At 31.9% G+C, this 72,089-nt stretch overlaps 4 protein-coding genes and 2 pseudogenes across 9 annotated transcripts; 3 read left to right on the forward strand and 3 right to left on the reverse strand.

Annotated features, from left to right (window-relative positions):
- The first annotated feature begins 14,991 nt into the window (after positions 1 to 14,991).
- LOC129289881 (nudix hydrolase 3-like) lies at positions 14,992 to 25,678 on the forward strand (annotated as a pseudogene).
- LOC129291899 (U6 spliceosomal RNA) lies at positions 22,881 to 23,026 on the reverse strand (annotated as a pseudogene).
- Positions 25,679 to 26,803: 1,125 nt separating the features above from the next.
- Positions 26,804 to 31,547, forward strand: LOC129290549 (uncharacterized). Of its 2 annotated transcripts, none has more exons than XR_008588444.1 (6): positions 26,804 to 26,987; positions 27,112 to 27,358; positions 29,118 to 29,253; positions 29,359 to 29,450; positions 31,110 to 31,217; positions 31,349 to 31,547. XR_008588444.1 is itself a non-coding variant. In XM_054927342.1 (6 exons), the coding sequence occupies exons 1-6, from the start codon at positions 26,945 to 26,947 to the stop codon at positions 31,409 to 31,411; spliced, it is 705 nt and encodes a 234-aa protein (XP_054783317.1). In that variant the 5' UTR covers positions 26,814 to 26,944; the 3' UTR covers positions 31,412 to 31,547. The 2 variants fall into 2 exon arrangements, 1 of the variants encoding a protein (XP_054783317.1); XM_054927342.1 differs by having other exon boundaries at positions 26,814 to 26,987; positions 31,094 to 31,217.
- Positions 31,548 to 38,667: 7,120 nt separating this feature from the next.
- Positions 38,668 to 51,747, forward strand: LOC129290752 (nudix hydrolase 3-like). Of its 3 annotated transcripts, XM_054927698.1 has the most exons (21): positions 38,677 to 39,004; positions 39,351 to 39,530; positions 39,994 to 40,071; positions 40,990 to 41,086; positions 42,190 to 42,323; positions 42,591 to 42,672; positions 43,438 to 43,524; positions 43,839 to 43,945; positions 45,128 to 45,299; positions 45,375 to 45,607; positions 45,706 to 45,787; positions 46,865 to 46,930; positions 47,978 to 48,055; positions 48,147 to 48,242; positions 48,632 to 48,738; positions 48,841 to 49,009; positions 49,153 to 49,236; positions 50,222 to 50,316; positions 50,400 to 50,490; positions 50,578 to 50,724; positions 51,465 to 51,747. In XM_054927698.1, exons 1-21 carry the CDS (start codon positions 38,910 to 38,912, stop codon positions 51,519 to 51,521), a joined length of 2,337 nt encoding a protein of 778 aa, XP_054783673.1. In that variant the 5' UTR covers positions 38,677 to 38,909; the 3' UTR covers positions 51,522 to 51,747. The 3 variants fall into 3 exon arrangements, with proteins under 3 accessions (XP_054783675.1, XP_054783674.1, XP_054783673.1); XM_054927699.1 differs by lacking the exons at positions 48,632 to 48,738; positions 48,841 to 49,009 and having other exon boundaries at positions 38,673 to 39,004; XM_054927700.1 differs by lacking the exons at positions 50,400 to 50,490; positions 50,578 to 50,724; positions 51,465 to 51,747 and having other exon boundaries at positions 38,668 to 39,004; positions 48,841 to 48,986; positions 50,222 to 50,317.
- A 3,259-nt stretch (positions 51,748 to 55,006) lies between these two features.
- Positions 55,007 to 58,744, reverse strand: LOC129291831 (uncharacterized). 3 transcript variants are annotated; one of them, XM_054929375.1, is made up of 6 exons: positions 58,338 to 58,744; positions 57,689 to 57,909; positions 57,361 to 57,489; positions 55,938 to 56,069; positions 55,732 to 55,860; positions 55,007 to 55,566 (listed from the first exon to the last, which is right to left on the reverse strand). In XM_054929375.1, exons 1-5 carry the CDS (start codon positions 58,630 to 58,632, stop codon positions 55,747 to 55,749), a joined length of 891 nt encoding a protein of 296 aa, XP_054785350.1. In that variant the 5' UTR covers positions 58,633 to 58,744; the 3' UTR covers positions 55,007 to 55,566; positions 55,732 to 55,746. The 3 variants fall into 3 exon arrangements, with proteins under 3 accessions (XP_054785350.1, XP_054785348.1, XP_054785351.1); XM_054929373.1 differs by lacking the exon at positions 55,007 to 55,566 and having other exon boundaries at positions 55,586 to 55,860; XM_054929376.1 differs by lacking the exon at positions 55,007 to 55,566 and having other exon boundaries at positions 55,586 to 55,860; positions 57,689 to 57,906; positions 58,338 to 58,743.
- Positions 58,745 to 66,857: 8,113 nt separating this feature from the next.
- Positions 66,858 to 70,371, reverse strand: LOC129291201 (AP2-like ethylene-responsive transcription factor At1g16060). The gene is made up of 8 exons (XM_054928444.1): positions 70,075 to 70,371; positions 69,849 to 69,931; positions 69,636 to 69,644; positions 69,408 to 69,496; positions 69,219 to 69,292; positions 69,084 to 69,134; positions 68,755 to 68,831; positions 66,858 to 67,638 (listed from the first exon to the last, which is right to left on the reverse strand). The coding sequence occupies exons 1-8, from the start codon at positions 70,212 to 70,214 to the stop codon at positions 67,115 to 67,117; spliced, it is 1,047 nt and encodes a 348-aa protein (XP_054784419.1). The 5' UTR covers positions 70,215 to 70,371; the 3' UTR covers positions 66,858 to 67,114.
- Between the last annotated feature and the right edge of the window lie 1,718 nt (positions 70,372 to 72,089).

Consider the following 72,089-nt stretch of genomic DNA (forward strand, 5'->3'; position numbering starts at 1 on the left):
CCAAAGGGTGTCCAAAACCACATACAAATGCCAAGCTATATTTATCACCTAGACTGTACGCAATAGACTTAGTATTACCTGTGCAACATATCATATACACAAAATAACTACAAGAATTCATTATCCAAGCCTCAATCCCTTAATAACAAAAACAATTGAAAGTCAACCATTTTCATTTAATAAATATTCATGCATGGGGAACAATAAGAATCCTCCCTAAACTTGTACTAACATTTTGGCTATATTAACAATAATCAAATTTAATTACAACATTTCAAGGTCTAAAATACATCTACTAATCATAATCATCTCTATAGTACAAGTATAATAACAAAATGCATTTGTTTATTAGCAATATCCTATCAACTACACAAAATAAATAAGTTTGGGAGGTTTTATAGTAGGAATAGTAAATTCCTAAGCCTTCAGAGCTTATCTTTTTCCACACCCAAGCTAAAGTTCTTGGGGTTTAATTACTTAGAAACACTTCCAAGTTTTTTAAAATTGATGCTCTAGCAGAGAAAAGTCATGCTCCTTCATTTTCTCACACTTTATCTTTTAATTTTTTTAATTGAAGTTGCCTTAATATTTGCAAAACTTTGACTATGTGTCATGGTGCATGATGCTTGCATTGCGGTTGACACTTCTTGTACTATGGTGGATGGTATGGAGAGGCTCCCCCTCTCTATTTTAGCCCCTTACATTGTGCGGATAGTGAACACATCGTGATGCATGGCACAGACACACACCTCATGATTTTTCTCCCTCTTTTGCACTTATATGGCCTAAACTTAGTCTCAGACCTATTCCTAGGGCTAACCCCAACTCAGATGGTCCTTTAATCCTCTTTAACTGTCCTCTAAATCAATTCTACTTAATTAAACTTGATTACCTCCTTAATTAATTAAAGGATTGAAATTTTGGATGTTACATTATATACAACGCAATTATTATTTTAGAGCATTCACATGTGACGTGCAAAAAGAGAAGGGTTTAAGTAGTAGCAATAATTAACTAGAGAATGAAATAATATTTCTTACTTGGGACATAACTTCGCGAGATCACTTTGTGATTGATTATTGCACAACAAATCCATCTTGAATAAAATTGCCAAATAGACCAATAGTGTGTGACTACTTGTATACATAAACACGTTTAGGTATGTGAGTAATTAAGCCCGTGACTCGTCTATATATTGGCTTTGGTCCTTAATTTGTTATATAGTTTTATCGCTCTCTGCATGGCTTCTTCATCACTATACATGTAGATAAGTTGTATGTAAAGTACAGAATTTTACACATTCATATAATATAAGGAAACCCAAATAAAGAAGAGATGGAAGATCACTGAGTATATGATGAATAAATATAAGGCAAAATCATTATATAAGACAACCTCGTTAAGTCACACCTAGTGGCTAACCTAGTATTAGCAGTGACGTTGGATTTTCTTATATGCTTCATACGCTTTGTCTTGTACAAAAGGAAACAGAAAATGGGGTTGGATTCTTCTGGCCCTGGCTCCTTTATATGATCTGGACCCTTCAACTACTTCCATTATTTGCTTGGCTTTATATATAAGATCCTTATGCATTATATTAATCGAATCGATTAGCTTGTTAGCACAAGAAGATGATCCATGAAGCTCCTCCATTTTGTCCTTGTTGCTGTCTTGGCTTTCCAAGCAATGTTGTTTGGTTCGACTTTGATAGAAGCCAGACCTTTTCTGCCACCAGGTGATGCATAATTATAACTGTTTCTGTGTCACACACACACACACACACACACGCACACGCACACGCACACGCACACGTCTTTTGTTACGTACTCATGCAGATAATGATGCTTGTTATGCGAACTCGATGTATATATACATAATGTATGGTGCAGTTTTAAGAGGGAATATTTAAAAGAAAATAATAAGTATAAAGATGAAATATGTACTTTACATTGTCCGATATCTGTGAATATATGAAAGTTTGGCTGGTGCAAAAAAAAAAAAAAAACAGAGAGAGAGAGAGAGAGATATATATATATATATATATATGAAATCTCAGGGGCATTTATATATATATATTGGTTCGAGGCGTAAAAAGGTCCTCTGCTTGGGAACAGATAAGAGATACTGTAGCAGTTGCTGGTGGATGGGAGGACACGGAGGTTCACGGCGGCCGGCACCACCTCCACCTAGTTATTCAGGTGGTCCGACTCCGAAGCTGCAAGGTGGTCTGACGGTGACGAAACTTCATCCTCGACCACTTCCATTTTCTACAAATTCACATGGTCCAAATCCTTTATCTTCATATCATATCAGAGGCAAAACAACGGCCCAATATTATCCTGAAGCAGCTCCAGCCTGATATATCCCTCTATGTATGTATGTATGTATGTATGTATGTAATTGCTGTTGCTTATGTTATGATCCTATATATCTTTGTGAATGTTTTGCTACGAACATGCATGTGCATATGTGTGTGTTTTGGTGTCTTGAGTCTTGACTTTGGTCAGGATATCAAGTCGTTGAAGATATGAGATGTGCATGCAGAGTTTGGCTCTGACTGCACCGGATAAGACTACAAGTGTCTGTATTTGGGGAGAGAGGGAAGACCAATAGGAGACACGGCTCTCCCAATTTTTATAAATTTCTTTATATTATATAGGTATTATATACTTCTAACTCCGTTAAAATTTATGAAAACATCAAAGTATATATGTTTTTTAAATTTGGCCCTCTTATTTTTAAATCTTGGCTCTGCGCCTCAGTGTCTGACTTTTCTTCAATATTGTGTTTTAGTGTGTTTGTTTATGCTTCACTTCAATAATATAATATTGATTCAAATAAGTGCATGGCTGTAAGGACGTGTGTGCATCTATCTATATATATTGTCGGAGAAAATGTATCTATCTTTTTAGATATATATATATATATATATATTTTTAGTTTGTGTATTTTAATCGGTAAATTTGTTTTTTGTTTGTTTGTAGATACAGTTGTTATCCGATACTAATAAATCAAATTTAAATATTATCGGATCTAATTAAAAGTAATTTTTTCTCAAAAAAGTTTTTGGTTTGTAGTTAAGATGCAGCGGGCCTGAAAGAAGCTTTTGGGTTTGTAGATTTTCACAACAACGTTTATAACTATAATAAGATGAAATACCGGATCAAGCCTAAGCCACTCGAAATTTAAACAGGATCTTTCAAGTTTTTGAATTTGTAATGTTTAACAGTTTAAAATTTAGGTGCACAGATTAAAAAAAAGTACAATTAATACATCGAAATACTAAGTGTATTGCCAAATTAACTTGCCCCTAATACATCAAAAAAATTAAAGCTAAGGGAGTAAATAAAGGTATGTATAATAGGGAAAATATTAATAAACGCTGCTTGAACTGACGAAAAGAATTCTAAAAAACAACTTTAATCTGAACACTACACGTGCTTATCATGATTGAGGGTTGGGGGTGTTGAATTTAATTCAATCCTAGGGCCGAAAAGATAGGTTGAAGTCATTGGACATGCATTTAAAATCATTTCTTTCAAACTCAAATTTTAAAAATTGAAGTATTTTTATATAAAAAGCTAAGTAGCCCTACTTTTTTAAGCTCTAAAAAAAGGAATCGAGTTCAAGGTTATCTATTTAAGTCTATATTTATTTTAATTCTGAAAATTATAATACTTTATATCTTTAAATTAAATTTAAACTTTAAAATATGTGTTTATACTTTAAAATAAAATTTTTTATCACTTATTCTAAATTTTAGAGGATTTAAATTTGTACTTTGAAATGTAAATATGTAATATTATAATGACAGTCTTGATTTTAAAAAAAAAATAAAAACGAGATTCAAACATTAAGTAATCGATAACTCGAACTTAAAAAAATGACCCTTTTTTTTCCAGAGTAAAAAGGACTTCTTGCCCCGGGCTTATATCATCACAAATAGGAACGTAACATGTAATATAAAAAATACAAGTATTTTGTAGAGTAGTATTTATTTATGACAGATTTGAAGTAATTTTTTTTCTTTAGTAAGCATAAGAAATAAGCATTGTCAAGGTATTGAGAGTAAATAGTATAGATATTTTCTTAATAAAATTGTCATATCTATATATATAAGGATATATTGCGATTCAACTCAACCATGCAGGGCAGTGTCAAGGGATTTTGAGACCTAAGGCAAAATAAGTTAAACACTATAAGAAAATCAGTATTTAGTGAGGACCTTATTCCTCACTAAATCATATCTATTCCTTGCTAAAAGTAATTTAACGAGAAACTAATTTTTTCGCTAATGCGTAGCTAAATGACGAGTCACTAATATTTAGCAAGGAATAATATTTTCCTTACTAATTAGTGAGGACTTTTTATTTTCCTCTCTAATGTTAGCAAGGAATTAGCAAGGACTAATTATCCTTGCTAAAATTGGCTAGGCATCTAATTCTTTGCTAAGTTCATTTTTTAGCTAGGACTTTTTTTGTGAGGGATGTGTTCCTCGCTAAATTAGCGAGGAATATGTCGTCGCTATTTTCTCGCTAATAGATTATAATTAACAATAAAAAAATCAGGACAACAAACAATTAAAGATCAATTAATTCCTTGCAAATCAAATTAGTTAGAGAGGAATAATTTACTCGTAATTTCATCACTAAATTGCACAATGGTTTTGTAAGAATCAAAATTTTAATTATAAATAAATCCTGTTTAATCAAGCAATTAACTAGAAAATGAAATCTAAAGTGCACAATATAATATAAGTGGTTCAATCTATTTATAATCTATATATGGAAAAGTAATATCATAATCAAGTAGTTCAACATGTTAACCATATATCAAAAGTCATACAATATTATAAGATAGTAGAGTAATAAACTCAATAAGAGTTCTAAAGTATCTCATACATAAAAAATAAAGGAAAAACTTAGGAAATAACATGGTTATTTTGCACCACCATTTGGATCCGTTTGCTTGGAAGAATTTGCACTGCTAGCACGCTGCTCTAGAGTTAGGACTGTCTCACCTAAACTATGAATAGCCCTAAAAATATCCTGCTGTATGAAAAATCTTATCTCTGATATCTTTTAGATGAATATATGTTCTATCTTCTCTTCTATTACATGGTTAACAGCTTCTTTAAATATAGGTGTCTAAACAAAATATCCTACATTTGGCGTAGGATGTGAAGGTATAGGATGTGGAGGAGTAGGATGAACAATATTAATGTTACAAGTGGTCTTGCCATGATTTCCACATACCATAGCAACATGTGATCCAAGTCTATAAACTTTACCAGTCTTCTTCATCCTACCAACTGCCTTTAACCATGCTTGAGCCACTTAATCCTGTGAGAGAGAAGCTTGAGCTTCAATGAAGTCTCCATCATCAACATTTACATCTTGGCCTTCACCTTCATTTTCAAACACTGTAACATTCTCAAAATCTCTATGTTGCTCATCTTCTCCAATTGGCTGTCTAGATAGATGAATTTAAATGTTATGTTTGTACTTGACCTAATAAAATTCAAATTTCAATTAATTAGTAAGTAGATATAAATGAAGAAGTAAATTAATTATCATTTTTAACATTAAACTTACATATGCATTTTTGGATTTGTCATCAACCCATTGATCATCTTTTTTTTTTTCTTGTGTATTGCCTTGTACACTTCAGATAGCATAGGTTTCCTTTCTCTTTCTCCTACAAAAATAATAATCATTAATATAAATTTAAAATCAAAACATTAATGGTATAATATGAGAGTTTTACAACTTAATGACTCAAACCTTATCAATTTATAAGCATGTTCATGGGCAAGACGTGATCTTCTTGTATGCAAAGAAGGATTCACCAATCTATTCCTTGCATTAGTGGCTGCAATTTGCTTGAACTTTGTAGTATTCTAGTGTTATTTAAGTTCATTCTAATAGTCTGCACTAGTTCAATTAGGAATATAATCTTCTTTATCTTTTAGCTTTTCTTTCAATTTATAGAATGTGTCACAGAGTCTTTTAGAACCTATAACTTCAAAGGTGCCTCTAATTATATCTTTGTCATTTTCTTCCCAATAATATAATCTCTACAATAATAATCAAATTAACAAAACCAAAGCTTTCTAAAATTTTCTAATAATTGAATCTACAAATTTAAGAACAAAAAAAATAAAAAATCATAACATGCATTTAGTTGTTCAAACCATTTGTATCTAATGTGAGACGGGATTGAAGTCTAAGTAGGCTATGAGCCAGCAAATGACTTTTTGATTATTTTAGTGATATCACAAACTGTACAATATGGGGTGAACTTGCATGTAAAGACAAATGTGTTTAAATTAAAAGAAAAAAAATCTTAACAAAACTTTTAAATCAACATCAATTTAAAGGATCTTCACTTTATGATGTGGTGGAATTTGTTTCAACTCCATCACTAATACCACTCCCCTTACCCCCTTATATTCTTCTTCGGCCTCTCCCTTTTAGCATAGCTAGATAGTATATAGAAACCTAAACAATCAGTTAACATATCAAACCTAGACAATAAGATAGGATCAACCACATATCACAGAATAAGGGGGCAAAATTCAGATAGAAGCACCTAAAATAGTTAAAGTTAGCATACTTTAAAACAAGAGAGTGAGTCCAAGAACTTACCTAAATATAGTACTCACACAAGAACTCACGAGGTGGGTAATGGAGAAGTCACAGTAGACAGTGGCTGTAAAAAAGGAAACAAAATAGCAACGAGCATGAATGGAACTGTTCATAGTTGAACACATCTTTGTGTAATGTTAGTCTCAAAATTATTACCAAAATTATTGCCACTCATCTTAAAGGGGTTATGTACCATCTCATTGCTTCTAAGTAATGCAGTTTCATTATGGGCAGAGGAAGCTGTGATAATATTATCATAGCTCAGGAACTCATACATACTATTACATGAGTCTAATTGTCTATATTATGTCCAATGCATCTCAGAACTCTTTGACTCTAGTTCAACAAAGTATGGCCTTCTTCTAATTTCTTCTCTACATATTCCTTTCCTATGTAATTCCTTGTTAGGCCTAAACCTTTTAACTATTAGGAATACTATTAGATATGGAGATGTAAATTTATAGCACATTGTTCCAAACTAATCAATATAAATCATATCTGTTTCCTTATATCCATAATTTTCATTTAACAAAGTATACATATATGTCTATATATGCACATTGACATGGTATATGCATTATTTGACATTGTAAACAATTTTAGTATGAAAAAGTGTTTTGTAAATGATTATTGCTTTTAATTGAAATATATATAATATATATACACTATGTATATAAGTGAGAAATGGAAATGTGATGAAAAGTAATGAAAATTGTGAAAGCATAATTATAGGGGGTGGGAGTTCACCCGAGATATGTGAAAATATGTGTGTATGGAGATTGTGAGTGAAAAATTCATATAGTCAGGCTGACACCATGGGATATCCAGTGCAGCAATATATGGGACTGTTACTATGGGACATCCGAGTAGTCTGGTAACTCCCTAGTACCCGTTAGGGTGTGGTTAGGAGTCAACACTCCTCTATGACAATGTGTGAAGAGGGAAAAATCATAGTCCGTAGGCGAGTTAAATTACCTTTGGTCGGGTATTTCTACCATCGAAAGTATGCTTAGGTCAACAAGTGATTGAACCAGGAGAGCCTATGGTTTCATGTCGGGGAGCATTGGAGGTTTGGTGATTAGATGATCATGCTAGTGTAAAACCATGTGTTTTATTGAGAAAAGATACGCCTATCTCATAATTATAGTATGCTTGTTAATACTATAGTTTTGGTACTTTTGCATGGTTATTTGTGGTAATAAACATTTTATGAGCTATATTGGTTACTGAGATATTTATCTCATCTCATGGTTATATTTTACAGGTGAAGGTTACAATAGGGGCAAGGGGAAGGAAGGGGCATTTGAAGAGTGAAGAGCATCATAGTATAGCTCTTCCCAATTATCTTTTTGTGTGTCGTAACAAATATTGTCGATAATTATTGCCAACTTAAGAATATGACATTATTTGAATATCACTTGTATAAAATTGTAATAAGTATGTATACCTTGGCCTAAAAATGATGATACGGATTAATTGTGTGCTTGGCCAAGTTGCTTACAAGTGATATATATATATATTAAATGTTTTGAGCGTCAAAATGACCAATTGATTGATGTGTTAGATTTTGTCCACCCATTATGTTTTTGTCCAATAAGGATTGGGTGGTCATTTTGAGCGTGATTACTTAATTGTGTAATATGAATGGATTGTGATATGGTGTATGGTCCATTTAAAGTAGTCAAGTTGTCTCCGAGGCTAATGGTATTGTGTGTTGTGAATTGGACACTATAGTATGTGGTTGTTGTGAAAATGAATCATTTTAGATTCGGGTGTTCATCTTTTAAATGGATGATTGTATGAGTGTAAGATCGGTGCCATTAGCTAGAGGGCTTACAGAGTTTTATGTGGACACTTGAATCGCTCAAATCGGATGTCGAATGGTAAAATGACGCGCTCTAAAAATTTAGAGAAAAGTCATGACAACAGGTGTGAGTCACGATGCACGATTATTGCGCCATGGCGCACGAGAACCTTGAGAGATTCGTCTCTCTGTGCCATCCGCGGCGGCGAGCACAGCCTACGCCACGGTGGACGGAGCAGTAAATGTTGGAAAAATGGTGTTTAAATCAGATTTTGCTGTAGTTTATTTCCCATGCTTCTGTATTTGCTCTTAATCAATTTTTAATCATGGTTTGAGCTCAAACTATATATTAAAAAGGATTTTCTTGAGATCTCAATATTTTAACTAATTATCTTTCAACCCTTGAGTTGTGGTAACTTTTTTTGAGGATTTTATTTAATCCGAGTTATCACAATGATGTGTGAATGCTGTTCTGGTAATGTCAATGTGGACATTACATATACCACCTGCATACCCAATAGCTTCAACATGAATCTAATCAGAAAAACCTAATTTTCTAACAATATTTTCGACCCTGGAACCACTAGCTCTAGTGTCAAGTAAAATAAGAATTTGAGTATTATAAGAATTAGTGATTTCTTTGATATATCTAGTAAAATTTTAGCACAAGTACCTCTACTATTCTAATAAATTAAATTCATAAGGAAAAATAAAAAGGGGTAGATAAACCTGGAAAAATGTTAATCTTCTTGTATTTCTAGATGTTCTTCAATTTGATCGTCACTAAATTCATCATCCTCCAAATCACCATTCTAAATTGGTTGACTAAAATCTTCATCCAGGAGGTCATCATCAAGAATGTCATCTTCATCATTGAACTGAATGAGTTCATTTTGATTATCTTCCAGATTCATAGTTATTATGTATGTCTATAGCAGGGTCTATATCAAATTGAGTTTTAGAGACAATGCTATGGTTTATATCTGGATTAGGAGGCTTTCTAAGGTCAACTCGAGAATCAAAAGAAGATTAAGAATTCTACTGACCAAATACTGCCCCATCAAAATTAGAAGCTTGCCAAATTTAAGGATTAGGGGAGAATGATGTGATTTTACCAGTAATTTCTTCAGTGCTATTCAGGTTATTTTTCTCACATAAGGGCTTAAGGCAAGAGCCCATATCTCTTTGATTTCCTTTTATTACATTGTGGATTTGTTTATTAGGCCTTGCTTGTCGTTATTGGGCTAAGTCTCTTTTGTTGTCATTTTTTCCAGGTTAACCATTTTTGGGCCTTCCCATGTAAACTTTGGCCCTTTGTGCATATTATTATAGGAGTTCCCTTCCTCATTTCTGAACTTAAGCCTTACATTTTCATCAGCCTCTTTTTACTCCTTAGACCTAGCTCTCTTCACCCCCGACACTTCCTTCTTTCTCCAAATTTTTCTGACAGACTTCGAATTAGAGACCTTAGGTGGAATGTTGGTGGTGCTTTCTTTCTAATTTGTGCCATCTCAGTCATGATCAAGGTCAGCAAGAATATCAAATCTCGTCCTAGAAGTGAATCCCTGTTCACGATTGTGACATTGAGCCTAAAGATCCGGTGGGTATCTCAAAAATTAAGTACTTTTTAGGTATTTGTACTTCATGCATTTGCCGTATTCTTCCTTCGGCAAGTTGAAGTTTCAATGAGTCCCATGTTGGTTGATTCTGGTTATCTTTATTAGCTTTCTTTGATATTTGCTAGTTGCTATTGCTTTGATGTACCTTCTCTTCGTTTTTGTTTCTGTTCTTCAGATTGTGAGGGCAATTATTTTTGTTATGCCCATAACAACCGCATCCAAAACAAATTAGATTCAAGCTTTCATATTTCACATTATATAGTTTGTCTCTGATCAGAAGCCTTGGTACTATTTTTTTTAGATCAACTTCAACATTAATCCTCACAAATTTTCCCCTTTCAGTTTTTCCTTGTTCATCCTTTGAGTCAGATTCTAACAGAAAATTAGAGACAACTTAGTGTTTTTCCTATGCAATTTCCCAATCTTCAGAGTATCTCCTTGTCATAGCATTGTATTGGGATATTAGTGAGTCTAATTTATAAGGCGATCTTACCCAAGATGTTGGAATTTAGATTGAAATTAGGAGACCAACATTGCACAAGTATATAATGGTCAAAGATAGTCTAAAGGCCACCATTAAGGATTCTATCATAAGCAGATTGATCCTTGGTTCTGATAATGTAATAGCTATTGACTAGGTCGATTAATTCAAAATCTTTTAATAGCCACATCTTAGCTAACTTGGGCTTGAGAGATTTAGGATTGAGATGTAACCCCAGGGTATTAATGATTATGGCATCCATTCAAGGTAGGCAGATTTTTTTCCATTTTTCATTAGTAATCTGGAAGGTTAGGTATTAGTCTATAAGCTTTTTTCTTCTTTCAGATGGTGACCAATCCTGATATAATTCTTTAGCAAGAACTTCAAGTGTCTCTGTCTGTGTTGATCCCAAAACATCTATCGTAACCAATTAGTAAGTCTTTGTAAGAGATAGGAGCTTTTGTACCTTGAAAGGATGTTGTTTTTCTATCATCTATATCAGTTGCAGCCTCATCTCTATTTTGGATTCCTATTGGCATATTAAATCTCTCATGTTGTATCTAGGATTTTGACTGTTGTAGCATATCTGGACCTTTATCAATCATCTCTTCATCTGGTTTGGAATTGTTTCTGAGTAGTAAATTAGTTTCTTCCTTAGATGCAGGGGATTCATGGTCTCCTCATGGGAAGTGGAAGCTGAGAAAATGAAATTGGAATCAAGTAATGGCTTTGTGATCATGGGGAAGAGATTAGCAGTAAGGAGTCAAGGGAGAAGATGAACATTCTCTCTAGGAAACAAGAGAGAAGGTAAACCTTCTTGCTTTAAAAATGCAATCAACTCATTTTTTTTTCCTTTTCCATTGGTCAATGTCAATCAACAAATAAATTGGTGGATGAGTTTAAAGGTTCAGATTTATAACATGGAGAAATCAAAGTTGGGAATAATTACCCCACACAATTTTCGTAGGTCAATTTCAATCAACAAATAATCCTTTGTTTTTCTTACTTGTGGATATATTATATAATGTTCTCTCCTCTCTATTGGAGAACCTTTGAGATATATATATATATATATATATGTCTCAACTTCAGAGTGTTTCCAACCTCTTGAGTGTGAATCAAGCAAAACAATTCAAACATATTATCTTTGCAAAATCACGTATTTTAATAAAGTTCATTAAGTATACTTTGTAATTTTATTTTTAAAAAAATATAAACTTTTAAAAACACACATCTTATACTTCATTTTTGAAAGAATATTAAAAAGAGAAAATATAATGAGAAGGGTGTTATTGAAAAAATATTATTAATAAAAAATTATTTATCAAAGTGTTTTACCTTCTAAAATGCCCAATCTCCCCTAGAAGTATCTTTTAAATTAGAAAGAAGGTAGTAGTACATTATCAAGTATCAATTGTGTTAAAATGTTAAATGATTTTTTTTACTCTAGATTTTAATTGCGGCCTCCTTGACAAGTTTTAGGCTTCTTTCCCAAAGAACAAAGATAAATAGGGACACAATTGGAATTTTATGGGATGTTTTTAACAAATAAATTCATCTAACAACCATTCTTAATTTAGGTGAAAATATTTAAAATATTTTATTTTTCTATTCAGTATTAAAAAACATTTTTACTTGAATTATATATCTCAATGATGTAATCAATCATCCTTAAAATTATATTCTACAAAAAAATGAGTAAATGAGCAAATTATCATTATTTTAAAAATTGAACCGAATTGGACAATTGACCCGGTTGAACCATCAACCAGAATCATTAACAACTCAGTTTGGATCGAAAAATTATTTGCCTGATTGACCTAGATTGGACTGAAGTTGAATCGCTATTAAATTTGAAACTAGAGCAATTTTTAGAAAACTGAACATTTTTAAACATGATAATAAAAAAAAGCTTAAAAATTTTAAAAAATAAAAAAATTTAAAAATTAGATCCTTACTAAAGGCCAACTCTATTTTTGAATAATTTACATGTATAAAATATGATTTAAAACTATTTTTTTATAAAGATATTGAGAGTTATAAATGCAAATACTACTTTTGAGTTTGTTTATATCAAATTTAATTAAGATCTACTTATATTTGACAAGTTATAAAACTATATTCATATTTATAATGTTGTTAATTTACGATCATGTTATATCATTTCATTAACAATTAGGCATACCTTATATATGTTTCTTATATTTATCATATCTATATATATAAAATATTATTTTTATTTAATTATTATATCATTGGTGTAACTGCTAACTTTTTCAATTCAATGTTTGATTCAGCTTTTAAAACATTTTGAATTGACCCCTAAATTTTAAGTCCAATAGCACCATATACCTTAAACTATTTTATCATACAAATCAATCTCTCGAGTTTTAAAAATAATGCAATTTGGTCTTTATCATTAACAAAAATTAATTTTAACCGTTAGTTGATTAGAAAATGATAAAAAAATCTTTTTTTGTCTTTTTCTGTAATTTTTGGGTCCTTTATTATAATTTTTTTGGTTCTTTTATGTAATTTGAGGTACTTTTTTGTCATTTTATAATTATTTATCAGTCAAAGTTAACTTTTATTAATGACAGAAGATAAAAGGTATCATTTTTAAAAGTCAAGAGATAATTTTCACAATAAACAAGCTTATGATCTATGGTACTATTGGATCTAAAATTTAAAAAGTAATTTGCTCATTTATAAAAAAAATTATGTATAAAACATTTTTAATTAAATTACATATATCTTAACGAGTTAGTTGATTATCTTCAAAAGTACATGATTAATAGGATATTTTAATTAGAAAATATTATTAATTACACTCTTAATTAAAGGTGTTTTTGAAAAAAAAATTATTAATTACATTTCAAAAAACTCAAAATGTTTTATATTTTTTAACATAATACTTTAAAAAAATGTCTTATGATATTGAATTGTGAAGAAGTATATATAAGTGAAATATTATTTATTTTTCAAACACCAAGGAACCAATAAAGCTTTTAATTTTATTTTTAAAACCTTGAACGGTTAAAAGTTTGAACGCTCAATGTGAAATTATAGAAGGAAATACAAGATGTCAGCAAAGAAGGGAAGCAAAAAAAAATAATAAAAATAAAATACAAGAAGCTTAGTATGACTTATTTTAAGGTTATTAGATGACACCAACTATACTAACTAGCTATTACCTTTGGTTTAGAATAGAAGGCATTAATAATTAACCTTACACGTGGCGAAAAATATAACATTCACCTCACATGGACTAATAGTAATAACAAAGTGAACACACACCACAACTGTTAAAATAAGGCTTTAAATAAATTCCCCTCATTCAATCAGTATTTCATTTATAGTTATTAAAATATTTTATTAATATTTAAAAATTATCTATACATATTATTTTTAAAAAAATTCAAAACAATTATCATAGTCAAAGCACCCTTCACATGTACATATCTTGTTCCATATTTAATATTTAATACTTTTTGAGTTTTATATGACAATTTCTTGCAACCATTCAATTCAATTAAATCATTATTATTATACATATGAAATACTTATTGACTGAGTAGACTCGGGTTGCTTACCCCATCTAAATCTATAGAAACAATAAAACAGGTTCATAAAAAAGCAACATAATTAGAAAAACAATTTCTGAAATATTGCAATGCATGATGAGATCCTAGGAAAGGACTAAGCTACATTTGTTGAACCATGCTCCTCCTGCTTCATTAAAAAACACGAACTAACATAAAACCTCACATCAAACCAGCACCAAGAGCAACAAAATCAAACCAGAGAGCCATGAAAATGCAGAATGTGTCTTCATCAGATATATATATAGCTGCCGCCATGAAATTGCCTTGAGAATATCAGAACCGAAAAACGAAGAATCCTGTAAACAAGAACCGATCAACCACCATAAAACACTAGGAGCCAGAAAAACATGTAGTTGAGCTTGGTTAAAATTTAAAATGACAGACACCACCCTCACCTCCTCAGTACGTACGTGCTGATGATGTAAACACAAGTTTAAAAGAAGAGCTTATCTTAAAAGACAAGCTTATTAGGTAAAAGAGCTTTTTGAATTTATAAATCTCATTTCACTTATGATGTTACATCTACTTGACACGGTACTCGTAACACTTTCACATGAGGCCAAACAAAAAACAACAGTTTATATATATATATATATATATATCTTGTAACCTTTTTCTTGTTTTTCTTTTTATTAACTAATATTGCTCTAAAATCAGAATCTATATATTAACTCACCAGAGCCTCTGTGCTTCGTGGCTCTATAAATAATGCAAAGGACATCATTCATCACCAGTAACATGCACACAGCCACGTGTATTAGATGGTGATGAGTTATTGGTCTTATATATACACACACAGACACAAGGCATGCATTGTTGATTAGATCAATAAACCATGGCTGATTCTGAGGTTCAGACCAAGTCCTGCAGGTAAGTATATCCGTCTCTGAGAGAACTTGCACAATAGCTTATCCACTGCTGATTCTGACTCGATCTCTACACTTGTGTGTGTGTAGAGAGAGAGAGAGATCAGAATATTAATTAGGTTACTAATTGTGATGCATGTAGAGGGGTTCATGTGTGGGTTATTGCGGAGAGCACAAAACAAGTGCTTCTCCAACGACGTCGTTCGGGCTTGTGGGATGTCTCTGCTTCTGCAAACATGGCTGCTGCTTCTTCTTCCTCTTTCTTCACTGCTCGGTAATGTATTCTTCTGCATTTCTCTTTCTTCTTATTCTTACATTTAATTTTCCATATCAAGGATCACTTTGATAATATATTCTCCAATGCAACTAATGAGGAACTCTTTCTAAATCGGTTGAAGCTCAGTTCTTAAATTTTAACCTAATATAATTTTATTTTTATAATTTTAACTATTTAAAATGTTAGTGACTATATTTTAGAAAATAAAATTATATTAAGAACTACTGTGTTTAATTCAATTGGTCGAGAGATTGTTGAATCAACTTATTTTGATGTTTTAAGTTTGAATCTTGAAATATTTAGTTACATTAAATAAATATGTTAAAGGTATCACCAAGGTTCCTATGAGGTTACCATTGATAATAACAGTCCCACACAATAGGGGGTTGAATTAGTTTGGATGGAAGGTGGTACTAACTAACAATACCTCAAGTTTCCCAATATACTTTACGATGGAATTAAAAAAAAGTATATTAAGGACTAAAGTTATCTTTTGAATTTTAAGGATTAATGTTTTATATATACTCTATAATTATAAAGCTCAAGTTACACTGAATTAAAATCCAAGAAAAAAATTATAGGAATTGAATTGTATTGAGTTAAAGTTGAAAGATTAAATTATAATAAAGTCAAAATTCTAAAAACAAAATGGTTAAATTTTAAAAAAAAATCACAAAATTCAGATATTCTCACGAAGAGAGGGTAGCCATTTATCATTGATATAAGAAATTAATTAATATGTTGTTCACGATGGTAAACCACTAAGATGTAATGAAGTAATCCTCCGGTTTTAAATATAGGAAGAATGACATTAAAGTCTTAAAACTTATAATAGTTAAGTCCTTGACAAAATTTTTTAAAAAATTATTTGTAAATATTGATTCAAATTGTCATAAATTTAAAAGTTCTAGCTACATATAAGATAGTTAAATTAAATTTTAAATACAACTCTCTATTTACGGTTGAGATTCCTATATGCAATTGTTTGAATCAATATTTGCAACTTATTTTTTTAGCAAATTTTATCGAGCAGTTAATTGTCATAAATTCAAAGTTTTGGAATTTTATAGTCATTCTCTCTCACATATAAGCAATTAATATGCCTGAATGTTGATATCATACATATTGCTCAAATATAAAATTTTGTAATCCTTGCTAAATTTTGCTTACTAACGTGATTAATTTAATTATTTTCATCATTGATTTTAATTTTCAGGAGGGAGGTCAAGGAGAAGTTAGGCATAACCCTTCCAAATGATGCGTTTGAATTGTTATTTATTTTCCGTAAAGATGGGTCAGTAGTTTAAAACGCTTTCTTATATCTAGTTTGCCAAATAATATTTAATTTCCTTTAAACTAAACTTCAATATCAAATGATTTGGCCGTTTGGACTTATAATTGCTCTAGTTAATTATATTAATTTAATTTGAGTTTCAGTGTCATAAATGATGTATATCTGGTCACAACTGTTGATCCAATACCATTGGAAGCCTTTACTCATCAGGTAAAAATGGACATATTAAAATGCAATGGAATTAATACCGTGAATTTGTTTCTATGATATTGAGAATGATACAAAGAATAATTTTTATATTTGATTAAATACCAGTAAAATAAAAAAGGACAAAATATATTCCTCAAGAAAAAAAAAAAGACTCCACAATGTAGTAGTTCCTTAGAATAGGGGTATTTGTGAAAATGGGGTGATTCCAGCATGAAGGAATCAGAATTCATCACATTTTTGGAGAGAATTATCACTTCAACAAATCTGGTAAATAAGGCTTTCCATAGAACCAGGATTTATACAACAAAAAAAGCAAGCCAAACACAACAAATTAGGGAATGCAAGCAATCAAGATTATTAAATAAGTTAGCATGATCTGATGCAAGTGATTTTTTTTTTTAATTATTGAAATGACAGGAAACAGGAGTTTCAAATGTCAAATACATCTCTTATGAAGAATATAAAAGGCTGCTGGCTAAAGAAGATTCTGATTATGCCCCTTACGATGTTCACGGACAGTACGGTCAACTTTTTGATACTTTGAAATGAGGTATGTCACATTTCTTAAAATTTCTTATACATGAAGCAAATGTTCCTTCTGTTTTCTGATTATCCATGTTGGACAAATTAGATTATTTAACGGCCTGTTTGTTTTTAGTTTTTGAAAACTGTTTTTGTTTTTAAAAATATAAAAATTTCAAAATTTGTTTGGGTAAGTCTTTTTTATTTAGCCGTTTTCAAAACTATTTTCATTTTTTGTTTTCAGAAAAAAAAAATAAAAACAACTTTAAGTTGTTTTGTTTTATTTTTTATTTTTAAAATACATTACATTTGATCATTAAAAATTATAGTTATTTTGACCAATTTTTATTATTAATCACTACAATTAACTGCATATAACTATTCCATTTTTTTAATTCTACAACCGTTTTTTAATTAAATAATCAAACAGATTTTCATTTTATTTTATTTTTAAAACAATTTTGAAAACTATATTACAAAACAGTTTTTAAAAATAAAAAATGAGAACAAAAACCAAACAGGTTCTAAGTATTCTGTTTTCATTTCTTGTGTTGGCAGCATAACTTCAATCTTAGTTCATGTACATAGCTGTCTTAACACTAAATTATTAAAAATTGGACCAATCATTGAATTATTTAAGGCACTGCTTTAAGGGTTAATAATCAAAATCATAGTTAAACTGTGATTAAACTAGTAAAAAAACAAAGCATTTTATTAAATCAGTTAGTAAATTAATTTAATGGTTTACTTGTTCAACAAAGTAGTTGACTTGAAATTCCATATGATGGTCATTAACACAATAGCTTGCTAAAAAATACAAAATTATGAGCTGAAAAATTTATTACGCACTGATCATGTGCTTATTTTTGGTTTGTCAAGGTACAAGGAGGATACCGTAGCTCGCAGTTTGACTTTACAGAACCAACTAAAACGTTATGCTCCTATTTCTCTCAATGCAGAGGTTGTTGAATTTTTCATACATATGATACCATAACTTATTTTTCCAAAATTTAATGTAGCTCCTTAATTAACCATGAGAAATATATTTTATTTTTATGTCTTGCAGTTGACAGGGCTCACGGAATCAGACAAAAGTGCTCTTGTTTTTCTTGTCAAGGCTGCAGCTGTTATGAATGAAATTTTTTATCTTCAGGTCAAGTTTACATATTTTTAAAATGATAAAATTGTTCAAGTATTATTTTCTCTATAAGTTTATCTATAGATTTTACATTGCAAGTTACATTATGTGGGCATGTTCAGATCTAGTTTATAAAATTATTATTTTTTGAACAAATAGTTTATAAAATTATTGTAATATCATTTTTATGATGCTTAGTTTCTATGCCTACATATAAGTTTGGAAAAATAACAAATAAGAATCTCAAGATGTCGCAAATAAATTTTAGGATCATGAAATTATGAAATTAAATTTTAGGACCATGGTCCTTTTATATAGTTTTAAAAATAATACTTTGACTAAACAGCCTCTATTTGAAATGCCAACTTAAAATTCAATAGTGCTTAAATCACTTTAATTAAATTAGAAATTTAGTTAAAAGGGATTATGAGTCACTTTATTTGAATTGAAAAAAATTTTACTCCCAAACTTAAAAGCTATCTCCAAACAGGGGCATTTTAGTGAAATTACTATTTTTAAAACTATAAAAAAAAAAGACTATAGTCTTAAAATTCAATTCATAATTTCGTGGTCCTCACTGGTTATTTGCAATATTCTAAGGTCCTTATTTGTGATTATCTCTATGATTTTTAATGCATTATAGTGTTGGTCTGATTTCAACTTTTGCATTCAATGTTATTATGGGGGAATTTCGATGCTACTTTTGTGAGACACTACAAATGGGAGCTTTTGAAAAAAAGCACATTTGAAACGCAAACCAAACAGACCAATAATGATAGATTGTGAAAGAATTCAGGGAATATTGTGTTATTTTCAATAGAAGAATGTGTTTATATGCATAATAATTAAATCAATTGGCTCAACTGACGTAACAATCTAACTAACTTAATCTCAAACTCCCTTAACTACCTAACTACCCTTACAGATTGCTTTAAGCACATTACATAGTTTGATTGGAAAAAATTTATTTCTTTCTTCATATGGTTGTGTGGTAGTTCACATTAATTACTAAAGTTTGTCAATTTGTTAAATCAGGCTTGGCACAGTAATCCAATTCTAAAGGATTGGTTGAAGAAGCATGCTCGTGGATCAGAGTTACATAAGTTGAAATGGTCCTATTATCAAATTAACAAGACCCCATGGTAAGTCACAATAGATTACTCTATTATATTATTAGATGGTATACAATTTTACATCCAGAGATAGATAGGTGGATTAATTTAGGCCTAATTTGGTATAAGGGAAAATTATAGCACACCATGAGAAGTCGAGAATTCCATATAAATTGGGGCTGTCACAGTTTTCAACGCAATATTGGTTTTTATAGTTAGAGAAATGAAAAGTTACTTTAAATTATGGAATCCAAATGAAAAAGTCAAAAATATCTTTGTTGGATTACTTTTAAATTTAAAAATGAAGGATAATTTAGTCTTTTAACTTCAAATTATTTCCTTTTGTTAATAAAATGAAAAGGTGATTGGGGAAGAGATAATTTGAACTGAAATGAAATACGCATTTGAAGCTTCTTTTGACAAAATATGAACATCCTACTACCTTGACTTGAGTACAACAAATTTGTTTGTTTTGATTTCTTGGGCAGAGTTCTTTTTTCTTAAAAAAAAAAAAAATAAAACCAAGTTCTTTAAAGTATTTGAATAACTTTTTTTTATTTCTACTGTTGATAGGTCAAGCCTTGATGAAGACAAGGCATTTTTGACAACAGCAGATTCAGCAATAAAGTTGCTTCCAAAGGCAACAAGGCCAGTTAAAGGGTGGAAGGGTCTGGAATATAGAGCAGCATTTCCTGTTCTGAAACCACCTGGTGCAAACTTTTACCCTCCGGACATGGACAAAATGGTAAATTATCTAAAAATAATAATAATTATTATTTATTATTATAATATACTGCAGGAAAGAATTTGATTTTCAAGCACGGAAAACAATATAAGCAAATGTCTTGTAGGAATTTGAAGCATGGAAGGACAGTCTAGAAAAGGATCAACAGAAAGAGGCAACAGGATTTTTCAGCGTTATCAAAAGGCACAGTGAGTTTTATTTGGATTCTGATAAAGCAGATACCAAAGTGGGTGCTACACCTGATCTTTATATAGCTCCTTATTCACAAGAGTACAAGTCTCTTCTTGTTAAAGCTTCAGAGTTATTACATAAGGCTGGAGATCTTACCAGCTCACCAAGGTATGCTTCCTTCTGAGTCCCATTATTGATCTGTCATTAGGTCTCATGTAGAATATTGTTTTATGTACAGATATTGGTGACTAATTAACTCTTTCTTTACAAGTACAGTTTGAAGAGACTGCTACAAAGCAAGGCTGCTGCTTTCCTTTCACATGATTATTATGAGTCTGATATAGCCTGGATGGAGTTGGTTAGTCATTTTCTTTAATCAACTTTCGAACTATTATTTTGCTTTCCTTTTCATTTTTTTCTTCAATCTGTTTCCATATCTTCCCTATTTGTCATGATAGCCTGATAAGAGTACAACGTTTTTTTTTTTTTTTTGGGGGGGGGGGGGGGATAAAGCTTCTTGATATTGCTCCAACTGGCTTTTATATGACTACCTATAGGTTGTCAAAACAGGTCAAGCCCTTCAAACTACCTGTTCAGGCCATGTACTTGGAAAAAATGAGGGATTTTGCATGAAAAAAGTTAGGCTCAACTGTTGTAAGTTCTTTAAAAACAAGCTCAGGTTCAGGCTAATCCTTTTAGATCCTGTATTTTTCTCTTTTATTTTCTAGTTAACATGAGGTTGAAATTATTAATATTTGCAAAATAACATAGTTGAAATTGCTTGGTTTATTTTAATTTTTAAGTTAATATATAAAAATGACACAATTTGTTGAATTATATATTAACATAATTAGAAATTTAAATAAAAAATTAAAAAAATATGCAGACTTTTAAGCCTGATCCTAAGCCCCACCAATGAGGGCCAGGCTTAAGAAACATGTTTAATTTTAAACATGCGAGCCAACTCTTATTAACAGCTCTCGATACATCAATGACTTGTGTACCATTAAGTGCTTTATAATTTTTACCGCAGTGTGGTTTACTTCACTGAAACTTTGAAGATCATACAATTGTTGTTGATTTTTCCCTTTGCTGTCATAGGACTCAAAGTTGGATGTTACTATTGGGCCATACGAGACTTACACGGATAAACTTTTCGGATACAAGGTAAATTTTACAGTATGATAGAGGTTAGATAGACAGTGTAAGTTTCAAAGCTTGATCATATTAGTTATTTAGATCTTTTCAAGTGAAATGTGATCATGCTTCCCACGATTGTTTTATGGTACTATTGGTTGAAGTGATCGTTACCATCTAGCTAATTCACGAGAGTTCTGAATTTTTTGTCACCAAAATGCAAGGTTCATTCACGAAATGTCTATTGACATAGGATATCACATTCATGAAATGATTGTCACTTTAGAGTTTCTTACATAAATAAATAAATAAAAAAATTATCTAGGATTGAAAAGTTTATGTAAGTTGAATCTCAGGAGCTCACTAGGGTCAATGCATACCTCCAGATTTCAAGAGGGTTTATAAAAGTACTTTTAAATTGTCCACTAATAAAGTCCTTATATCAGCAATGAGATTTGATCCCACGACTTTGTGAATTATGAGTCAAATCTTTGTTAACTGATCAATCTTTGTTGGTTAAAAAAAAGTTACTAAATAGTCTAGATTGTACCAAAATCTAACAGTATTTGATTATTTTATATTAACGAACTGCCAGCAATCTCTAGTGTTTGTCATGCTGCAACGTCAAAGTCAAATCTAAGCGTAGTTCTAGCCAGTGAACTCAGTGTAAACAGTATCTCAATTTGAGATAAATTAGCATCTTCTAAATTAGGACTCAGTAATTTCATTGCAATTTTTCAAGGCTACTTTTGAAGCATTTATTGGAGTCCGGGACGATAAAGCTTCAGCTCAACTCAAACTCTTTGGTGACAATTTGCAAGTACGCATTTCTCATCAGATAAGACTTCAAATTTATTTTTCCCCCTAAATTTATGAGCTATCAAAATCTTACTAATTTCTTCTTCTGAAGGTTCTAGAACAAAATCTCCCAATGGACAGTGCATACAAATCAAAACATGTAAATGCTGCACCTATCCGCATTATCCAGCTTATATATAATGCCGGGGTGAGTATCAATAATGTAATATATTCATCATTTTCTTATGATGTTTATTGATTAACATAGATTTCTGGGTTATTAAATTTTTAAGTTGGCGAATTCTTTGTCAGGATGTGAAGGGACCACAGATTGTTGCTTACAATCTACCCAATGATGAGCGTATAGTAAAAGATCGAGGAACATCAATGGTCATGCTTAAGAATATTCAAGAGGCTAAGTAAACATTACATTTTTATTCTGATAAAGTAGCAAATATGAATGGATCTCTTCTCGGTTTGTGCATGTCATCCTTGCACAGGGACTATGTGTTGATTCCCATATTAGGAGCCTTACAAGTGAAGTGAGGTTTATAAGCTTCTTTGTGCAGTTCCACCCTTATTGGATGTCCCCAAGGGGACTGAATGTATCTCTTCTGTTGCATTTCTTCTCTTTTCGTTTTTTTTTTTTAAGGGTAAAACTTGCAGCCTATTATAATCAGGTTTAAGCATATTCTTCTGCCCATTGCTGAAGTCTGTGTTGCAAAGGAACAACAAGAGCTTGTGGATTTTGAGTCATTCTTCACCCATACAATTTGCCATGAATGCTGCCATGGGATTGGACCTCATTCCATAACACTCCCAAATGGCAAGAAGTCTACAGTGATATTGGTCAGTTGCATGATGCGTGTTTTATTTGAGAAAATTCTGTAAATTTTGAGTACTTTCACAGAATAATCAGTCACTTCAGGTTTAACGATTATGTCAATAGCGCAGCTAACAAATCATTATATTTCATAAAAAAGGATTTTAATTCTCTATTGCAATAGTACGATGTTATGAGGAGAGAGATAGACACATAGGATGGATAAGTCTCACCTAACTTGTAGGACCTGCCACCCTTGTCAATTTTGTTTTTGTTCAACAGTCAAATTAAATGTGGCTTTTATTAGGAAGAAGATATTGATGTTGTAAGGAAAGAGATAGACACGTGTGGCTTAATGATTGGGTTTTCACATTCTAGCAAGATTATTGAGGAGACAGAGAGAGGAAATACAAGTCCCTAAACACCATTAATTAGATGTTCAAATATTGAGAATTGAAGAATTAATAATTCAGCAAGTTACAATTCTGAGAATCATTTAATTCTGTTTTGATTTTAATTTTTATAATCTCTTCTTCCTTCTGATGCAGGAATTGCAAGAATTCCACTCAGCTATGGAAGAAGCAAAAGCTGATATAGTTGGTCTCTGGGCATTGAGGTTTCTAATCCACAAAGTCAGTTTCTAATAATAACATTTATCACTCAATACATGGGTCAATGTCTCATTTTCAATGGCTAATCATGCATGTGACATGTTCTGACCTGTGCTTCTGAGGTTGTCTTCATCAGTAAAAAATTTCTGTTCTAATAGTCACTTAATTTAATGGATTAGCTGAATACTTTAGTCCTATAATTTACTTCAATTAGAATTACAATTCATGTTTGATCACTCCTAAATTTTTCCTCATAGAAACTTTTACTGATGCTAATTTATTGTTTGTGCATGTGGAATAGCAGGACTTGCTTTCCAAGAGCTTATTGAAGTCCATGTATGCTTCTTTTCTCGCTGGATGCTTCCGTTCAGTACGTTTTGGCTTAGAGGAAGCTCATGGGTAAGCAAATTATGCGTTGTTCTTCCATTTACTATCCAAAATCGTGCCCATTTACTATCCAAAATCGTGCCGGCCCAATTGGCTTGGTTCAGTTTAGTTTTTGCCCAAAATTAAACCAAGTTGAACCTTTGAACACCTTCAAGCATCTGATTTCACTATATATTTTGATTTTTTTTTTTTGGGTCAGAAAAGGACAGGCATTGCAGTTCAATTGGTTATATGAGAAAGGGGCATATATCTGGCACACTGATGGCACATTTTCAGTTGATTATTCCAAGGTGTGTTTGTGTTTTTGTGTGTGAATGTGTTTTGGCTCAAATTCTCTCCAGTTTGTTTGTTTGACCGTTTGATTGGTTTCAGAGAGAATAAATTATAATTTTGTTCTTGTTTCAAAGATTGAAGGCGCTGTTGAGAGTCTGAGCAGAGAGATACTGACCATACAAGCCAAAGGTGACAAAGAGGCTGCAGGCTTGCTTCTTCAGAAATATGGAGTCATCTCAGAACCACTCAAACTTGCTTTGAAGAAGTTGGAGAATGTTCAGGTAACCATAGGCCTATTTAATAGAGTATTTTACACTAAAATAAATATAAAGTGATTTATTTAATAGGGGCATTTTTGAAAAAGAAGGCAATGATTACATCTTAAAAGATTAAAAATGCCTTATATTTTTGAACATTTAATTCCTAAAAAATGCCTTATATTTTTTAACAGAGGGAATATATATCACTTATTAAATTCAATTTTATCTCACATGAGACTTTTCATATCCACTTAGGTCCACCCACATTTGGATGATCTAATAATAATATATAGAGCCCACAAAATCTCTTTATTTCTTCTCTTCCCACCTGGACTCTAGATCTATCGAGTGAGAATCGAAGCAACTCCTAGTATTTAGCTCTGAAAAATCTGGAGGTCACTTGTTTACATGCTGCTCAATGCTTTTTTGAAATTTCAATACATGGATAAAAAAGGTGGACTCAAATTGAAGTGGGAGATTTACTGTGTTTTACTGCAAACTAATTTTTTCCCCCTTAGAGTACACAAATAAATAATAATCCAACAAAAATCTCGAGTAAAAAGAGATGCATTGATCGAATAAAATGTTAGATGGGAAGTTTTAAATTTAGATTCTAATAATCAAAAATAGAGAGAAGAATTATAACAACATAAAGAGAAGCAGATTCTAATATAAATCCCCCTTTTCTGAGTTATTTTTTGCCTATCCCAACTATTCATGAGGTTTTGTTAAATAGTAAATTATAAACTTTCAAAAAAAAAAGTAAATTATAAAAAATAATGTTATGCTATTAAGTTGTAAATTACAACAATTCCTCTAATAGCTTCTCTTGTGGATTTTACAGGTTCCTGTTGACATAGCCCCCTCCTTTCCCATTGCTGAAAAGATCTTGGAGTAAATTGACAAGAGCCAGGGCACTGAACTTTCCATCTTTCAGGATAACAAAATATGCTTCAAGTTTACTCAAAAATAAATAAATAAAATTAGCTTCAAGGATATGTACTGGAAGCTCATTTGCATGTTATGCCACTTGTTCTTGGCAAAATAATTGAACTTGCTGCTGTTGTTAATTTCAACTTCTGTGGTTATTAACTTCATCATGCTGGAATAAAATGTTGGCCATTTCTAGACCTTTGGAGGAAATTAAGGAGAGAGAATAAAATTTTTCTCTTTTTCTTTTTCTTGAATAAAGGATCAAGTTATACAGAAAGATAAAAAGACATTACATAACAAGGTTTCTGAGGTTAAGTAATATAGTTCTACTTGATCCTGAAAAGTTGGAAACTCAACTTCTGTATAAGTCATGAAGTAATTTGTCAGGTAAATCTAGAGTTTTATATTAATTTTTTGAAAAATGCCTTTTATAATTAAACCTCTTAAACAACCAAGTTATTTATGCCATTGATATTATACATAAAATAAATTTAATTTTTTTAAAAAATATTAAATAATCAAGATATGTATAAATTTCTTGAAATGTTACACTCATATAGAAAACTTACTTCTTACGAAGTAATTTTTTTTTTTGGAAGTGTGAATAGTTGTATCAAGTGACCTAAGGATTATTTAAACTAAAATTAGTTGGCGATATTTTTACTTTGGGTTCACATATTTAAATTTTGATTTTAAATTAATAATTTTATATTTAAAATTAAATTTGTTTATTTATATAGTGTAAATTTTTTTTGATAAAAAGAAAAGAGTTGAATCACATGAAACGAAAGATTGAGATAACAAATTTGTTTTCACTTTTCAATCGGTAAAAAATAAAAACAGGAGATGGAAGAAAAAACAAACCAATAGCTGTTCCTGTTAAGAAAAAAGATCAAAGAATTCACGTATAATTATTTTTAAATTACAATTAATTTTTGCTGAAGAAGGATATTTTAGTAACTATACATCAAAATTAATTACAATTATAGTCTTTGTGACTTGAGAGTTATTTATACATTTCATTTTGAGAAAATTAGAATCTATACATGGGCCTTCTATGTGAGTTTCTCAAAAATGTTCAGAGAATCTGCTTTTTCTTTTTCTTTTCCTTTAGTCAAATTAAAAATTTGAATTACCTCCTCGTATCCGAAAAGTTGTCGCTTTGTGTTTTCTTGTTGGAGAAGCAGAAAAGCTCGGACAGTAAACGCTGTAGACACTAGACAGGGCCTGGATGACGACTTCAGAAACTTCAAACCTAAGCCGACCACAACGAGGTAAACAAATTTTCTCATGCTTATCCTCGAAATTTGTTCGTTTTCAAGAAAAGAAGAAGAAGAAGAAGAAGAATTGTTGAGGATCTTGCAGAAACAGTGCCAACGGATGATTTTATTTTCTCAGCTAACAAGGGTTTGAGAAAGTCAGAGGGTTCGAAGGAAGGAATTTGCCCACTTACTAAGAAATATTGGCATCAACGATACAGGCTGTTCTCGAAATACGACCAAGGCATCCAAATGGATGAAGAAGGTTGGTTCTCTGTAACACCCGAAGAAATTGCCATTAAACATGCTCAGAGGTGTTCAGATCATGACCTTGTGATTGATTCCTTCTCTGGAGTTGGTGGAAACGCTATTCAGTTCGCCGCAAAGTAAATTTATTTCTTATTATTTTTGCTTAAATTCAGTACTTGCTTTAATATTCTGAAACTTGACATATAATGCATCAGGGATGATGAAACTTTCACTAGCATAGCATAGTATTGAAATCCTGACTGTTTGAACCGGTAAACAGTTGAAGCCATTCCTTTGACATGTTTAATAAAATACCTTGCATATGGCCGATGACTATGGTTCTAATTTTTAACTTTTTGAATAAGTGTCTTGAGTTCAATGACCAATCTGCTTTATTACTTAAATTTTCCTTAGTTATTATTTTGTTCCCTCAAGTTTAATTTTTATTAATTTAGTCCTTTAAAGTTATATTTAATTATCATGTTAGTTCTTTCAATTTTAAAACACAAATATACTATACTCTTGTAACAGAAAAAATACAAATATACTCTTAAATTAATATAATGTGTAAAGTATGTTGGTGACTTGACAATTATACCTAGCTCAATGAGAACAAATTAACCTTAAAATCAGTGTAATTTTTATTAACGCAGTCCCTTATCCTGTTTGTTGTTCTTTTTGTTTTAAAAAATTTATGGGTGTGTTTTTTTCCTATCTAAATAATGACACTTCTTTTCATTAACTTATGTAACTACCATCAATATTTTGCTATTTATGTCAGCAAATTTTAACAATGTTACATCCTCCTTAAACAATAAAGACTAAATCGATAATTGAGATATACTTAAATAATCAAATCAGTAAAAATTAAACTTAAGGGGCCAAATTGATAATTGAGGCTAACTTAAGAGACTAAAAGTTTCACTATCTCAGTATATTAAAGTACTATTTGTTGCGTCATATTCTAAATTGAGTAATTGCTTTCCTAGTCTGAGCCTTGAAGTATACTACATTACATTATTGAAGGCCACCTTCTCCTTGGCAGCATCGAATTGCTTGTGTGCTTGTTGGACTTGGATTCCTCGCTCTTCCTAACTCCATGGAGTGCTCAGGATTAGTTATAAAGTTAGAATATTTGTGTTACTTTATAATTTTATTTTACTTATAATCAATTCTTACAAACCTAATACACTGCACTTGAGCACTTGACAAATTTTGACAAAGCAGATGAATTTTTTTCCCCCAACATTTATAAACTAAGCTGAAAATGGTGCATTGTAGTTTTATGGTAAAAATGCAATGCAAGAACTCTGCTAGTGACCAACTTAAATTTATTATTTTTAATATTGACTTTGGTTGACTGTGTTTATGTATAAAAGTATATTCTGTCGGAACAGCTTGTATTTGTTCATGCAGTTTGCACCTGTTTGGAGCTATTGATTTGAAAGCAGTGCGATGGGTTAGAATTGGTTACTATCTTAAACCTTCATTTCCATGCTTTTGCTTTGGAACCTTACAGGAACTAGATGAGACACACACAAAAGGAAAATACTACTTTGGGTCCCTATACTTTAATTGTATTTTGTTTTTAGTCCTATAATTTGTTTTTGTTGTTATTCATCCCTTCTATTTGATCCGTCTGCAATGTTAGTCTTTTTAATTTGAAAGATACTCATAATGACCATGAGCAAATCCAAATGGTTTTTTATTTTACTGACATGGACTTATACAATTTATAATTAACCTAGCCCAAAACTGCTTCTTCCAAATTATCACATAATTTGACACTGTTAAATCTGTGGAACCGTGCAGGAACTAAATGATGAGCGTGTGCGCATGTGTGTATAAACACAACATAGTATCTTAATTCTCATAGTTTGTTATATCAATTTTCAGGGCCTGTCATGTTATTGCCATAGACATAGATCCTGTAAAAGTTGAGCTGGCCATGAATAATGCAAAAGTATATGGAGTTGAGGAATATATTGATTTCATTGTTGGAGATTTTTTCGCACTTGCTCCGTCGCTGAAGGCAAAATTTTATTGTCACTTTTTTGAGAATCATGTTCATTCACAATAACTCGATTCATTTTACTATACTATGATGATACTATTACTTTTATGCTTTCATTCTCAGGGGGATATAGTGTTTCTTTCACCGCCATGGGGCGGTCCTTCTTATAAGGACATTCAAACATTTACACTCGAGTTACTTAAGCCGATAGATGGGTATGTCACGCTTACTTGTACCTTGAATGCTAAACTTTCCTAGAAATTTGTGTAATCGCTTGTTTGATTTTGAGTCAGATTAACTTATAGCCTTTTTTTTTTTTCTGGGTTATAGGACGAATTTACCTAGGAAGTTTTCTGCTAGGTGCAATTGGTATTCTTCACTTTCAATTAACACAATGTTATCCTGGAAGTTTAAAAAGTGGTGCAATGCCATTGTGTTAACATCTGACCAGCGTTAATTGCTAGTCAAATGTTATTATAGGGTGACACTGCCATTTTTGAAACTTCCAGGATAACATTGTGCCAATCAAAAGTTAAGGATACCAACTGTGCTCCATGGAAAACTTCCAAGACCAATTTGCCCTACAACCTTTTTTTTTTTTTCCTTCTTCCCCTTTGCTGCCTTCAATTCCCATTTACATCAGCGTGTGGTGGCCTTTTCTTTTCTTTTTTTTTTTTAATGCCAAACAGAATGTCAGTGGCAGCTTAAAAGTACTGTTGATCTCTCTAGTTCCCTGAAAGTTATATTTGGTTCCCCTGGTTTAAAAATTAGGCAATGTGGTCATCTTATTTGTTTAAAATAAGTCAGTTTCCTTTCTGTATCTTAAACCTATACAAATTTAATGTTAATAATAATTGTGGACTTATACAATATTGTTTCCGAACTTGACATTGAAGTCAATATATTGAAATTGTTATGATATTTTATATAAACAAGAAGGCAGAAGAACAAATTTGGTTCACTCTTTTAATAGGAGGACGTTGTTTTTTAAACTACGTGGGCTGAAGTGAAACTTGCATGAAACTAGGGGAACAAAGATGTGTTTAAGCCAGTATTGTCGCCAATTAGATATTCAAACTTCTGTTACTGGTTTTCATGGAATTGTTATGCATTTATGAATCTGTAATGATTGAATCTCACTGAAACCTTAGATTTTATGGATCTTTTGCCTTTGAAATCTAGCCAACCATTGCTTTTCTTTTTCTTTTCTTTTTGGTTATTGATTTTTAGGCTGGCACTAACTTCCCTATCTCAAGACATATTTGGATCCATCTTTAGTTGACTCAAATGTAACATGCCAGTAAATGTTCAGGGTGTTGGTGGATCTCTTTTTCTCTCATTTAGGATTTAGTTATTTATTGATAAAATACAATGATGTTGTGTGATTCATTCAAGGGCTGAATGGTAATTTTGCCCTTAGATGATGAGTTTAGGAGTGTTAAGGACTCAACTCATTTTTAATGCAATATTTTTTTTTTTCAACATTTGAAAATGGTGCAATGTCACCCTTACCATTAACAAATGTGAATTTTGAATATTAATTGGCTAGAAATTACAAAAAAAGATGTCAAAAATTACAGAAAAGAGCCAAAAAAATTATAATTTTTTATATGATACTTTTCTATAATTTTTTAGTCAAGTAATGGTCAAAATTAATTTTTATTGACAGTAAAAGTAACATTGCATCATTTTTAAATGTTGAACAGAAATATTGTATTAAAAATGAGTTTAAGGTTCCAAACGCTCTTAGACCTATAATTTAAAGGTAATTTTACCCTTTAACCACTTATTTAACTAACCAATTTGGTGACATAAGACTTGTTGTTTTGAGGTGGAAAAAGGTTAATCCTTTTTGCAGTTATACTTTGTTTCAGGTTGCTCAAGCTATCACTCCCAATATCGTCATGTTTCTACCTCGGAACATAAACCTAAAACAAGTTCCGGAGTTGTCCTGGTTGTCTTCTCCTCCTCTGGAGCTTGAGGTAAAATGTCTGCAATATTTGGTTCATTCTAGAATTGTGTTTCCACTTACAATTTTAGGCTAGAGACAGATTACAACAAAGGTGAACGGTCCAGAACTTCCTGTCCAAGTACTATTGTTTCAACTTTGCAGGTTGAACCAAATTATATACAGAACCATCTCAAGGGTGTTACTCTGTACTTGGTAGTACGGTAGCTGCTTTGCCGAGATGTTCTACCGATGCCGATGATCTTGTATAAATCACAGGGAATAAAGTCCTTCCATATGAAGACAGTGTAATTAAAAGTGTTGAACGCAACCTTCTTTTATCAGCAGAAAAATTGGATGGTCATGGGATGAATTATCAGGCATGCAGGCTTTGACGGTTTTTTTTTCCCCCTTGTTTGGAGCTATCTCAATTGAACTAAAATGGCAATGGAAAGAAAGCAACAAGAGGCAACATATAATAACCTTTATTATTAACTCCTAATTAACTCCACTAACTGATAATTTAAAAAGAATGGTCAACTATGACTTTAAAGTTTAAAATAAATATAAAGATCGGACTTGAAATTAGGGTCTTACATAGGTATTTGAAGAAATAAATAATATTTTTCAGCAATTAGAATGATTGAGAATATTTGAAAACATGGAGTATGCAACTTAGTATTGAGAGAGGGATAGTGAAGAACATAATAGTTTTTTGGAGTTTGCACTAGCTTGATGTAGCTAAAGCTTCCTAGCTGCGGTTATATGTGAATTGACACACTAACCCCAAACTAGAGGCATGTTTATTGCAGCGCAAGTCACCATGACTCGCTCATTGCATCTAGCAACGTTACTCGTCACAATCAGCATGTACCAAGCACTCACCACAAAAATCCTGCGTTAATAACAAGTAAACATGTAAAAAGTGACTTCAACCTTACTTGATTAATTACTTGGATCCCTAATTAGGGTGATTTCAAGAGTCTAAATGCAAACAAATTAAATAGTTAATTACTGCTACTAATGAAATGATATAATTATGCAAGATTATATCTATTCCATCTTTATTTCTCTCTTATATTTTCTGACTAAATTAATGGAATATTAAAATATGTAGAACTAACTTTGTGTGTTAAATTAGCTTCACTCTTCAAGTGTGAGGGGGTGACCCAGCTAAGGCCTCATATTAACTTTTGGGACCATAGATTCTCCCATTTTAAACCCAACGGGTGTCATTTTGCCCAGTCCAAGTAAGTATCAAGAACCAAAATATCAAGGCATTGTAGTGCTAATGAGTACCACATGGATTTTCATGATGTCCTATTATCTCGGTGAACTCTCAACCATTCATGATCATGCATATGCTCACATTATTTAATAACTTACCATCAATGTTGCTCGATTAACTTATCTTATAATTAAGCTCATCCTATTAAGTCAAGGATAATTAACCAATATTTAAATTTCATGCCAATACCCGTAAACTCATGCACAATAATACATCATCAATATATATATTTTACAACCTTACTCATGCATATGATTACCCTATCAAATCATATATCCTTACTCAACTTATAACATCATGCCAAACAAGCACTGAATCACTTAATCACACATCCACTTTTTCATATCAATGCTTATACATTCACATACAAAAATTTATTTGTCAAATTATAGTGGTCACAGACCAATAAACATTATACTTGATAACTGCATTGAAATTTATTCAGTCATGCTATATAATTAATGCCATCAAACCTTAACACATGGCAAAACCATTCAACTCAAATCAAATTAACATTTCTATGTCATCATCAACAATCTCATAACCACAAATCACATGCTTCATAACAATTAATGCCAATATGCTTGTATAAACCACATTATCATTTTTATCACAATTAACAATATATAACTTATAATTGCAAAAACAATTATCTAAAAAGAACTTAACTCCTAGCTACTTCAACTCTTAGGTTACCACCTTAAGAGTACACTTTGGACTCCAAGAAAGCTCTTAAGTAAAAAAGTTCTAAGAGTTAGTGTTAAATCCACAATAGAATTATAAACTTCTTAATGGCTAATCTTCATTAATTAGCTCTCAATCACGATTAAGGTCTAATACCTCTATTAAGTATATTAATCAAAAGCAAAATCAAACTTACTTCCATTAACTTATTTAAACCTTCATTAAGTTTTAAACTTAATTAATTAGCATTGCAGTTGACTCTAAACCATGGTTTATTATTGTTATTAACTTAATCTAATCCAAAACAATCCAAGAATTTTGGAGTTAAGCACGCTTTTATGATAAACATGGCTGGGATTGCTTTAGATTTGAATCCTAATTTAATCACTACTAAAACTTGTTTAAAGAAGAGATTAGAGGGTAGGAGATATATTACAAATGTTATATTGAGTGATTGAGAGCAAAAGTTCATGCCCTAATATCAGGAACTCCAAAACTCTAGCAAAAGTCCTTCAAAATCGCCCTAAACCTTTCAAAAACCTCATTTTTGCATTTTTTTTTTTGTGAAAGAACATTTAAGTCTGAAAATGTGCTGTTCATCGCAACCAAAGTGCACTCATTAGCAACCATAGTATCATTTCACTAACCCAACTTCATAATTAATTTCACACACATTTTCAAAATTCTGAATTAAAAATTTATAGAAAGTTTGGGATGTCTACTTTTTATATTATCATTTGCTCCTTAAAAAATTTTATTATAAAGACAGCTCATTCTTATCTTCTTCTAAGCTTTAGTTGATTATAAATCATTTTCTAATTTATTTAAATACCCTTTAAATCGCTTAAAATATCATTAACATAATTAAATTGAAGGGTAAGTATTTATGATATTATACAACACATCTTTTGTCGTGTAGTGGTTTGGCTCTACATGTGGCTTCCAAGAGAAAATTAGGCTGCATTTTGAGATTGATATCGGAAGCTGTTAACTAACATTTTCTAGATGTTAACTCATCAAACTTTGGAGCCTCTGTTTAATGTTTATTGATTGGGATAATTTATATACTTAACTTTATATCTTTAAAATGCTTTGTTTTTAAATTAAATTAATATATATATAAATTTTTAAATTATTATTATTATTTTTTATTATATAATAAACTATTGTTATTAATATTATTAACACACTAAAATTTAAGAGCCTTGCATCTTTTAAATCAACATAGGTGTATAAGTGTTCATTAACTTTGTAAAGAGACTAACATTTCATAATCCATTAAGTTCTATTTTTAAAACTTAACGGTCACGTCACACGTTATTTTAATGAATTGAAAAATATTAGCTTCTTTTATAAAGTTAATGAATATAAATATACCATTGTTGATTTAAAATATTAAGAACTTATAGAGAAAAAGTTTTTGAATATTTTACCATTTTTATAAATTTAAAAGAATTAAGCATAAGTCCACTATTTAAGACTTGTTGATGTATTGACTGTTGTTATATTTTATTTTCTTTTAGGTATTAATATTGGTTCAAGGGTATTAAAAGGGAGGGAAGTAAAATTTTAATGAGTTTACTTTTTTAAAAAAATGGGCAAGCAGGGTTGTAAAATTTTAATAAAAATAGAAAAATTAACTAAAAACGTTGATTCCACTTCTCTCTCTCTCGCTCTCGTCTCTCTCTCTCTCTCTCTCTCTCTCTCTCCCGCTCCTCTCTCTCTCTCTCTCTCTCTTCATGAAGTGATTAAAATTTTCCTTCATTCCCCTCGCTTATAAAAAAAAAAAAAGAGTCAATGTTTTTGCGGATATGAAAATCAGAAGGTACCTCTGCTTAATCTAAATTCATGTATGAAAAGGGCAAATAAGATAGGATCATTCATTAAAAATCACAACTATGTCGTTTGAATCATGATAGTGGCCTTTCGGGACAAAAAAATATAAAATTCCAGTAAAGGGTCATTACTCATTAGTCTTAATAATAATAATATAAAATTGTATAATTTCCCCTTTCCTAAAATGTTTCGTATTACATTTTAGAAAGCTGGTTGCAAATTACTAAATGGTTAGTAGTAAGTGACAAAATTTGAGTTAAAATCTTTGCAACAATGCTTTGAGATTTTGCATTGACTTTTTAAAATTAGATATTGACATATGAAAATTTTTAATTTTGCAATCGATGTAAGATCTTAATACAAAAAATTTTAACAAATTAATTAACTCATACATATAAACACGGGAATTTCACACTAACTTTCCAAATTTTAATATTGATATGTGGAAAACTTGCAACTAATTTTTTTAAATTTTAATATTGTAAAGACATGTTGCATAGATTTGATACTCATTTTTGGTAATTTACTAATGTTTCAAAAGTTAACACGAAATATTTAAAAAAAAAAAAGATAATTATGCAATTTTATGATATTATTAACTATCAAATGTTCTTCACTTAAATTTTAAAATTTTTAGTCTTAAATTTAAGAGTTAAAGTCTAATTTTACCTTTATACTTATTTTTAAAAAATATTGGGTATTCTATATCTTTAAGTTAGACAATTCTCTTCCTAAACTTTTTTTATCAAAGAAAAATTGCCTTCTATTAGTGTTAGTGTGCCATTTGTTCTCCCATTTTCCGGCTATCCAACCTATAAGCCATGACTCATCGTTCACTTCTGATGTGGCATCCCATTACCAGTGACATGGCTCTACTCATAGCAAAAAGAAATGGCAACGCCGATGAATTTAAAGTCGAAATACATTTGCGGGAAGTGTTCGGAGAAGGGGAACATGGTATTATACAGCACGAACTCGTTGGCAAAGGCGTCCATAGACCAATGGTTAGAGGCGGAAGGGCAGAGTTTCAACTCACCCACCTCAGTTCTAATAGTTTAGCTCGCGTTCAAGAAATGAAGGCTACGAAGACAAGGGAAATCATAAGGGAAAGTGCCGTTCAAGTGGTTATTTAAGAGATCTAAGTAATTCAATGACTTCAAAACAGAGATAGGTTTGACATTTCCTTTGATTTCACAGTTTGATAAGTTAAGGTGGTTCAAGTTGGTGAGTTTTTGAAAACCTACAAAGCAGGTATTTCATATTGTTATGAAAAAGGTCAAGAACTTTCAGCTTTGAAAACCTAGAAAGCTGAACATGATTCGTGAACCTATTGTGCGAGAGATTAAGCATTTGAAGAGCAGAGGCGGCCAAGGAGCCATTAATGCTACCTTTGAACCTATTATAGGAAAGGTTGACCTCTAGTGAGTCAAAGCTTGCCCAAAACCAATGAGGCACTTGACCTTTAAAAGAATTCTTAAAGAGATCATGAACTTGTAAGTCTGAAATATTCTTCAAAAACTTCCACGGAATGGCCCCACGGAGATTCTTGGAAGCAAGCTATTAGAGCCTTAAACTGATCATCGAAACAATGGGATAACCAAGAAATGTTGAATCCAAAGACTAATTTGAAGGGCTTGGACACAAGGTTGAGGTCTTGTTGATTGACTTTGCAAGAGGAGGAAGAAGATTTAATAGAGCAAGCATAGGGGAAGAATTTCCGTGAGAAAAGGTCCGTGATACGCCACATCACTAGATAATGGAAGACTCTACAGCATGCAAATAGAAGAGTATTTTTGCTCCTTTAAAAAATAATTTAAAAAAAGAATTATCTCACTTAATTGTACAGGATGCCTAACATTTTTAAAAAATAAATACATGAAAAAAATTAAACCTTAACCCTAAATTCATATTAGGAATAATGAATTTTTTTTATCCCTCAAGTTTACTTTAATTATTGATTTGGTTCTTTAAGTTTGATTTTTATTGATTTGATCCTTTATGCTTTCTTATATTATCATGCAAGTCCTTTAAATTTTAAAACATAAATTAACTCTCCAAATAATCAAATGTGTAAAGTATATGAGTTAAGAGTCATTTTTGCTCATCACTTATACGAGAAATGTCACTGAAAACTCTAAATTCAACTATGATTTATTTGTATCTCTCAAACTCAAATATTCTTTGTTTTATCACCTTACTTTTTTTTTTTTTTTACAATGTAGCTTACATTTGACTTATTTAATATTTTTATACAATATTGCGTAGTGGGACCCGCCAATATTTTTTATAATATAAAAAAATTTTATTTTTTATAATATAAAAAATTTTCTCTCCTTCCCTCCCCCTCATCCGACCAATATCTCTGTCTCCATCCTCTGATCACCTTCATTCCAAATCATCCTTCAACTAAGAACACACACAAGCTGAGATAAGGGAGTGCTTGAGGGTGATGAAGTGGAGAAAGTAACATCTATTGTCTCAGCCAACTCTCTCTCCTTGTCCAACTCCCCCCCCCCCCCGGCTCCATCTTTTTTTTTTTTTCTTTTTTTAACCAGCTTTCTCCCCTGTCCGCCATGCGGTTCACCTCATCAATTTCTGGGTTCCTTACAATCCCTAGATCAAAAAGCTCATCGTCTCTCTCTCCTCGAAGATACAGGCCCTTCGTCTCTATTTCTAAGGAAAAAAGACAAGGGAGAATAAAGACAAGTTTGACTATGAGGTGGAACATGCAAAGAAGGTGGAACACAAGGTGAAAGCATGAAGGAGAGAGAGTGAAGTCTTGGAAAAGATCCTATACGTTGAGGGAGAAGGGATCGAAGATATTGTTCTTGCGACTCATCATCACCTTTGTCTTTGGCACCATGAAGTGCGGTATCGTTCTCTACAACACATCATCACCACCGTTCATTCAACTACAAGAGTATTGCATGAATCCACCACTATCGGGTGATTGAGAAGCATGAGATTGAAGTCGCTAGTCACAGAGAACACATCACTAACACCAATTACAACAAGGTGATGAAGCAATTGAGAGTGGCATTGGAGGCAATTGAAACATAAAGAGAGGGAGCTTCTTGGACAATAGTAGAGCCGTTAGTGGGAATGAAACCCACATTGTTGGTGTTGGGTTTGGTAACGTCAGGAGAAACGATCATGGACATGGTTGGCCATCATATTGGTTTAATTTTTATTAATATAATCCTTTACATTATTTTTTTTATTCTCTTTTTTTTTAATTTCAAAGTCTGTTTTTTGATTTTTTTCTTACTTAAATAATTATACCTTTTATTAATTTACATGGCTTCCATCAATATTTTATTATTCATGTTAACAAATTTTGACAATATAACTTTCTTTTTAAATAATAAGAACCAAATTAATAATTAAATTAAACTTAAGGGATTATATTGATAGAAATTAAACTTAAAGAACAAAATCAATAATTGAAACAAACTTGAAACATTAAAAGTTATATTATCTTTCAAATTAAATCAAATTTTTTGTACTAAAAGATTATTCTCCCTTATAAAAATATATCATTTTATAATTATGAAAGACGATATTTTTGAATTTTAAGACAGAAAATGAAAATTCACCTGAAAAAATATATAACGGAAGAGGGGGGAAGGGGGAAAAAACAGAGAAAAGGAGAGTGAGGGGGGAGGAATGTGATGCGTTGCGTCCGTCTTCTCAAAGGAAGCGAATATCACACTGGAATATATATATTATATGCATATATAACGTATGCACAGAGAGAGAGAGAGAGAGAGAGAGAGTGACAGTGACAGTGATGCGTTGCGTCCTTTTCAAAGGAAGCGAAGATCACACTGGAATAATATTATATAGGGTCCAAGCAAGAAAACGATATAGATCAGTATCATTTCAAGTTCGTTGACTGTTGGTGTGGGCTGATTATCAATGGCTGATTCTGCAGCTCAACACATAGAGAAGCAAGAAGAGCACCTCGACGTTCTCACCAAGTCTGGCCGTAAAACTGGGATTTCCAAGCCCAGGTAAGTTATGACTCCTTTGTCTTCCCCTTTCACTCCTCTGTTTGGTCGCCGAGAAAACGCACGAAAATTTTGTACGGGATTTGAGTTTTAACGATGGGTATTGAGATGTTTGCATTTTTATTCAAATTAGCTTATCATTCTCCGTAGATTATAGTATTCGGTTGCAAATTCTAAGGCTAGGGATTGTCCTAGTCCTTCTACCAAGTTATCTAATCGAGTTTAGTTGAATTTCTTTTATTCTGCCACGACATCTATGGTGAACAATACTTCCATTCATTCTGCTCTTAGATTATTGTTTGAGTAGAAATATCAGCTCCTTAATTCTAGTCTGTCACTTCATGTACAGAGGAGATGTACATCGAGATGGGGATTACCATCGAGCTGTTCATGTATGGATTTTTGCGGAGAGCACTCAAGAACTGCTTCTCCAACGACGTGCTGACTGCAAGGATTCGTGGGCAGGCTTGTGGGATATCTCCAGCGCTGGACACATAGCTGCTGGTGATTCCTCGCTGATAACTGCTCGGTAATGGGTTTCATTTCCATCTAAATTTTGTTCTTGATCTTACTTTTGGCAGATTTTGAACATCCTTGTTGATCCTAGGTAATGAGTATGGGGTCTCATTTCTTGTTTTCTGGCAAGGATAAATTCTAAAGTTAAAACAATGAATACGGTTTACTAACTAAAAACACTAAATATGTTGTTTACACTGCTGAACCACTAAATTTTAAGAAATGTTTACTCTTCAATTTAGATTTGAATTATATATTGCAGCCGGGAACCCTTTTATCTTATTCGTATGTTGGAGATGCGGGTATGCTTGAATGACATTAGAGTTCAAGTAGTTCTTGCCTATTTGTTTTAATCTCGATCTTGAATGAAATATACAGATTGCCTATATAAAATATAAATGTTGTAATCCTTGCAGAATTATGCATATTAAAGACCGAGTTTTGCATGACTCTTTTTTTTTTTAAAAAAATTTCAGGAGGGAGCTTGAAGAAGAGTTAGGCGTAACCCTTCCAAAGGATGCATTTGAATTGATTTTTGTTTTCCTTCAAGAGTGGTCAGTAAATCAAAACACTTCCTTTGTGGTAGCCCTGATGTACTTTGTCACAAAAATTTTCCTTTAAACGAAACCTTGAATGCCTTAAACATTCTCTATTCTTATCGACTATTGACCTTTTAGTTTCTGTAGTGTTGTACAGGAGATTTGGCAGTTAGCTTGAATGGTAACTAACATAGAAGAAAGTCTTGCATGCTCTCATTTTTCTCCTCCTTTGGAGTCTGGGGAAAATTATATGAAATTTGTTCTTTTATGGTTGGTTAAAGTTTTGGAACTATTGGCAGATGCCAATATCACCATCATTGCCATCACTTGCATCCTATTACATCAACCTACACATGTGTGCCCGCACACACTCATAGCAATACATGCCTAAGATTTAAGTACAAGAGCACAGCTAATTTGGGACTGTTTCTTATTTGATCCAAAGTAGCAGCTTGTGCATTTGTTCTGGATTCAGTTGATCCAAATACAGATCTGTTTGACTAAGGTCAATAATAGCTTTTATGAAGAAGAGTTGGAATAACAAAATTTAAAGTTGAGACTTCTTGGGCAATTTGGCTTTTTATATGGTGTGAAAGGACCATTTGAACAAAAAAAATTTAAGTTTCAACCAAGGATCTCAAGAGTGGCTTGTCTAATTTTTACTTATATTTTCTTCATGTTGTTTGACAAAATGTGATACTGCATACAATTTTAGCATTTAACCTCAGATACTTGAACAAGTCTTGAAATGCTGAGAGCAGGTGGATTGGTATAGTTAATGGCATAGCCGCATAGCAAAATATTTCCATACTGTGTATTACAAAGAAGAATTCTTTCCATTACTGACTAAGATTTTCTTTATATCTGACTGCTTGACTCCTGGGGATCTAAACATTATTGATAAGCTAATGTCTTTTCAATTATGAATCGCAGCGTCATAAATGATGGAAAGTATATTAATAATGAATATAATGATGTATATCTAGTGACAACTCTTGATCCAATACCACTGGAAGCCTTTACTCTTCAGGTGAGGATGCTTTACTTGTCAACAAAATGGATTTTCATATATCACATATTTTCCATTATTTCTTAAAATGGTAAATGTAAAATGGTAGGTATATTGATGTTATGATGGTTATTTCATCAGATGTGGTCTATGTGCTTTTTTTTTTTTGCAGAAATATAATGCTCCATAGTTTGTTCGATATTCATGATGATGTATAGGATTGATGTTTTCTATGAAGTATTTGTAAATGACTATTATCTGATAATGAAACAAAAATTATTGTTTACATAATTGCTTACTTAACCTATGAACCAATCATATGGCATGTGTATGTATGCACAACTTAATTGTGAGTGTGGCATTGTGGTTGTATTGATTAGAGGTTATTACATTAAGATCAAGGTTTGTCTATTATGTGCCAGAGAACTGATTTTGGGCAACCTCTAGATTATTGATCTGAGTTTTATTGTTGTGAGAAGCTTGTGCTTTTTGGAGCATCAAGTATTTAATGCACTAAATGGAGATTGCTCTTAATAAGCTGTGATGGGGGAAATGTTCACATGAAGTTGTAGTTAATCAAAGGCATTTTATTTTATGGAATTTTAGTGTTTTATAGAAAGAGAATTTAAAATCATGAAATAAAGCGTGATACTTTCAAGGTTAGACTCAACTGAAGGTGTCATCTTGTGCATTTATGGTTTCGTCATGTTATTTGGGCATCAGCCGATATTAACTGGGTATATCTCTCATGTACTGCATCTCAATCAATGTTGAGACTGGGATTCAATAGATTACCCAGCATCCAAGTGGAGCACCATGCGACCTAATTAATATTTTCATGTTCTTCAATTTACCATGTGCATTGGTTTTTCTTGGATGGTTTTTTGTCACAGTAGCAGCATTATTTTATTATTTTTCAGGGTAGTGCTACATAAGATAATAGTGAATGATAATAATATTCCTCTGTGTGTGTGTGTGTGTGTGTGTTCCTATATAAGCAATCATGCTTAAATATGCAAATCTAATTTTAGGATTTTCGTTCATATGTTTCTTTAAGTGCATGAGTGATTGGCATGGTGAACTTACATGGTCTGATTCAAGTGAATTTTCTATTAAAATCATAGGAAACTGAAGTTTCTGCTGTTAAATATATCTCTTATGAAGAATACAAACAGTTACTTGCCAAAGAAGATTCAGATTATGTCCCTTACGATGTTTATGGACAGTACGGTCAACTTTTTGACATAATAGATATGAGGTATGTTATTTCTTAATATTTTCTTGCTATTAATGTATTATACAATTATACAACTCCTTTGTTTTTTATTATGCATGTTTATAACCATTATTCTGGTTTGGTTCCTTGTACTGTTCTATACCTTTATTATTAATTCATATGGTTGTCTTAAAACTGTGCTGTCTTGGAAACATTATTTACATGCATTCAGTAAGGAAAGCTGAATGAGTTTAAAATTTTTCCACATTGATTATATGCTTATAGTGGTTTCTTGCAAATACGTTGAAGGTACAAAGATAATTCTGTGGCACGCAGTTTGAGTCTACAAAAACAACTCAGACGTTATGCTCCTAACAGCCTCAGTGCAGAGGTTGTTGAATTTTTGGTTATTTGCCTTCGTTATTTACTTTTTTTATTGGATTGGCCTCTATTTATGGTCTATTTTTACTTTCAACACAAAGTTTGTCTATTCCTCTTGTTGGATTGAGGTAACATTAGCCCGTCAGTATGACATTATTTTTCTACTTCCTTTATCATCACATTCCTCTTTAACTAAGATGCCTGTGAATGTAATGTATTTTGTATGGAGGATTTAATACGGTTGATGCACTTGATCTGGTTTTAAATACAAGGAAAAAATTATTAGCAGTTTCCTGTTCCCTAAAAGTTTTTTTTTTTTTTAACACAACCATAAAATTTGCTCGATTCTTTATTCTCTTAGAAATAGAATCTTGATCCAAAATAATGCTTCACACTCCACTCACAAACCTTATATTAAACATTCATCCATGGTGGGCTAATGGTTGAATATTTCATTGACTTTTGGGCAAGTAGAAAAGAATATGGTGAGATTACATATAGTTGACTAATTGTTATGAGATGTATGAGATTATTTCTTCAATTGAAGACATCATACTACAGTTAAATCAGAGTAATCAACTAGGAGGATGTTGGATGAATTTTCTACAGAAATAAATAAACCAATATATCAAAATTTAAATGAATATGATCCCTCCATTAGTTGCTATTGCTCGTAACTTGTTAGAAATCCTTGAACTACTCACAAAATCTTTTCTCCAAAACTTGACCTAGACCCTTAATCCATTAGAAGTAAATTTACTTTTATATTTTGCAGCTGGCAGGGCTCTCTGAATCAGACAAAGAGGCTCTTGTTTTTATTGTCAAGGCTGCAGCTGTTATGGATGAACTCTTTTATCTGCAGGTTGGTTTGCAATACACATATAGAAGTGCTTTTATGCCTTTGTTCAAGTTTTTGTGCATGCATGTACATGTCTGGTGTATGACATTTGTAACATTATATTTATGCTGCTAAAACTTTTATGTATGTGTATTGTTGTGCTGGAGACCATGTGTGATGTTTAATAATCATATTATTCTCAGCACATTATAAAGTTTGACTGGAAACTTATTTCTGGCTTCACATGGCCATTTCAATTTTTTCCTTTGATTTATGGATGCTCGTAGTGATGTACGTTACTTATATTTGTCTTTTTTACCTGTTTACTTCCAAATCAGGCCTGGTACAGTAATCCAGTTCTAAGAGATTGGCTGAAGAAGCATGCTGATGGATCAGAGTTAGATAAGTTGAAATATTCCTATTATCAGATTAACAAGTCCCCATGGTAAGTCGTGGCAGCTTACCCTAACATTACTGATGCTGTGTTAAGCTATCACTACTGATGCTGTACTGCATCTGTAAATACCTCTGTCAGGTTATTTCAGCCTATAATGGATAAATAGTACCAGCCAATTCAGTGTCACCAGATTGTCAGCAAGACAGTTCCAACTGTTAATTGGCCCCATTGGTTAACAATTTCTTTGACAAGGCTCCTATTTAATGCCAAACAATATGGCTTACAACGATGTTACTGACATTGATGCATTTGAATAAAATGGTTTGAAAATGATGAAGTAATGGTATAAAGAGTATTTCTCTTGTTGATCTCTTAATCAAATAGAACCAGCAGAGACACATATACAAGGAGCCAAATTAGAGGTGCTAAAACTGATTCATGCTCAGCCAGCCTAAAAGTGAAAGAATTTGAAAAAATAGATCAACCATAAATTAATCTGAACAATGAAACCATATTATCACTTATAGAACAGCTAGTTGACTAGCTTAGAGAAGGAAATAAAGATGAGTAAAATGTGTTGATGAATTTGAAATTTAATAGGAATTAATTCGAGATTCCATAATATTGATATATTGTACTGGTGTCATCTTAACATATATTCTCACTATTACTTCTGTTTGAGGGAGACATTGCTATATTGCCTCAAGCAAGGTTATGCCAGCATAGTTTTTTTTCTCATAATCATTTTATGTACATTGATAAAGGCTCAGATCATTGTACTGGTAGCCACCTATCCCCGCAGATTGGGCTTTTAGTATTAAAAGCTCAAAATTATCAATTATGTTTTCTTCTAGAGTTCTTGACACAGTTCACCTTGGCAGGATAACACGTCATTTTGATTTTGTTACAATTGACTTCAATATTGATAACCTTTGTTTGTATTGACCCCAGTTAGATTTCTGTCACTTCAAGAATGTACATTGTGTAACTTTGAATCATGAACATGATAACTTATTTTGGTCAATAAAATGAAAAATAGTTGGGGAAAGATAATCTGAACTGAAATGGCTGTTCTCATTTGAGGTTTCCAAAAGTATATGGTTCTTTTGAAAAATATATAAATATCATGCTACCTTGCGTGCTGCAATTCTGTTTGTTTTAATATTTTGGCTTGATTAAAAAAAAAAATCTCTTTTCAGCATGTTTAATAATCTTTCAGTATGTTGGCAGGTCAAGCCTTGATGAAGACCAGGCATTTTTGACGACTGCAGATTCAGCCATAAGGTTGCTTCCAGATGCAACAAAACCAGTTAAAAATTGGAAGGGTCTGGAATATAGAGCTGCATTTCCAGTGCAGAAACCACCCGGTGCAAATTTCTACCCTCCAGACATGGACAAAATGGTACTAATGCTAATAATATGATGTGCTGGGAATTTGATTTTCCAACATGGAAAACAATGAGCTTCTGTCATGTAGGAATTTGAACTATGGAAGGACAGTCTAGAAAAGGATCAACAGACAGAAGCAATAAGTTTTTTCAGTGTTATTAAAAGACACAGTGAATTTCTTCTGGACTCTAATACAACAGATAACAAAGTGGGTGCTGCCCATGATCTTTATATAGTTCCTTACTCTCAAGAATACAAGTCTCTTCTTGCAAAGGCTGCGGAGTTATTGCATAAAGCTGGGAACATCACTAGCTCACCAAGGTGCAGTTTCTTATGCTCATTATCAATCCATCATTGGGTGCTTCATGCTGAATATTTTAATTTATAAATGTTGGCTAACTCATTTTTTCCACATCTAGTTTGAAGAGGCTGCTACACAGCAAGGCTGATGCTTTCCTTTCAAATGATTACTATGACTCAGATATAGCCTGGATTGAGTTGGTTAGTCATTTCTGTAACTTCCTACTGCAAGATTTTTCAACTACTCAGCGAGAATGTAAGATGAATACAGTCTAACCAATCCCTTGTTTTAAACCCATTTAAAGATTATTAAGAAAACATTCAACAATCTTATTTTTATTATCATTATTAGCATGACTAGAAAGCATATTAATGACTGCTGGGTTACTTCTGCTTAATATGTCTCTGCAGCTAGACATGCACGTTTTGCTTTAATCTATTTCCAAACCCCTTCCTATTGGAATGATTACTTGATGATCAAGCCCTTTTTTTTTATATGAACAAGGCCATTTTATTCAGGCTATAAATGTCAATGGCCTCTTCATCTCAAAAGCTTAAGCTTCTAGATAAGGCCGAGGAATGGTTATATTCCATATCTCTAGCGTTCTCAGTTACTTGAAAGCCTGTTGGGCATCAAGTGATAATAAAGCAAGCACAATCCCATCATTCTTTATTCTGAAACTTCCTTTAATTAGGAGAATTGGATGACAAGGATTAAGCTTTTGTGTGTGTGTGTAGAGAGAGAGAGAGAGTTGCACCACCTTATTTATTTACTTCGTTAATTTTAACTTTGCGCAAGCATTACTATGTTCAATTCTTTTGCTCTTCCCCCCTTGAAAACTTCAATTAGATGAAATAAAGTTCTTGTTACATTCCATTCCAGCCTCAGAGGAATTGCAATTTGGGTTCTGCAATTCAAATCAGAAGGAATTTGTTTAATGGGATTTGTAAAAGGAGCTAAGGTCTGTTTTGGTCCATGAACAACCTGAATTATTTGCTATTGCTTTGTGTAGTCATTCACTTGCCTGCACTCTATCTTTTCTGTTGCTAGTCATCAGTCTTGCTAGGACGGAGAAGATAGTCATACACATCATTAAATAGTGACCTTGGCCTTTGAATTCAATAACTTCTTTCCTTGATTAGGCTTTTACCAATAATGCACAATATGTGGAATAGACTTCATTGCATTTAAATATTTAGCGTTTGCAGCAATGCGCTTTACATATGGCAAATTTCAAGATCATATAATTGTTGATCTTCTTCCCTTTTCTGGTGCAGGACTCTAAGTTAGATGTTACTATTGGACCATATGAGACTTATGAAGATAAACTATTTGGATATAAGGTAAATATTAATCTTTGATTGAGGCTTTGTACTGCATACAGATCACTTACACAATGTAGACTCCTGTGCTAGTGTGCTTGATTTTTTTAAAAGGTTAAAACTTTATATCTTTTTCCACTATAAAATGATCATGCTTCACACAATTAATGTGAATGCATATTACTATTGAATGAAGCTATTGTCATTACTGGGAAGCTAATTCAAAGAATCTTGATAGTTTAGATTTTTTATTTCAAATATTCATGTCTCATCTGTGAAATGGCAATTTTGTTTTATACTTAACACTATTTTGTGGCATGATGTGAGGATTCGTCTGAAATTAAATTGAGTGTTCCCCCCTTTTCAGTGGCTTCAACCTGAAGGGGAGTACCCGCTCAGGTAGAAGTTTAAAACGCAATCTCCCTCTTTCCCATAATCTGATGAGGTCCTTGATAATCCCAGTTAATCTGGTGTTGGGACTCACTTGTGCAGTGAAAATTCTGAGACTACCATGCCTTCTCTTTATGTCCCTTGATATAACTTATCCAATAATAATATCCAGCAAGATTACATTAGCAAGCAAAATATTAGGTATATCAAGTTATTTGGACGAAAGCACAGGAGTGGCTAAGTTTATTTTTTGAGGTGAATGAGGCTAGAAAGTTAGGCTACTCTTCCTTTAGCATAAGCTTCAATAGCATACTGACAGACACTACTAAATTTAGAGTATGGAACTTTGCCTGTAGCCCTTTAATCAATCAATAGTTATTTTACAATTGCCATTTCCTTCAAGTGCTTATCTCTTTCAGGCATGGAAAGAGGAACATTTGAAGCACATACACTTCAGTAAAAAAGGAATAGTGTCCATGCCAGACACATCTGGGACGTAACACTTGGAAAATGCCTCAACTCTTTGGAGTTTGCTATGTTATAGTGTTTACGTTATTATTAGCAATTATTGCATTTTCCACATGTTGGGTTGATTAGCCAACTTCTCGTAAGCAGTCTCTTTGAAAAATGAGTATCTTCTAACTTTATGATTCAATAATTCAATTTCTATTCTTCTAGGCCACCTTTGAAGCATTTATTGGAGTTCGGGATGATCAAGCTACAGCTCAACTAAAACTCTTTGGTGACAATTTGCAAGTGATGTCCTACAACCAATTCTTATCACAGAAGCATTTTATAGTAGTTTTTATATCTGCTATCAAATCTCAAAAGATTTCTGCTACTGAAGGTGCTGGAGCAAAATCTCCCAATGGACAGTGTGTACAAATCTGAAGATGTAAATGCTGCACCTATACGTGTTATCCAGCTTATATATAATGCTGGGGTGAGTATCAAGAATAATGTGATATTCATAATTTTCTTATGATGCCAATTAACGAAGATTTGAGTTATTAAGAAAATAATTCTATGGATATTTTATTTTGAAATAATTTTTTGTCTCAGTTACTGGCTGCAAGCATGATTTAAATGGGTTGCACTTGATAGAAACCTAATGAGTGAAGCATGGTTATAGTACATCATGACAAGAAACACTATGAATATATGATCTGGGAAAACAGGCTTAAGAATTTATTATTTAAGACGCATTCTTAAAATGCAATGCTAGTCTCACCTGCAAGTACCATCCAGTGTCCAGATTTTCTTGCTTTTAATGAGTACCACAGGCTAAAAGTTATTAAAATGGAAATTTTACATTCATGAATTATTTGTCAGGATGTCAAGGGACCACAGACTGTTGCTTTTAATCTGCCAAATGATGAGCGTATAGTAAATGATCGAGGAACATCAATGGTCATGCTTAAGAATGTTTCAGAGGCAAAGTAAAAACTCTCATATTCAAATGCCTAGTTTGTTCAAATTACCAACACGAATGGTTATCTTTTGTTGATAATTTTTACAAACCAGCTGCCTATCATAATCAGGTTTAAGCATATTCTTCTGCCCATTGCTGAAGTCTGTGTTGCAAAGGAACAACAAGAACTTGTAGATTTTGAATCATTTTTTACCCATACAATTTGCCATGAATGCTGCCATGGGATCGGACCTCATACCATAATACTTCCAAATGGTCAGAAATCTACAGTGAGATTGGTCGGTTTTATTTATGATTTGCTTTGTTTCAAAAATTTGCGTAGATTTCAGAACTTCTGCAGCAAACTCTCATTTTTAATGATGGATCAATATTTTCAATTTGACTGTATAACTAATGCATGATCTTCTTTCTTTTGATACAGGAATTGCAAGAATTCCACTCTGCTTTGGAAGAAGCAAAAGCTGACATAGTTGGTCTTTGGGCATTGAGGTTCTTTATCTACAAGGTCGTTGATTAAAGCTAATTATCATTGAATACATGTGTCCTGTGCATATTCTGATTGGCTGTGAACCCTGGGCCAACATCACAATGAAGAGAAGAATAGGATGCCTGGACAATGAGAAGAAATAAGAAATAAGTGATAAGGGGAAAGGAGAGTGAAAAAGGAAAATTAAAAACTAGAAGTAATGAAGGACAATGTATATTTATCTACTTGACCAGAAAGAGAGACAAGGGAAGTTAATTTTTAACCTAGGATCCCTCGAAAATTTAGATTCTCAAAGATAGTTTGAGAAATAAAATTATCCTAATGAATAAGAGATGCCAGTGTAACTCGTTAAGATAATCTCTAAGCTCCACGGTCATACTAGAATTAACTAGTCCTCTGTGACAGATCAAGGATTTCATGAATTTTTCCCCCCCGCCAGGGGGGGGGGGGTGTGGTGTGGTGGGGATTGAAATCAATAATATTGAATGTTTGTGGGGGGAACCCATTTTAAACTTTTTTTACTTGCAAAACAATTTTTTTTTCTAAATACCAATTGATTTTTTAAAAAAACAAAATTTTGGGGAGGGAGTCCTTGCCCTGCGCTACATCTTTCACTGCTGATCCTGTTTGCTATCACAAAGTAATTTTTGTTTTTAATGTCCTTGCTTGAGTTATTGTCCGATAAGAAATTGATTGTGAATTTTAAAATATTTCAGGGCATTGCATTTACTTGTTTTATGCTATGTTTAATTGATATCCAAAATATCTTTATCAAGCTGTAGGTTAACCTTCACAGAATAATATAAAATTATTAGACTTTTCCTCTCAGTCGACATTGGCCAGCCAAATTTGGCCTTCTGTGATTCACTTGAACTAGATTTCACGTGGCTTTTTAGCCATGTGGAAGTTACAATTCACGTTTGACCATTCATTCCATAGATTTTCTCGACAGCATCTTTTGTGGGCCATAACTAATGCTAATGTATGGCTTGTTTGAGTTCAGGACTTACTTTCCAAGAGTTTGTTGAAGTCCATGTATGTTTCTTTTCTTGCGGGATGCTTCCGGTCAGTACGTTTTGGTTTAAAGGAAGCTCATGGGTAAGCTAGTTATACTCTGTTCCTCAATCTGTTGTCTACTGTCATCCATAATCTGATTTTTCTGTCTGTTGTCATATTGTTAGAAAGGGGCAGGCATTGCAGTTCAACTGGTTATTTGAGAAAGGGGCATTTATCTTGCATAGTGACGACACATTTTCAGTTGATTTTTCCAAGGTATAAATGACTTAAAGTCTCTCTCCCTCTCTGTCATTTATCTGACTTAGTAGATTGGTGCAGTAATTGTATTTTGTTTCTTCAAAGATTGAAGGAGCAGTTGAGAGTTTGAGCAGGGAGATACTGACCATACAAGCCAAAGGTGACAAAGAGGCTGCAGGATTGCTTCTTAATAAATATGGTGTGCTCACAGAGCCCTTGAAAGTTTCTTTGAATAAGTTGGAGCTTGTTCAGGTAATTATAGTGCTCTGTTATTTGCGAACCTGATAGGTTGATGTGCAGTGGGACAATGCTTTTTGACAATCAAGTTATATGTTTCTTGTTCTTATTTTGCCAAATTTGAAGTGTATCTTTGATAAATGATAGAGCACAATGACGTCTTGCAATCCATGTAGCCGACCCCACCTAATGGGATAAAGGCTTGTTGTTGTTGTTGTTGTTGAAGTATAAGTGTATCTTAGCATCCTACAGAAAAGGAGCTGAAAATAAAGCAAGAAATTCACGTGATTAATTCTTTGAACATTATCATGATATTGCCTCACTTAAACATTGATTAATGATAATGATTGTGAAGTATCAACAGATGATGGCATGATGCACAATCCTTGTAATTAATTCTGTATATTATTGAAAGAAATAATGGTATTCTCATAAGTATCCTCATAATAATTAATTTTTCTTTTTCCATACAAAGCAGTATTGAGAAAGCTAGTTTACAGAAGAATACCTGCTGCTCAAGGCTACACATAAAAAACTACGTGCATGTTTCATACATGGAAAAATATTTTTTAGAAAGAAAATAAGAAATGTACCTAGAAACAAAATGAGATAACTGGATTTACCATTTCCTTTCTAGAAAGCACCTTTCTACCTACCAAACATTGCATAAGAGTTGTTTTATTGAAATGAAAAGTTATAATTTAGATGCTGCACTTTCGACTATAACTAAATAGTCTTTTTGTTGTATATTTTAGGTACCTGTTGACATAGCTCCCTCCTTTCCCATTGCTGAAAAAATATTGCAATCATGAAAGAAGATCCGAAGCAGAACTTTCCATGCAGTCATTGTCCTTGCATCCATCCTTCAAGTCAAATATGGAGCACATGCAAGTTCTTGCTAGAAAATAATTATTTAAAGTTAAATAAAAAAGATCTTCTGGTGTACTTAAATTTACAGTGAAAACTAATGGCATGATGGAAGGCTTGTTACATTATCTTCTAAAGCTAAGTGAAAAGGTTGTTCATATTTGAATGCTAGTTCTATTTGTTCCAGTGATGAGATCCCAGGTCAATGATTTCTTTGAAAGAATAGATTTAGGAGATTTATCACAGGCTTCATGATGGGATATTCTGTTTGACATTGTTGGACTTGCTTGAAGAACTTGGATTAGTTATTCTAGTTTAAAGACTAGGGGTGATTGGATAACAAGGCTATTTGGCAATAATGTGTACCTTCCAAGTGTGATTGTAGTTGGGAAGAAATATTCAAACCAATGGAGTGATACTGGTTGAATGCGATTGTCGAGTGAATTATATTAAATTAGTTGTTTCAACTAAAAAAATTAGTAGATGTAAGCCAAACTTTAAATGAATAATTGAGTCTGTTAAGGCATTTTAGTCCCTTGTCAAACAATGTATTTTGGTCAATTCAAATCAAAAGTATTTCCACCAAATATATTCTTCCTTGGCTGACAAATAAGGTGGCCTGGAAATGGGTAGTTTGAATTTAAAGTTGAAGTATGTCTGTGATTATTGCAAATTTTGTAAGGGGAAAATTATTGATATGTCTCAAGTAGGAAAATTAAATACAGATTGGCCCCTAAATTTCATTTATTATTAGCAGCCCTCAAGGGACTCGGGGGTAGTTTGGAAAAAGGCATTGATCTATTGACCACCTTGAGCTGCGGTTAACTGATTGTTGACCATCGGGCAATGTTGATTGGTTACCAGCAAGCATTGACTAGTCCTTGATTTACCATCGCGCATTCATTGACTAATAATTCGTCAACGGTTAAACAATGATTATTTGAATCATACTTATAAAATTGGTAAAGTATACATTTAGTTTTTTTAATTTTATACAATATTTTATTTTAATTTTTTAATTTTATAAAGTATCTTTTTAGTCATTTAACTCTAACATTATTAATTTTATCCTAACAAATTTATATTGAATTTTTAAATATTGATAAAACATTTTAAAATATTAACATATTAATTTTAATTTTTTTAAAACAACAATAATTGAAACAAAAATAATCATTTAAAACTAACGATGTTAGAGTTAAAGAACTAAAAAAAATATTTTATAAAATTAAAGGATCAAATTAAAACTTTATATACAATTAGATAATTAAAAGTATACTTTAACCATTCTCAAATATATATTTTTGTGCAGAGAGTAAAATAATTATGTATTGGTTAAATACGGAGTAGAAGGGATTGCAATTTATTAGAGGTTACAATGATGCATTTTTGGTGGGTGCTCTTAAGGGTATTCAAAATCAATCCAAACTAAGAAGACTCCAAACTAACCCAAATCAAAAGAAACCGATCAAAACAAAATAACAATAATTCTGCTTCAGTTTTTATAATATGAGAACAGATTAGTTCGGTTCAAGTTCAGTTTTGAGTATTAGAAATCGAGCCAAACCTGATTAAAAAATATTATTCATTTATTTATAAAATATATAACCATTTATCTACAAGAAGTTTTTTGTTTTGAATTTTATATAGTAATAGATAAACATTTTTAAAGGACTTGAATGAAAATGCATAATATTAAATAATTATAATAATCATGCTATGACCATCATTTAATTATTTACAATTTGAAAGTCTTAGTATTCAATTTATCTAGAAGAAGCATTGTGTTTTGAATTTTGTAGAATAATTTTTTCATTATTTATTAAAATATAGATACATAGATAAACATTTTCAAAAGACTTGAATGGAAATGCATAATATTAAATAATTTTAATCTTAAAAAATTATATCAATTTTTATGATTAATTATCATTATCACATTGAAATTTTATTATGTTTTTATATCTCTATTTATGAAAAAAAGGATCCAAAAAGAATTAGATTTAATTTTAATACATAGCACCCTTATAAAGATGTAAAAAAGGAAAAAAAAATTAAATAAGTGCATTGAAGCCTGATCCAGACTTAAACCAAACTGAAAATTAAACCAAACCAAATTGAGCTCTATAAAAATCGATCAAGTTCTAGTTATGAGTAAATTAAATGGTTCAATTTGGTTTGATTTTTGTCTAAAATTAAATCAAATCGAGCTTATGAACATTCTTAGATGCTTTACTACATTCCACATACTCTTTTTTTTGGGGGGGGAGATCCTCGCACGTTTTTTCTGTTTTGGATACTCTGACATTCTGCCTGATTACATACATTTTTTATAAGTTTATTATGAATGGCTAATTTGGGGAAAAAAACAGAAAAGAAACTCATCTTTTCCCACAATTGAGCTGTCCCATGCCTTCATCGAATATTAGAGGTAGACCCTTTTTCTCCCGTTGTTGCTGATGTTAGTTCTTTCATAAGCTTTGACACCTAAAAATATAAGCATTATTAGCATTATCTCATAGCTATTGGATGTGACAATACCTTGGGAAACAAATATATATATATATATATATATATATATATAAACATTAGTGAACACATCTAAATTCACAAGTCTTTGATGTCTGGAGCTATTACCAACTCTTGCTCAAACTAACCAAACCCTTATTGTGCAGGATTTTTATTATCAATGATAGCTTTACAGATTTTTTAAAAATGTTTTTAATACATTTATTTAATGTGATTACATATTGCAAGATTCAAATTTAAAACCTCAAGATAAATTAATTTAATTCTCTCAACCAATTGAATTAAGCTTCCCTTAATTTTTTGGACATAAAGTTTCTTTGAATATCAATTTGTAGATGCGTACTCTTTTTTAAAAGCTAAATTTGGGCTTTCCAAATTCCCTTTGTCTTTTTTTATGATTTATTTGTTATTGAATCATCGTCCGGTCACCAAGTGGATGTGACACAAGTAATAGTAGTATGAATCCCTTAAACATCATTATAAGGTTCAACTCTTAAAAATATGTATGAAAAAGCCTTACTTGGAAGAAAACAAATCCTTACATGATATTTAAATTTCTCAAAAAATTAATCTCATAGCTATCATTTATGAGAATACATTGGGTAATCCAAAAAAAAAAAAAAATCATCCTCCAGTCTAGATAATATTGATGTTATTATTAGTAATTTTGATTGTTGAAAAATTATTGAATGATTCCATTTTTATGGGAGACTCCATCAAACTTTTCACGTTGCTATTAGGATATTGAGCAGGCAAACTAAGCAATTTAATATATGTGAAATATTTGAGCCTTCACTTTCGTTTAACATCTTGTGTCTCATTAAACCAAGTTTAATTTGTCTGTTTTAGAATTATTTATGGAAAACTTTTCCAAATTTCATTCTCAACTAATGGGTATGGATTGGAGATGAACTTATGCTAGTTAATTGTTATAGGAATTAGGAATACAAGTATTTGGACTGGTTTGGCGCACCAGCCACCAGGTCAAGGGCCTGCTTTGTCAGAACTAAGTGAAACATTGCATTTAGGGGCATCACAATCTGTTCTCATCCACTCATCCTACTACCCGACATATATGGTGCTCTTGCCCACACCTCTCCACACGATGAGTCAGCATCCTCTTCTAACTAATGATGCGGAAAAATAACCCACTCCCTTCAAGCTGAAATTCAAAATTGAAGGAGCACGCCACCATCTTCTTCTATAAATAGGCAATGAGCATGTAACTTAAAGTCTTTCAACACTTCAACGATTCAACCTCAAAATCTACTTGTTCAATGCAAAACTCAAATGTTGACCTAGCATCACCCAAGTTCATTCGGCATGTTATACCGGCTTAGGCTCCTTAGGTTAGTTCTACTTTGCTTTTCCCTCTATTTGATGGAGCACCAATTGTACTTGCATGCTTCTAATGAAATTGACCCTCGTGTCTCACTTGACGTACTCCCATTTCTTGTATCTCTTTGGCACTCTAAGGAAATTGTGATAAAAGATCTTGAGAATCCAGAATTGTTTGATCTAAATTCTTTCAAGGATCTTAATAATTTTAAGCAAAATGTGAACGCACAAGCAAAATGGTATCCCAACTAACTAACAAAACTACTGATCCCGCAAACCAGAGGATACATGAGGCCTCAAGCTCTAAACAACCTTTAACTCTTTTAGCCACTGGGTATGCAGAGGACATGGGTCAGGTTTTCCTTGTGCCATAGCCTTCTCAGAGATAGAATAAAACCAACCATTTCTCCATTTGAACTGTAAATACACCAAGAAGTTGGTAACTTCACCATGGAATTTCAAAAAATGTATGCTAATAATTTGTCTTCTTTTACCTCCTTCACTGCAGTGGGAAAGTGGGCAACAGCTCGGGAATATGCACATAAACGCTCAACCATGCCTTCGTCAAATGTTAAACCCTTTTCGCCTGCTGCTGCTGATGCTAGTTGTTCTATAAGCTTGGAAACCTAAAATCATTATAAACATTAGTCAGAGACATGTTATCCATAATTCATTTCTAGAAAATAAAATGTTCCTTTTTCTTTTGGCCTCAATTATCATGCCAAATTTGACTGCAAAGCACAATTCATCTCTGGAATCCAGTGCATTATTAGGACATGCATTTAGGTCAAACTCATCATAAAATGGATCTAGGATTGACCCTCCAAATCAAGTGATCAATCCTAGCCAAATAGAAGGAAAGATTGAGCTTAATCCATGCAAATCTGACTATTAAATCCAGAATCAAGTGGTCAACTCTATCAGTTCATGCAATTTGACAAAAAGTGAATCCAAGATCCATCCCCTCAAACCAACCCTAGCAAATAAATTGAAACATTGAACTTAACCCATGCAATCCTGATTTCAACTAACACTCATATTCACCATTTCATTTGTAATCCTACTAGCATACAGAAATTAAATATGCCAAAATGATAATATGTACCTCTCCTCAATTATTTTTCTTTTCATTTTTTCCTTCTTATTTTACCTTTTTCCCTGGAGCCAAGTTAGTCATTGCACTTCTTGACATCCTAGAAGAATTCCATATAACAGGTATGTAGCATATCCTTCCTTCATATTAAGGTCACAAACAAAAATGCAAAATTCATATGCTCATGGCTCAGTAGTCAGCAATAAAAAATAAAATAAAGAACACGCCACTATTTGTGGATGACAGGAGGCATTAGTTTCTAATCATGCACCACCAGAAACAAATACAAAAGAAAAACTTGTATCCTGGACCAAAAGCAAGATATTAGAAATAGAAAGACAAAGATCCCCTAAATACACAATAGCATTAAAAAATGAAACAATTTACTGATTACCTTTTTTTAACCTAATGTTAATCCATTCAGTGACAAGTCTATACTAATGTAGCTAATGTAGCCTCTTTAACTTAACTTCCACCCACTATGCGCACACATGCATCCCCCATTGTGTCTTGAAATTACACTAAACATCATCGGCTAACTAAGGATAACTTCTTTTTATTTTCTCGGCAACAACTATAGGATAACTTCAACTGACACATTACTGACTTTCTTGAAATTACGACATTTCATAAAGAATTAAAAATTAAAAAATAATTGAATAAAAATAAAAAAGATGGATTTACATCCACTAATGTGCAGGTCAAGCCAGTAGTGTAATTGTATCCTCGTCCACCCATATCATCTTATATCTTGGGAGAATTGTCAAGCGGTTAATTGACAGAGCAAGCAATGTCTTGGAGAAATAGTCAGACTGCAAACTTACATCAGAGCGGAATTCTTTTTCCACAGCACCTACAGACACCCCTCCATTACGTGCTCCAACAAGCATGAATGAACAAATCCATATTAGCTTCTCTAACATCTGCTTCTGAAATGCTTCCTTTTCAAGAACCTGGCTTTTTTTTTTTTTTTTGACACAGATCAGTATATGACAAATTATTAGTCGTATTATAATATTTCCTTTTAACAATTATGCATGAAATGCTATAATTTTAGCTTTACAAGACTTCAGCCAGTAAAGAAACACCAGAAAAGAAAGCTAACAATACATTATTCATAATGAAAACAAGTAAATATCCAATATATAATACCTTGCAAGAGAGGCCTCCAGCAAGTAGTCGTCCCGCCACAGCAGATGCCCACTTCCCATAAGCAGCTGTAAGCCCTTCAGGATTAGTATCAGTCTTACCATCAATAGGGGCTTCTCCAAGTTTTGACACAGCGAAATATGCCAATACTTGGTCTGCATTATTTAAGCCTTTACTTTCAAGCCATGGATCAAGCATTCCATTCTGGAAAAACACCAAATCTGCTACATTTTCAAACTCTCGTTAATACATAACTAGTAAAATTAACAAGGAACAATAATTCACCGTAGAAATACAGAGACAAGTAGCAGAGCAGCCACATAATAGCTCATAAACCAAAAGAAATTATTAAAACGATAACAGGATAACTAGACAAATCTGGGAATGATAATAAGATATCAAGTATTTTCCGAAGAAATTACTAAATTCTACCATCGGCTAATACGCTCAGAGAAGTGCATGCTAATGATATTCCTTCCTTTTTTCTTTTTTCTTTTTTGGGGTAAGGAGAAGTACGTGCTATTCTGCTCAACAGTATAACGCACATGGGCTCTCCTCGCAGAAAACAGAAACAACATCGAAATCCGAGCTTAAATGATATAATTAAATCACAAATTGAAGTGGACTGGAATAACAAGGAAGTCTTAGTTACCACTCCATCTAGATCGTGGAGTAGCTTCAAGAACTTGATCGAGATCGTCGTTCCTTGTGCAGACCAAGATAGGGCCTTGAAAATCGAGGGGCACAGGGTCTCCTCTCTTGACGAGAAAGTCATGGCCGGAGCCCATGTCTTGCAAGGCCCTTCCGACTCGTCCGCCACCGACGATGACGGCGGGAACAACCTGTGTGGGGGTAGTGACGCCGCCGGAGGCCATGACAGAGAAAGCTCTTGAGAAGGGAAGGGGGAGGGTGGAGCTAGAAATGGCTGAGGAGAGGAAAGAAGCCATGTTTGAGCTTGTGCGTGGAGCCTATCATTGTTTTTGCCATAATATTTTGGAAGGTGCGCCGGAGCTCTGAAACCAGTCCACTCGTTTTTACCACCCCTATCCGAAATAATCTCTCACTCGTTGTAAGAGATGCCAGTATTTAATCAACTATCACGAATAGGTCTGTCCCATGTAAAAGAATAGTATACGTATCCGGGAAAAAAAAAATTTAAATAAATAAAACCAATACTCCCTTCATTTTTATTTATTAAAATCATGCATTTAAAAAATAATTAATTATATTAATTAAGTCTAAAAATAAAATAACTTAACTACAATAAATTTTATTAATTGTTTTAATCAAACATTCATTAATTATTTTTTATGATTACAAATAATTAAAATTATGAGAAATAATTTAAAAAATTTGTAATAAATGCCTATTAAAAAAATGTAATTTTGCTCATTAAAAAATAATTTAAAAGTGATATTTTTTATATAAATAAAAATGAATGGAGTATATTAAACATGAAGTGTAATCCATCTGTTTTTAATGTAAGGCAAATTTTTTTAAAATAGTTTTATATTATTGTTATTATTATGATTATTAATGATAAAGGAGGGAAAAATTAAAAAGATATATACATTTTTTTTACAATTTTAAAGATATAACTAATACTTTCTCCTAATTTTATTATAAAGCATTATCTAAAATAGATTGATGGTCCTTAATATGAAACAATTGATATGATATTAATTAAATTTTTCAATATAACCCTTATTTAAACTCCTTCACCGTGAGAAAAAAATTAATGTAATTTTAAAAATTTTTCATTTAAATATGAGTACAATTGGAAATTTATTCTTGTTTAAGACAAAATTAATGATTTAATATTTTCTCTTTAGTGCCAGTAAATTAGTATTAAAAATGTTTTATAATAGAAATTGAATGGAGTATTTTTCAATAAATACAAAATGGGTTAACTTTGTATTACATTAAGAACATGAAAGAGTATATATAATGAAATAAAGGCTTAGTTTGGATTGGATAGAGGGAAAGGTAGAAAGAAAATAAAGAGGAGAAAAAAAACTAATGCCTCATCCAGTATGATGAAAGAATTTTTGATAGAATCAAAATTAAAATTAGAATTAAAATAGAATTAAATTTTAAAAGTGTATTTGATATGATAATGAAATTCTAACATAATTTTAATATAAATATTTATTTAAAATAGAAAAAGACCAAAGGGTCCATTTCAATTTTTTCAAAAAAAAAAAAACTCATCCTTGTGACTGTGATGGTGCCTAAATGATTTGCAAGCCGATGCTAATGTATGAAGAGAAAATCATTTCTTCCATGAACAAAGACTAGAGAAACTACAATCTAAAACCATCACATAGGTACCTTATTCTTATACTTTTTCAAGTTCTTCAATTTCAAGATGAGCGTTATCATCAAGCCTACATAACTTTAACCCCTCTTCATCGATCATTGCCCTTTTACACAACCTAATGGCATGTTAGTTGCCACTCTAATCCTCCAACTACCATTGTGGAGATAGTTCAGTTGGGAATGCCTTGATTGCTCCACTCTACCCTCCGATTACCATCAACAAAGTTGTACTCGATGAGGTTAGCGATAGGATGGCTACAATTTGAGCGATTGACGCTAATGCTTCTCTAAATGAAACTAGCAAAGGCCAAGAAGCTTCAGCAACTCATGAGTGAGAAGGCAAATATGTTGGTTTGGAGTAAGATGAAAGAGATGATGGTGAAGACCAAAATGTCCAAGAGAGGATTCCATGGAAATTAAACCAATTCTATGATGGTTTTGATGGAATTTGATTCTAACTTTTTTGTTAGAATTGAGATTCTAGAAAATCCAGATATTACTTTACCAAACATGCTAAAATTCAAATTTCATGTCCAATTTTGTTTTTGCATTTAGGATTCTCACACACACCAAACAAGGCCTAGGAGAAAAAATTTTCAAAAGTAGTTAAAAAAAGTTACTATTTTGAAGAGTTTTCAAGCTTGTTTGTTTTCAATTTTTAAAAACCATTTTTTATTTTTAAAAATAGAAAAATTTTAAAATTTGTTTGGCTAAGTGTTTTTTATTTAACTATTTCCAAAACTATTTTAATTTTTTGTTTTTAGAAATAAAAAATAGAACCAACTTTAATTTATTTTTATTTTATTTTTATTTTTAAAAACATTACATTTGACTATTAAAAATTATAATTACCTTAATTAATTTTTATTATTAATCATCATCATTAACTGTATATAACCATCACTATCAATTCATTTTTTTAATTCTACAACCTTTTTTTAATTGATATAACTAAACAAATTTTTATTTTATTTTGTTTTAAAAATAGTTTTGAAAACTGTATTATAAAACTGTTTTTAAAAACAAAAACCAAACAGGCTTTCTTTTCTAGTTTTCTTGTTTTTCTTTTTTCTTATTTTTCGTTCGATCCATCCAAACCAAGGCAAAAAAATAGAGTTGGTATAGCCAGACCTATTTAGGTCTAACTTAATTTGGGTTGGGTTTATTGAAATCGAGTTTAAAATATCCTAATATATAAAAAAGCTCATATAGTCAAATCTGACTCTAACCCCTCAAGCTTGTAGGCTGGCCTAAATACTCAAATTATTAAATTTTATTTTATTTTTTGTAATTTCAAATTTTATTTTTAAAAATTTAATATTTTCAATTTTTATCTTATTTTTATGTTATTTCACAAATAATAAAAAAATAAATTTGGATATTCAAGCTAAGCATGGTCGGGGTTAAATTTGGCCCGGATTTTTGTCGGTTTATTCTGGTGGCCCAAATAAGGTTGGAGTAAAGAAAATTTTCTAAATTATCAAGCCTGACCTGAAGATTTTTTAAGTTTATTCAAGCTAACATGTCAAGCTTGGCCTATATTACCGCCTCTAGGAAAAAGTAAAGCTTTTGGCAAATAATACAATTTCAATCAAATTATTAAAAAGTTATAAATGAAGTTCCATCCAAACTAATCAATTTATTTATTGTTATTTTTTTGGCCAAAATTAATCAATTTATTAGAACTAAAGAAAACTTTCAGTCAACAATTAAAGGAACACACAATTCCTTGATATAACCTATTAGTTAGGCATGTGGACTTGAAGAAAATCCCCAAAAAAAAAAAAAGGAAAGGCAAGTCTTATGACTTTTGAACAACAATGAGACATTAATTTATTCAAATTTTTTATAATATTACCATTGTTTTTTAATATAATTGTGGTTTCTTTTATTGTTCTATGAATTTTGAGACATGTTAATAATTAAATTTGATTACTTATTTAATGTTTGTGGTACTAAACAGATTGAAAATCTAATGTGAAAGAGAGAGTGGTCCATCAGGAGCATTGTGGTCCGTTAATTTAATTAATGAATTATTGAAATGGACTTGACTCCCAACCCCTTGCTCTTGTAAACGGACATAATTTGGTGGGTGAGGCCGTGTCGGGCACATCACATGGGCTTTTATACTTGGGACCAAAAACAATCGGATATATTAGTCAGTTTTATGGACAAATCATTTTTAATTATTTCATTAGAATTAAGAAAAGGTCATTAAATTATGTTGATATAGTTTGAAAAAGAAAGAAAATCTCAATTTATATTTAGAAATGTATCGTCTTTAAAAATGTTTTATCTATCAAATGTGCTCCCTCCATATTTTTGTTGCAGGAGAAACAGTCATATCCTTTATTATTATTTTTATAAACAAGATTATAAAATTCAATAAATATGTATTCCATTTTTTAAAAATTTCTTTTCAGAAAATGGAAATTTATTTTCACAAGATAAACTTGTTCCATTATATTTGGATTTTTTTGGGCCAGAAACGGGATATTGGGCCGAGGTAAACTTGTCTCCATCAGTTAGGCCCAAACGATCATATAGGGTACTCATATATAAGACAAAAGGAAGTACAGTAATAACTAAGTGTGTGTTTGGTTTTCAGTTTATCAAAAGTTAATTAGATGAAAATTTATTTGATAAAAATCAGTTTGGTGAAAGTCAATTATTGAAACGAAATTTGTATTTGAATATATATTTTCAAAAGTCAAATTGACAAATTAAAAGTTGTTTGGATTAATAAAAAATTATTCTTTTGAAATGTACTTTTTAATATGTAATGACCAAAAAAGACATTAATTTATAATAATTTATAATTTTTATTATACAAATATAATATATTAGCAATGTTTAAAAAATGTGAAACAAATTTAAAATAACATAAAATTTAAAATGTTAAATAATAAGAAAAAAAAATATAAAATTTAATTTTGGAAAAAATTATGCAATAAATAATTAAATATTCATTAATATTGAATAATTACATATTAATGATTCAATCTATAATATACAATTTGATCTCTAATAGAATTCCAAACTCTATTCATCTCTCTGTTAGAAGCTGCTAGTGTTAATACGAACCCCAGCACGTATTACTTGGTGGACTCGCCTTGGGGGTGATCTCCAGATGAATGAAGAGCCAGCACACCAACTCCAGTGGTGAGCAAGATGACAGCATTTATGGAGAAAAGGGTGAACTTTCTCCTGATGAGAAGGAAGGCAAAGGCAACGGTGAAAGCCAACTGGGTAGTGATGATCAGAGCGGATGTGGAGATGGGGAGGCGAGTTAAGCCATAAGCATGAGGTAATCGTCGAGGTCGGTGAGAACACCGATGATGAAGGCTAAAAGGAGCAGGCACACGTTGACGGAGACAAAGGGCTTGGCTTGTCGGGAGAGGTGATTGCGAATGAAAGAGATGAATAAGGGAAGGAGGCAGACAAGGAATCTGCCGGTTTCGAGCCAGCTGGAGAGCCAGGCGTGTTTGCCGCCACAGAGGAAGTAGAGGCAACTTATGAGAAGGCCACCGCTGGTGCCTAGATGCTGGAGATGAGGAGCTTGGGATCTGTGACTAGACGGCGGAGGAGAGAAGGAGGAGCAACAGACAGTTGACGGACACACGAGTGAGAAAATGCAAAATGAGACAAGCCAGTGTCGATTGCACGTGAAGAAGGAGAAATATGAGGGTATCATAGTTTTTTATAATATTAGGTACCAATCATTAATGCTCACATTGTCTGATTTGTGTTTCAAAAACTCCCAAATGTTGCTTCCTATTTTTTTAGTTTTAAACCCATTTAAAAGTCCTTTTGAAAAGCACATTTCATCTGAAAAAAAAATCCCAAACAACATCCCACATCCCAAAAGTTAAAAATCACATTTGGGATGTGAAACGTGAGTTTATTAAACGCACCCTAGATTGTAATTACAAAACCTTTCAATTTGTATCCAAACAGGAAAAAAAGGAAAAATACAACCTGTTGGAGGAATTTATTTACAGATAAATATCAAATGATTTTGAAATTATGCTACAGGATTGAGGAACCAAAACATAATTAATTTTTAATGTAAAAAGATAAAAGTACTCTCAATTTAAAAAAAAAAAACTCCTCAACCACCTGCCGCTGAAGGTCCAATATTTTCAAACTTTTTATTTCACAAATGATTACTTGTTAAATTATTAACGGAGACTTGTTAAAGAAATTTAATATGGAGTGGGTTTTATAAATGTTTATTTTTTTATTATTAAAATTTTATATGTCAAAAACTCATAGGAACTTGTTATTTTGCTAAAATTTTCTTGTCAAGTTATGAAAAAAAATTTTCAAAGCTAGTAATTGAATTTGTCATTTCACAAATGGTTACTTGTTAAATTATCAATGGGAACTTGTCAAAGAAATTTAATATAGAGTGTTTTTTATAAATATTTACTTGTTTTTATTACCAAAAGCTTATAGAAACTTATTATTTTACTAAAATTTACTTATCAAATTATCAAGAGAAATTTTCAAAACTAATAATGAGACTTGTTATCTCACAAATGATTACTTATTAAATTGCTAATGAAAACTTGTCATTCCTGGTAATAAAAACAAGTAAGCATTTATAAAAAACAGTACATATTAAAATTTTTAACAAGTCTCATTAGTAATTTAACAAGTAATTATTTGTAAATGACAAGTAACCATTGAGTTTTTGATAAATGTTGACATGAAAAGTGAAAACAAAGTTAAATATATATAAAACTTTGCATTATATAATTAAAAGAATTTGTTAACCTAGTGGCTGGTAATTTTTTTGGTAGCCAAGAGGATATGGGCTCAAACCCCATCTTGGCCACCTTAAAAAAAGTGGCTTGCCTCCCTTGCCAATTTTATGATCGATACCAAAGCTCAGATGGCCGGTTTGGTGGGGCGGTCCAATCACCTACATCAAAGCTTCGGTGGCCAATGGTTGAGGAGCTTTTTTTTTCAAAAAAACATTTGAGAGGCAATTTTGTCTTTTCGTATTAAAAATTAATTATATTTTAGTGCCTTCATCATGTAACATAATTTCAAAATTATCTGGTACTTGTCTGTAAATAAATTCTTTCAATAGTCCTTGGTTGTAATTTTGCAAAGAAAAAAACGTTTCAATTAACCCTAGCCACCTATACATGTACGATATATAGTCGCTACGTAAGTGCGTATTATATTTTGCTTTCAGTACTTTAATGTTTTGTGGGGTGCCAATGACACTTGTCTCCCTCTTAATTTCATAGAACCTTTTATGTGAGAATCAAATTTAACTATATTTCCAACAGTCTACTTGACTCATCAATATTTAGTGTGACTTCTTGGTTTAGATTTAGACATTTATCAACCACGTTTTTTTTAATAATAAACCGTTTTTTTTTCTATTTTACCTTCTCAATGTTTATAGTGACACAAATGTGTGTACATGTGATTTGCACATCACCGCATGAAGCATGGACTTGTTGTTCGAAAGTAAGACGCACAATAGTTGGCCAAAAGAAAAGAAAAGAAAGATGGTGCATTTGTATATTAATTGAAGAAACACGAATAGATAGATATTATGTTTAAATATAATTGTCTTAATTTGTTTTTTTAGATATGATAATCACAAATTTTGAAAATGAGTAGAAGAAGTGATAATAATAATCATGTTTATTCTTTACCTAATAGAGGCAAAACTAATAATACGTACTGAATTATTTTTTAGTAGTTTTAAGAGGGAATAATTCAAGAACTTGTCGAACAAGCTATTATATATCATGGAAGAATAAATAAAATGCACTTTGCTATTTTTTTTTTTTAAAAAAAAACCATTGAACCCTCCGCTGCTATCACTAGTGTAGGAGCTTCGGTAACAAGTTGTAGTCTACAATTTTGAAAAAATGTATTTTAGATTTTGGTAAATTACTTTTTAAACATATTAAGTAGTTATAGTTTAAATTTTGATAAATTGTTCTTCAAACGATCTATGAATATTGACTACTTATTCCTAAAATACTGATAAGTTATAATTTAACCTTTAACAAGTAGTTGTTACTAGACTATCTATTCAAAGACTAAGTAGTGAGATAAGTTATCAAAATAAAAACTAAAGCTTGTTAATATTAAAAAACAATTAGTTAACATTCGAACACGATTTGAAAAAATTGTCAAAATCTGAATTACAAATTGTCGCAAGATCTTTAGTGGCCGTTAATAATAGGGCTTTAGTGATTGTTGGGGCTTTGGCACTGATCACAATGGTGAAGATTGGACTTTTTTGTTTAAATATATAGAAGGGAAATGAATTTTAATAATTTATCAATGAAATGTGAATGGGATTATAACTCAGATCCTGGCATGTTATTTTAGATTGTATTGGTCCCTTTTTGATAATAGAGTACTTTAGAGGTCATTAAACTCATATTCTACCTAATTTTAACAATAAAGTAAATTTTCGTGTGATTTTGTTTAAACCAATTTATAGTGTATATGTATAAAAGATAACAGACTCATGAATAAAGTTGCAAAAATCAAAAGTTGGAATGAGATTGCATGCCTCTCCTTTCCTCACAAATGTAAAATATGATACTCCTTTTGTTTAAAAATATAAAATATTTTTAATCGAATTTAATCCCCCAATAAAATAATTATTAATTTTTTAATTAACTTTATCTTTTCATATTTACCCCTAATAAACACTTTATAATAAATATAAAATCATTATCAATGGGGATATTTTTGAAAAAAAATGCAATGATCACACTTTAAAAGATTAAAAATATTTTATATTTTTGAACATTCAACTCCTTAAAAAATACTTTATATTTTCGAACAGAGGGAGTAGATACAATACATAAAAACAATAAAAAAAATAGCAAATTTTCATACAAGCAGGAAAATACTAGTGTAAGTATCATTGAAAGAATCTTATCCTCTCATTTGTTTACCCTTGCCCCAAAGATTTTCTTTGGAATTCCTGTCCTGACGCCTCTCTGTTTTTTTCATAGCTGATCATGTATTTTGATTATACACCTTATAAAACCAAGGTACAACCGAATCTACCAAATAAACATAGTTCTATTCTTCCAAACTTTTGGGTTGAAAAAAAATTTTCTAAGCATCAAGCTCACAATGGAAAATTGGAGCAGCAATCGAGCACAAATCACCAAATATGATGTCATCAGTTTCAGTATAGCTGCTTGAATCATGACAATCAAAGAATGTCTGAATATCTTCAGGAAATGTACGACGAGGAGGCTTTGATTCTGAAGTTGCTGTTGCAGAGTAATTATGGTCTCCAGCTGAAGTCCTCTCCAGCATTTCCTTGAACTTTGATGATTGCAAGAGAAGCCCTAGTGCAGATGATGACGGAGCGCCACCGCTGGATCGTGGTGGGGCCACCATTGTCTCACCAGAGTTTGAATTGAGCTGGTGGGACACAAAACCTAATTCAAGCTCAGGCTTAGGGTTTGTTCCTGACTCAGTGCTGTGATCACTTGTGGGGTTTTCAGGAGAGTCCTGGGCTTTAGGAGGGAGCCAATTGATGTAACGGCTGAGGTCAAAGTTTGTAACGGCGTTGAGTCCTCTGTACTCTATGGCTGCCATGTCATATGCCGTGGCTGCTTCTTCTTGTGTAGCTGTACCGTACAATGGGAAGAAAATCATGATGCAAAAGCATATTTCATTTCATTTTAAATAAGAATACCAATAATTTTTAACATTGAAGGCAGATTTCGGTGGAAACTTTGGCATTACTTTGAAAAGAATGAGATCATGAATAAATAGCTTTATTAAGTAGTTGAGGTTCGGTGATCTACATCCCAACCAACTGGATTTGATTGCATGTACATAACTTTGACCTCTATTGTTTTGTCCTATTATTTTGAACTGTAGGACCATTTTTCTGGTCAAGTGGGAATTTACTATTTGGAATGCAAACTCAAATGCAATTATGTTTATATACATATAATATTCTCTATCCTGTAAAAATAATTTTTCTAAAATAATTAAAATAACTATCAAGTTTCTAACATTAAGCTAATTAGGTGGTAAAAATAAGATGGAATGTGTGGGGATCCAAAATATTATGTATTTAAAAAAATTGATAAGTTTCTCCTAAGGGCTGGCCTTAATAAGTTGGCAAGTCGTGAAACATTGTTCCGATTCGTTGCCATGTGTCACAAATAAATATGAATCCTTATTTTGCGTCCAAATACTAAAGGCCATACATGGTGGTTAAAGGAGATATAGAAGAATGGTATATTAAATGTATTGAAAGGGACGTTTTCGTAAGGTTTCTCAAAAACTCCATATATCCAAAAGTTTAAATATATATATATATATATATATATATCTATTATCTACCAAAAAGAGGTTATAAGTAAGAAAAAGCATATGCACACGTCTTTTTCAACAAGAAGGAAATTAAGCGCACAAATTTTTGGCCATATAGTTTGTCATTGACTGATTGGGGGAAAGAGATTAACCACATAATGCAAATAATATACATTCTCTGTTCATGATCCACATGAAGCGCAATGCAATTTTGAGCATTTCCTTTGGGGAATTATTCGTCTAGGTTTGATATTCTTTGCAATTTGTTTATGTTACTGGATTTTGATTGAAATTTACACCTATGACACACGCACGCACGCACGCACATACTAACTACCCTGGTTCCAAACCTAAACCAAATAAAAAGTTGAGCAATAGGGAGAGAGTTTCATAGAGCGTTTAAAGGTCAAAGGGGTTACCGTAAGTTCCGAGATAAAGATATTTGTTGCCGAAGACTCTGCCGATTCGAGCCTCCCATCTTCCATTATGATGGTGCCTGAAAAATTTTTAAATTTAAAAGTCAGAGCATTTCTAAGTTGTAACCAATTATAGATGGATCCGTCATGGAAATTGCCCATCCATCTGTCATCAATTGGCACTATATTGTGCCTTCATTAATATGATTCACCCATGATCATTAATAACCGAACTTGTGGCTAGCAAGTAGCCAAGTGAACAAGCGCAGCTTCCTAATTAAAACTAATTTTAACAAACATTTGACTATATGTGATATATTTATCAGGATTACCTTGCTACGCCTCTATACTTTGAGACTCCTCGAGAGAATCCACTGCTTTTTCTGTACATGAAAATTTGTTTATTTACAGTTAAAATATGGTTTCGGATCAGTAAAACATTTCACTGCTGATGAACAACTAAGAACCTTCTTAAGGATCCAATGTATTCTTCTTTTGATTGACCCTCCATCTCCTTGAGCTCTTCTTCATAACTTGTAAGCTACAGTAAATTCATATCATATATGATGAGTAAGATATAAAACAGAACATATATTTCATCTATCAACTTTTATTCATATAAACATATAACGAAGAAGAAGGATAGAAAATTTTACAGGAAAATTGAGGATGGTGTCTTGGCCCCAGTACTTCAATGCTGCCAAGTCATAGGCACGTGCTGCAGCTTCTTCATCATCATATGCCCCTGAGAGACCCAAGTTTTGGAGCCATTTATTAATATCCCCATCCAATCCTACTACCCACAGGAATGAATTCTCATACCAAACTAGCCAAAATCATGAAGGTAAATATGATCCACGATTTCCCAAAGTCGTTTAACATACCTAAATACACTGCATATATATAACCAGTTGTTTTCCCCATTGCGTGATCGATCGAATTGACAAGAAATCAACCAAAAAAAAATAGATTGATCAGTGGAAGCTAAATGATTAATTAGACTTGCGGATCAAGATAATTTAACAGCAATAACAAGAAGGAAGAAAGAACTTCGTCTTCCTGTAGAAGAGGGCGATGATCTAATTTAAGTTAAGAACCTTGTCTTCCTTTCTTGCTCTGCGATTCATTCCAGCAATTCTTATCCCAGAGATGAGCCTCATACCGACCCGTCCAACGATGCCTGTATAGTACACGCACACAGCATAAATCCTCACTCTGGAATTAATGGGAGCAAGAATTGAAACAGAGCAGAATCCTACAATTGCAGAACGAACGAAAGAACGAATAAATTGAAGGGAATATATAAAATTAATAAATACAGACCTTGTAACACCCCGATAAACGGAGCTCCGTTGGGAAGGAGAGTCTCTGGGAATGCTTTTGCGAGTCCGCTTCGTCTTCGTCTTTGAAGTCGTGCTGCCATTTTCAGCGTTCTTCACCTTCCTCTGTGACATCTTCGCCATTATCACACACCTTCACAACGCAGTGCTGCAACTTCACACACACATACACACACAAAACACACGCAGTTTTTAAGAGACTGAGATAGGAGTGAGACCCTATATCAATTGTGACCAGGTCACCCAACAAGAAGGGCATTAATGGAAGAGAAACAGAGTGAAAAAGTAGGTCTTATCCTATTCCCTACACGCTTCTCTCTCTCTCTCTGATTCATTTTTCTTCTTTAGGTTGTCTAACTGTTAAAATGGCAAATTTTTAAATTCGATTTTTTTTTTCTGTTGTCACAGATATATAATTTTGTAAGAAAATGAGCTTAGAAAGAACATAGGAAAAATCACTACAAAGTCCCATACCAATTCTAATTATCACAAGGGCTCATACAATACATAAACTACTCTCAAGTACCAAATTACTTATTTGTAGATATTTTTTTATGTATAATTATCAAATACCCTTATTCTTTTTTAAGAAAAACTTAACACGTTAGCCACCGGTTGTCAGAGCTCCGGCTGGCCACCAAAACTCCAATCAGCCATCATCGTTTGTGTGTTAAGTTTTCTTTTAAAAAAATATAGAATAAAGATGACTTGGTATAATTATATATATAAATATTTACAAGGAAGGGATTTGGGATTTAAAAATAATTTATGCAATTTATAGGATTTTGTGATAATTAGACTTTCTATCAGGAACTTTGAAGTAGTTTTTCAATGTATACTGGGTTTGTTGTTATTGACTATTTGTTAATAGAATGTGATGGAGGAAGGTGGGATCTTGGCAGTTAGTGGTTAGGAAAGTGAGGGTGTTATAGAAGAAGAGGGAAAAAATAGCCGGCGAAAATTGGGTTTTAATTTGTTGTCGTCTTGAAGCCGTACTCGTCGCATACTATATTTTTGTTACCATTATGGGATATGATATCGGTTCGGCTTGAAATGGTTTTCGTCTATTTTTTAAATGCCTAAAAAAATTATATTCGAAGTCGTTTTGACACTTAATGTGCGTTTAGATAGATCTGAATTCCCGGGTGGGCGGGGGGGGGGGGGGCACTGAGAGGAAACTGACTATCATTTCATTTGTTATCAAGTTCATGTAGATTGTGAGCCTATACTTTTATAAATTGAAAATCATTATTGCGCACTATGTCTACAGTGGATGTTGTTGTCATATTTCTGCAAGGGTTTTTTTTTTTTGTGTTTGTTTGTTTATAAATGTACTTTATCCATTTTGATATAAAGTGTTTTTAATTAAATTTTATATATCAATAAAATTTTATAATCTATTTAAAAATTAATAAAATTATAATAATTTTTTAGTTTTATCTCTAATAACTTCACAACTAATATCATGATCATAAGTAAAGCATGCAATTAATATCTTTTTTCTTGTTTGAGATAATAAAAGCAAAATTATTTAAATATTTATAATTTTTATGGCACGCATTACATTTACAGACAAATCAAACTTTAAAAAATATACTCTCTATGTAGGGAGGAGGAAGTGTAGACCATGTTTTTTCATTAAAATTATTTTTTAAAATTTATAAGATATTTTAACTAATTTTTATTTAAAAACAATTATTATCATTAAAAACTACCCACTCTTTTCCATTTCTCTTATTTTTTTATAATACCATGTCTGCCTTTATTTAATAGAGCAACTTAATTATAAATACTCTCTCCGTTTAAAAATATAAAACATTTTTAATTGAATCTCACCTCTCAATAAAGTAGTTACCTACTTTTCAACTAATCTTATCTTTTTATATTTGTCCCTATTAAACACTTTACAATATATATAAAGTCATTATCAGTAGAGGCACTTTTGAAAAAAAAAAAGCAATAATTACACCTCAAAAGACTAAAAATGTCTTACATTTT

The sequence above is a fragment of the Prosopis cineraria genome, unplaced genomic scaffold (assembly GCF_029017545.1).
Source record: "Prosopis cineraria cultivar Desert tree isolate PC_DT_omini unplaced genomic scaffold, ASM2901754v1 PC13, whole genome shotgun sequence".
Classification (NCBI taxonomy): Eukaryota; Viridiplantae; Streptophyta; class Magnoliopsida; order Fabales; family Fabaceae; genus Prosopis; species Prosopis cineraria.

Excerpts from the sequence above, each read along its gene's own strand:
- LOC129290549 (XM_054927342.1), top strand. The coding sequence starts at position 26,945 with ATGACGACTTCAGAAACTTCAAACCTAAGCCGACCACAACGAG. Across the intron at positions 27,359-29,117 it reads GCTATTCAGTTCGCCGCAAA|GGCCTGTCATGTTATTGCCA; the intron begins GTAAATTTATTT and ends ATCAATTTTCAG. Across the intron at positions 29,451-31,093 it reads TTACTTAAGCCGATAGATGG|TTATACTTTGTTTCAGGTTG; the intron begins GTATGTCACGCT and ends TCCTTTTTGCAG.
- LOC129290752 (XM_054927698.1), top strand. The coding sequence starts at position 38,910 with ATGGCTGATTCTGCAGCTCAACACATAGAGAAGCAAGAAGAGCACCTC. Across the intron at positions 45,788-46,864 it reads ATATAGCCTGGATTGAGTTG|GACTCTAAGTTAGATGTTAC; the intron begins GTTAGTCATTTC and ends TTTCTGGTGCAG. Across the intron at positions 50,317-50,399 it reads GGTTTAAAGGAAGCTCATGG|AAAGGGGCAGGCATTGCAGT; the intron begins GTAAGCTAGTTA and ends TCATATTGTTAG.
- LOC129291831 (XM_054929375.1), bottom strand. The coding sequence starts at position 58,632 with ATGGCTTCTTTCCTCTCCTCAGCCATTTCTAGCTCCACCCTCCCCCTT. Across the intron at positions 57,490-57,688 it reads CTGGAGGCCTCTCTTGCAAG|GTTCTTGAAAAGGAAGCATT; the intron begins GTATTATATATT and ends AAAAAAAGCCAG. Across the intron at positions 55,861-55,937 it reads TTCCCACTGCAGTGAAGGAG|TTCAAATGGAGAAATGGTTG; the intron begins GTAAAAGAAGAC and ends GTGTATTTACAG.
- LOC129291201 (XM_054928444.1), bottom strand. The coding sequence starts at position 70,214 with ATGGCGAAGATGTCACAGAGGAAGGTGAAGAACGCTGAAAATGGCAGC. Across the intron at positions 68,832-69,083 it reads AAGTATAGAGGCGTAGCAAG|GCACCATCATAATGGAAGAT; the intron begins GTAATCCTGATA and ends AAAATTTTTCAG. Across the intron at positions 67,639-68,754 it reads TCTTTATCTCGGAACTTACG|CTACACAAGAAGAAGCAGCC; the intron begins GTAACCCCTTTG and ends TGTACGGTACAG.